At 46.0% G+C, this 71,485-nt stretch overlaps 3 protein-coding genes across 4 annotated transcripts; 2 read left to right on the top strand and 1 right to left on the bottom strand.

The window, feature by feature from the left end:
• Positions 1-16,708: 16,708 nt before the first annotated feature.
• On the bottom strand, positions 16,709-40,394 carry CT55 (cancer/testis antigen 55). 2 transcript variants are annotated; one of them, XM_023249046.2, is made up of 5 exons: positions 40,145-40,394; positions 30,348-30,529; positions 27,366-27,510; positions 17,883-17,995; positions 16,709-17,113 (listed from the first exon to the last, which is right to left on the bottom strand). In XM_023249046.2, the coding sequence occupies exons 1-5, from the start codon at positions 40,329-40,331 to the stop codon at positions 16,922-16,924; spliced, it is 819 nt and encodes a 272-aa protein (XP_023104814.1). In that variant the 5' UTR covers positions 40,332-40,394; the 3' UTR covers positions 16,709-16,921. The 2 variants fall into 2 exon arrangements, with proteins under 2 accessions (XP_023104814.1, XP_023104815.1); XM_023249047.2 differs by lacking the exon at positions 40,145-40,394 and adding an exon at positions 33,042-33,296.
• Positions 39,551-40,151, top strand: LOC111558701 (small integral membrane protein 10-like protein 2A). The gene has a single exon (XM_045050876.1). It carries the CDS (start codon positions 39,674-39,676, stop codon positions 39,908-39,910), a length of 237 nt encoding a protein of 78 aa, XP_044906811.1. The 5' UTR covers positions 39,551-39,673; the 3' UTR covers positions 39,911-40,151.
• Positions 40,395-61,572: 21,178 nt separating the features above from the next.
• Positions 61,573-62,889, top strand: RTL8C (retrotransposon Gag like 8C). The gene has a single exon (XM_045050982.1). The coding sequence runs from the start codon at positions 61,628-61,630 to the stop codon at positions 61,967-61,969; it is 342 nt and encodes a 113-aa protein (XP_044906917.1). The 5' UTR covers positions 61,573-61,627; the 3' UTR covers positions 61,970-62,889.
• Positions 62,890-71,485: the final 8,596 nt, after the last annotated feature.

The following is a 71,485-nucleotide window of genomic DNA, read 5'->3' as shown; positions in this document are numbered from 1 at the left end:
TCCCCCTCCTGCAATGCTCTCTCTCTAAAATAAAAAATAAATAAATAAATACAATAAAAAATACTTCTTAAAAAAACAGTAAGAAATAAAGCCATTGCTGAAATGAAGCCACATTAGAAACATCAGGAATCAGAATGAACTGGTACAAGCAAATAGAATAGAAAAGAAAAAACACCTGAGAAATAACAGCTGCTTTAGAAACGGCCATAAACGTGGAAGAAAAGCACAATGCGTTAACCTCTGGGTGTTTGTTTTCCTCGCAACAATTGGGAACCGGGGAACTCAGGGTTACAAGGGGGAAAGAGCAGGCTGCTGTTTAAATTCTCTTCTGCGACTTGTAGCGTCAGAAGGTTCATCAGTTTGCCACAAACTCGGTGGAGGAAATAACAGAAACGTATGGAGTCACAGTTCCGGAGACGAGAAGTCAGAGGTCATGAGTGGGCAGTGTTGTTCCTTCTGAGGGCCGGGAGGGAGAATGTGTTCCAGGCCCTTGCCTAGCTTGCTGGCAAGATTTGGCATTTCTTACAGTTTTAGGGGTCTCTGAAGAGACAGACCGAATAGGATGGACAGACAGACAGGTAGGTAGGTAGGTTGATAGAGTCAGATTTATGAGAAAGAATTAGGTCGTGGGGAGCCTTAATAAACAGTATTTATGGGATGCTTGGCTGGCTCAGTCGGTAGAGCGTGCAGCTCTTGATCTCAGGGTCGTGAGTTTGAGCCCCACATTGGGCATGGAGCCTAATTAGAAAAAGCATAAATTAAAACAGTAAACCAAAAAGCAACAGAAACAGAATTGGCTTGTGTTCTTATGGAGGCTGAGAAGTCCAGTCAGCCGAGAGCTCATGGCATAGGTGTAGGTTGTAGTCTGAAAGGCAGCGGGCTTGACACCCCAGACAAGCCAATGTTTCAGTCCAATTTGGAAGGCCAGAAAAGATCCAATTCATAGCTCAGGCAGGCAGGAGGAAATGCCTCATATTCATAGGAGGGCCAGCTGTTTTTTTATCTTCACATCTTCTACGGATTGGAAGAGGCCCACTCACATTATGGGACAATTTGTTTTACTCAGTCTATCAATTCAAATGTTAATCTCATTCATAGCACTCTCACAGACACACCAAGAATAATGTTTGGCCACACTTCTGGGTACCCTGTGACCCAGTCAAGTTGATACATAACATTAAGCATCACACTTACTTCTTCATCGCCGTGATCTCTGCCTTCACCTTCACATGTCGGTTTCCCTGTATACATACCTGTGTGCACACATCCCGTTTTGACAAGGACACCAGGTCATATGGAATTAGAGGCCCGCCCGAGTCCAGAATGACCTCATCTTAACTAATTACATCTGCAACAACCCTATTTCCAATAAACTCACGTTCTGAGGGTCTGGGGGTTAAGATTTCAACATGAATTGTTGGAGGCACAATTCAACCCCTAACAGAAAGCATATCAGTGAGTTTTTCAGAATTAGGATGGTGGAAATGTGTATTACCTTGTGCCTCTGGAGGCATCACCGTTCTATGTGAATAATGCCTCCTGGGCTTACATAAAAGGGTTGTTTGCCTACGTTGTAGGCAATAGAAAATCTTCTCAAGTGTGCACTGGCAGAGGAAATGCAGATACCCACAAAGCCGTCTCGCAAATTTGTCTTAAAGGCAAAGTATAGTCCATCATGACCTAAATCAAGGAAAATGATTTAGGACTGGATGAACAATTATGTTAAAAGGAGAGTAGGATGGGAATTCAAGCTGGTGCAGCCACTCTGGAAAACAGTATGGAGCTTCCTCAAAACACTAAAAATAGAACTACCCTACGACCCAGCAATTGCACGACTAGGCATTCATCCACGGGATACAGGTGTGCTGTTTTGAAGGGACACAGGCACCCCCATGTTTATAGCAGCACGGTCAACAGTAGCCAAAGTCTGGAAAGAGCCCAGATGTCCATCGATGGATGAATGGATAAAGAAGATGTGGTATATATGGACAATGGAGTATTACTCGGCAATCAAAAAGAATGAAATCTTGCCATTTGCAACTACGTGGATGGAACTGGAGGGTATTGTGCTAAGTGAAATTAGTCAGTCAGAGAAAGATAAAAATCATATGACTTCACTCATAGGAGGACTTTAAGAGACAAAACAGGGGCGCCTGGGTGGCGCAGTCGGTTAAGCCTCCGACTTCAGCCAGGTCAGGATCTCGCGGTCCGTGAGTTCGAGCCCCGCGTCAGGCTCTGGGCTGATGGCTCGGAGCCTGGAGCCTGTTTCCGATTCTGTGTCTCCCTCTCTCTCTGCCCCTCCCCCGTTCATGCTCTGTCTCTCTCTGTCGCAAAAATAAACGTTGAAAAAAAAATTAAAAAAAAAAAAGAGACAAAACAGATGAACATAAGGGAAGGGAAACAAAAATAATATAAAAAAGGGGACACAACAGAAGAGACTCCTAAATATGGAGAACAAACTGAGGGTTGCTGGAGGGGTTGTGGGAGGGGGGATGGGCTAAACGGGTCAGGGGCACTAAGGAATCTACTCCTGAAATCATTGTTGCACTAGATGCTAACTAATTTGGATGTAAATTTTAAAAAAGAAAAAAGAAAACAAGTTAAAAGAAAAAGAAAAAAAAAAGAAGCAGGAAAAGCACCTTTCCTCTCTGCCATACATCTATTGTTTCAACAGGAAGTCTCACAGACATGGTAATTGCTTAGCAGAACATCAACAGACGTGCAAGTAAGTCAGGTCACCCAGCGGCCTACACCCTTCTACTCAAATAGATGTGTGAAAGAGAGAACCTTTAAACATATCCAGACAGATTCTTGCTTTTGTCCTGGTAACCTTACAAAAGAAAAGTGCCAGTTATTTTACCAGCAAAATGGGTTCATTTGGGATTAGCAGAGAATTGCAATCTGGGACAAACAGGCTACAGCAAAACCATAGGCAAGTCCAGAGAACAAGTTAGAGGAAGACTCCTTTGCAGAGGAAAGGGGGCAGTTGGGAGGGCGGTTGTAAACAAGAAGTCCATTGGAGTAAACTGGGAGTTGGAAGTATAGTGACTTCTCATTGACTGAGCTGTGACTGTCTCACAGTTATTTGCTTGCACCTAAGGAGCCCACACAGTGAGACAAGAGACTAAAAAGGTGGGTTGAGGTCAGATCATTCAGTGTTTGGAAACCTGGACTTGATTCTCTAGGCAGTAAGGATTCATTGAAAGTTTGAGCCATTTAGAAATATTATATAGGAACATTATTGGCAACGATTGGACGGTGTGAAAATTAATCAAGGGAAACCTCACTAAAATGGAGTCGGGAGGTTGGCAGGGGCAGCCTCTGACTCCCAACCACTCATCAGCGTTTACAGACCCAACAGGAAGAGAAGGACCTTGCATATGGATGGGCTTTACTATCCCAGCAGGAGCAAGGAAGGCTTCCTCCCACCCTGGCAACAGCCCAGGCAATTAGAGATAGTCACAGCTCAGCCAATGAGGAGCCACTATACTTGGAACTCCCAGGGTACTCCAATGGACTTCTTGTTTACAACAGCCTTCCAGCTGCGCCTTCCCTCTAATAAAAGAGCCCTCCTGGCCTTAGTTCCCTAGACTTGCCTACGGTTGTGCTGTAGCTTCCTTGTTCCAAATTGCGATTCTCTCCTATTCCCAAATAAGCCCATTTCCTTGCTGGGAAAATAACTGGCAGTTTTGTTCTTAAGGTTAACAAAGGACATATTAGAGGCAAAGGGAAACTATTATGGGCTAGCACTCTATGAATCAATCCAAGTTTCCCAAATACCCCAGTCTGGAGCCTATTGGAGTGGTCCAGGTGAAGGATGATGAGGACCCAAATTAGGTTGATGACCGTGTGAAAAGAAAGAAAAGTACAGCTCAGTTGGAAGATTTAATTTTTGGATTTTTTTTTTTTTTTGACAAGGCTTAGCAATTCATTAGATGTGATGATCAAGAAGGAAGTAGATAATGACTCAAATCAATTCTTGGCCTCACTGGCTGAAACAGTAGAAATTTTGTTAACTGAAGTAGGGCGCAGAAAAAGAGAAACAACTTTTGAGTTTAAGGTAGTGGATTAAGTTTTGGACAGACGTCAGTGAGGCAGTATTTACCAAGCACTTAAACAAAGCTACTATTTATAGAGGTTTGCTATGTGTCAGGCACTTTGCGAAGCACCTGACATGCATTACATTGGCCCAAACTCACTTCATCTTTGTGAGGCAGGTTTTGTTACCGTATCTCTCTTCTAGATCAAGAAAATGAGCCTTAGAAAACCTAAGTAACTTTCTCTAAGCCACATCCTTGTGACTAACTGAAACAAGGTTTAAACCTAAACAATCTTACCATATGGCCCACCCAATTGGCCACCACCCTGTAGTAGCTCCCTCATATGTAGATTTGGAGCTTGGAAGAAAATCAGGGCTAACAAAGTAAATTTGGAAGTTTATTCCATAAGCCTTTATTGAACTCCTGCCAAAGTCCAAGTACAGCGCTCTGAGTTTCAAGTACGCAAAAGCCAGTGGCATGACCCTAGAAGTGAAAATTAAAACAATGGACTTGAATCAATAAGTGTGAGCAACAGGAAGGGAGGAGGCGAAAGCTAAGAATCCTGGGTTGGGCACATGAGTAGACAACACTCAAGAAGAGGAAAAATAAGTAGTCAGAGAAATTGGAAGAAAACTCGATCCAGGGGGCAAACAAACTGAGGAACGAGTGGCCAACTCTGTCAAGTGGTCCAGAAAATAATTAAATGAAAGAATATTGAGAAGAGCTGCTAAGTTTTATACTTTTTGGTGTAATTTAATTATCTTCCTAGCAACTAGCCTCTCTTGACTTTTTAAGAGAATGTGAAGGGCAAATGTGAAGACATACGTAAACCAATATACAGTTGACCCTTGAACAACATGGAGGTTAGCGGTGCCCACCCCTCTGTGAAGTGGAAATCCTGTGTATCAGTCTTGACTCCCCCAAGACTTAACTACAAACAGCCTACTGTTGACTGGAAGCCTTACTGATAACATAAACAGTCAACACGTTATTTTGTATATTATCTGTATTATAGACTGTATTCTTACAATAAAGTGACCTAGAGGAAAGAAAATGTTATTAAGGAAATCACAAGAGGGCGCCCGGGTGGGTCCGTTGGTTAAGCATCCGGCTCTAGATTTCCGCCCAGGTCATGATCTCACAATTCATGAGATCTAGCCCCACGTCAAGCCTTGCATCAGGCTCCACGCTGAGAGTGGAGCCCGCTTGGGATTCTCGCTCTCCCTCTCTCTGCCCCTCTCCCCTGCTCATGTGCTCTCTCTTTCTCTCTCTGTCTCAAAATAAAGAAACATCTTTTTAAGAAAAAAAAAGAAAGAAAACCACAAGGAAGAGAAAATACATTTACAGTACTGTACTGTATTTATTGGAGAAAAAAAAATCTGCAAATAGGTTGACCCGCATAGTTCAAACCCATGTTGTGCAAGGGTCAACTGTACTTCAAAATTCGGAGCATGAAAAGAAAAGCAGATACAAGAGGATGGCTTAAGGGAGAAGCCGACATTGAAGAGAAGGCTGTGTCTTTCTTGCCGCTTCACAGAACTTTTTCCTGATTCTACAGCCGAGGCAAGGGTATTCTATGCAGAGTGAAAGCACTTTGTACTTACAAAGTCAGAATTGATGGGTAGATGATCGATAATTGAAAATGCAGATTCAAATGCAAAATCATATAAATAATGATACCTGAGAGAGAGAGAGAGAGAGAGAGAGAGAGAGCGCGCATGCGGGGCGAGCTAGAGCACAAGCAGGGGAGGGGCAGAGAGAGAGGGAGACACAGAATCCGAAGCAGGCTCCAGGCTCCGAGCGGTCAGCACAGAGCCCCACGCGGGGGCTGGGACTCAGGAGCCGCACGATCATGACCTGAGCCGAAAACAAGAGTCAGAGGCGTAACCAACTGAGCCACCCAGGTGCCCCATTAAGCATTTTATTTTAACCTGAAACATATAAATATTCATTTACTCACCAACTTTTTGCTAGGCAGCCAAGGCCACTGCTTTGCTTGCGGGCCTGCAGTTGTGTGTCCTCATTGTTTGCCTGCATAACCAGCGTTCATGATACAATCTCACCGTTTCCAGCGTGGGTCTCTTTAAAGGGAGGCAGACCTTATAGCCCCTGGGAAACAACTCAAACACAAAGGCCTCCTTGATGTTTTTTTAGGATTCTTTCAATCTTTTGCCATTTTCTTTGTCACGCACAATTCAACAATTTTAGATGACGACTTTCCAAAGGCTTTCTTTTTTTATTATTTATTTAAAAAATTTTTAATTCCAGCATAGTAAACAGACTCTCCAAAGACTTTCAATCTAGTTTTCATAAAAGGATCAACTCTCTTTTCACATAAATATTCCACCAGTTTATACAGGCCTACACAAGGCCTCTAGCCAAGAAATTGGGGAAAGGAGTCAGCAGCAGAGGGCCACAAGAAGGAAAAATTGTCCCGCCGTTGGGACTGCAGGGGGAAAAGAGAGATGTTTCCCAACCTGGGCTGAATGTGAGTGGGAGCCTTACTGGGTCATTTGGGAAAGGACCCTGGAAGGGCGGGCCTACGCCGGCCGACTCCATCTTGTTCTGTGTCCTTCACCTTGACCACGCCTCCTCCCCTTGAGTAACCCCCCCCCCCACCTGCCTAACAGGACTCGGACCCTTCCCCAGCCAATTGGCTGAGGCCACAGCCATTACCTCACCAACTGCCCCTAGGCCCCAATAAAACCTTTGTCCTTTTGAAACTCGCTCTCTCTCCCCGGTATCTCACCGCTGCACGGGTGCAGGTAGGGGATTGAGCTCGAGCTAGCTTGAATAAAGGCTCTTTTGCTTTTACATCGGACTCGGCTCCCTGGCGGTCTTTGGGGATCACGAATTCTGGGCATAACAACCCCACCCAAGACAACTGCCAGGATCAGGAAAAGCTTAGTAAAAACAGGCTGAAGGTGCACTGTCAGATACAGGGAGTGGGGGTGTCTTATGGGAGGAACAGAGGAGAGGTGTTGGCCCAGGTTCCCTGTTGAAGGAGGGGCCATCAGATGTCTCTAGAGGAAGAATCTCAAGGAAATCCATGAACGGCAACTCTCAACATCCCTCCAGACCAGACAGCATCAAGGCCAAGTCATGACACTAACTCTTCAAATAAGACTCTCCCATCCACAACACTCACCCTTCCCCCATCCACTTTGACCCTGGAGATGTGTGACCCCATTCAGCAAGCACAGGTGTAAAGAAAAAGATTGCGAGGCGGGAAAATAGATTAGAAGCCAACCACAGCTCCACTTTGCTGCTAGAGAATTTCCAACTTAAGTAGATCCAAACTGGTACAGAGACATGACTTAATTTTGTGTACAGTGAAGGAAAGCAAAATTTCCCTCTACCATCCAGGTCTTCCAGGGGGATTGAGAATTAAATTTATATGACGGACACCTGGGTGGTTCAAGTCGGTTGGGCATCGGACTCTTGATCTCAGCTCGGGCCTTGATCCCAGGGTTCTGAGTTCAGGCCTCACACTGAGCTCTGTGCTGGGCACGAAGCCTACTTTCACCAACATGAATGAAATTTGTATGATACAAATTAACAAAGAAAAAACCCCAAAGTTTTATTACATGCACACGAAGGCCCAATATTGAAATTGAGACCCTCAAAAATGACTAAGGCAGCTTCCCTTTTAGACAAAGAGACAGTAAGTCTGTGAAGGATTGACAGGACAAAGAAAACTTAACTTGGGGAGCTTCAGTTAGTAAGAAATTCTAAACAGAATTTGGGTTGGGGGGTAGTACATCAATAAAAGGTAACAAGAGTTGTTTCTACAGTCTTCTGGGCTCTGAATTTCCCCCCTCTGGTGATAAGTATGTCTCTTTACCTCCTGGAATGGGAAGGGCACCTTTCACATGAGAAATTTATTTCCTGTTTTCGGGGAGACAGAGGAGATTCGGAGTGTCCTTCCTGCATGGGCTGTCTCTTAAGCAACTTTTGTTTTAAATAATCAAGTGCCAAAGTGGCACATTTTGGGGAAGTCTGACTTTGGCCCCCAAAATTGTTTGGGATTATACAATAATCCCTACAAATAATAATCTGTTAAAAGAAATGGGACATTTTAATTACTGAAATTATCTTATCTGTATGGTTATAGTGACCATAGAACTTTTTACTATCTAAAAGTAATCAAAATAATAAGAGTAACCACCACCACCACCATCATCGTCGTCATCATCATCATCATCATCATCATCATCCAAGGAGTGGAGACCCAGTTTGGACCCACAGAGAAGGTTTAAGCAAATTTGGAGGTGAAACGTAGGAGGGGAGAATCAAGTTTTCTGCTTACACCTTATATGGTTACCCTGTTCTCATGCAAAAATTACAAATAGTTATCTCCCAGGGTGTGTTGATTCTAAACTGAATGGTACTTTTGCTCTTTAACTTATCTTTTGTACTATGATAATCATTATTAACCTTAAAAATAAAACTGCCAGTTATCCTAGCGGCAAAAATGGGTTTATTCGAGAATAGCACAGAATTGCAGTCTGGCACAAGCAAGCTAGGGCAAAACTATGGGCAAGCCCAGAGAACAAAGCAGAGGAAGGGCTGTTTTATAGAGGAAAGGGGGCAGTTGGGAGGGCGGTTGTAAACAAGAAGTCCATTGGAGTAAACTGGGAGTTGGAAGTATAGTGGCTTCTCATTGGTTGAGCTGTGACTGCCTCTCATTGGTTGGGCTGTTGCAGGGGTGTAGGGGTAGTAAAGCAGTAGCTATGTGCAAGGCCCTTCTCTTCCTGTTGAGTCTGTAATTGATCAATAATAGGTCATGAGACCTCTCCCTGCTCACCCCCAGACTCCATTCTAAATGAGATTTTCTTTAATTAATTTTCACATTGTCCTTCAGGATGAGGTCATAATATAGTCATTTAAATGTAAACATGGATTTGATATCATTCATGCAGGGTTTTCCTTTGTGAGTGATTTCCCTACTGGACTACTCTCTGAATGGCTTCCCCTCCCAATTATCAGGGATTGGAAACAGAGGTTTTACTTGGTTTCAGCTTTTTTTTCTATCTCCTATTTATTATAATATCCTTATTCATCCCATAAATAATCATCACAAGGTATGTGCAAGGCCTCATAGAGAGTGCAGACATGTATAAACAGAAAAATAATGCCCAATCTAAATGTAAAATATGTTGAGCTCCTATGGTTTGCCTAGAGCTTGGCGGATGTTGTGTTCACACTGTCGTGACTAAACCTGTCTTTGTGTGAGGCTAAAGCTGCAGAGAACTGTTCCTGTCAAATGAAAGCGATATCAGCATGTGCGTTCTGCCATTTGAATCCCTAACAAAGATGCATTTGTTTTTCGAAAGCTTGTTACCACCCGGCTGACAATTAATGAAATCTGTCCGTAATAAAAGCTGAAAGCAAGAGTGTAAAGCAATATATGGAAACCTCAAAAAATTCATCTGTGCAGGCAAATCCATACATGCACCAAGTATTGTATGTAGAATAAAAACTCAACATGGCTTTGCAGAAATATATGGTCCTTTTTTTTTGTTTTTTTACATTATGTCGATGCCGTTGTAATTAATAAAATAAAGCCAATTGAAAACAACAAAAAAGTCACCTATGACATTTGGGGACAGATGCAACTGATATTTTAATTGAGGACCCTCTTCCTAAACTAAATATGATGCCTTAGAAGACGTAAAGAGTTTATAGTCATAATTTGGTTTTGACAAAGCAGAATACATAAAAAAATGAAGACTTGCAAGTTGCACTAAGCATGTAAATATATCCTTACCTTGTTCAAACACTTGATTTGAAGGAGTCGTGACAAAGTGTGCTCCCCCACATATACAGCATTTGTAGGCTGTCTCGTGTGATTGCTGAAGGGGCACGTGCAAGCTGTACTGTGATCTTTTTTTTTTTTTAATGTTTATTTACCTTTGAGAGAGAGAGAGAGAGAGCACAAGCAGGGGACCGGGAGAGAGAGGGGGAGACACAGAATCCGAAGCAGACTCCAGACTCCGAGCTGTCAGCACAGAGCCCGACTCAGGGCTCGAACCCACGAACCATGAGATCATGACCTGAGCCGAATCCGGACACCCAACCGACTGAGCCACCCAGGCACCCCATGTACTGCGATCTTCTAACTGCACTCCGAATGCTCATAAATGCTTTCTTGCTAGGATTTATAGGCTTTGTGTTGCTTTACACTGTTTCATTCACTGATATTATTTCTGAGGTGGGTATAATAATCCATATATCAATTCACTTTTCATACACTTTGAAGATTATTAAACCGGTTATTTGAGTCCATCCTTAATGTTAAAATACAAATCACACACTTTGAGGTATACATTCATTCCCCCAATACCCAGCCATTGTAGTCCCATTGTGTGGAATACACTTTGCCTCTATGTCTGACCATGACGTTCCTACCTGTATTTCAAGGTCCTTTCATTCATGTTGTCCTTAATAAACATCTTTGGAATTTCTTTCTTAGTCTTTCTATGAAACAGTGGAAGAGAACACAGTGGAAGGTCACAGGAGTTGAGTTGTTTAGAAGATGGATTTAGAAAAGAGGATATGAAGAGTCCTATGAATGGACTGATGAGGAGCTGATGAGGTCCAAGGGTTCTCCGGGTTTTTTTGTGGTGATTGATCTGAAGGTCTCAAAATAGATCATGGTGGTGAGGCAGGAAGCGTTGGCATGTAAGGCAAAGGTGGGAGTACTTGCCAGGAACATACAGAGTTCTTGGGTGTCCTCCTCACCGTCTTGGGGCAGAGTGGACCTCCTCTGGATAGAGTCAATCTTGGGGGCTGTTACTTTGGGTTCAGAGCACATGAAGCTCTGGGGGCTTCTCCTCAGCTCCCAGGAATGGGTTGATGAGGGATTCAAAGAAGTGAGCCCAGTTAGGACAAGAACTGTGCCTTTTCATCTGTTTCACCAGCGTTAGCTGAGCCATGTAACAATATTGCTTTAAAAAATTAACAAATGAGGGACACCTGGCTGGTTCAGTCAGTTGGGCGCCTGGCTCTTGATTTGGGCCCTGGTCACGATCTCACAGCTCACGGGATTGAGCCCTGTGCGAGCCTGCTTGGGATTCTCTCTCTCCCTCTCTTTCTGCCTGTCCCCCGCCCCCTGCTTGCACACGCACACTAGCGCTCTCTCTCTCTCAAAATAAATAAATAAATGAACTTTTAAAAGTAAATAAAAATAAAAAGTTAACAAATGAGGGGTGCCTGGCTGGCTCAGTCATGGAGTTGGTGACTCTTGATCTCAGGGTGGCAAGTTCGAGCCCCACATGGGGCATAGGGCCTACTTATTAAAAAAAAATGTTAATGACAGGCTCCTGGGTGGCTCAGTCGGTTAAGCATCTGACTTTGGCTCAGCTCATGATCTCGCAATTCGTGAGTTCGATCCCTGCTTCGGGCTCTGTGCCGACAGCTCAGAGCCTGGAGCCTGCTTTGGATTCTGTGTCTCCCTGGCTCTCTGCCCCTCCCCTGCTCCTGCTCTGTCCCTCTCTGTCTCTCAATAATAAATAAACATTAAAAGGTTTTTTTTTTTTAAGTTAATGTATTCTCAGACAGTCCATGTCTTCCTTCATTCACTCAACTGGAGTAGTCTTTGCTTTCAATGAGCTTAGAAATATGCTTGGGGAGCACAAAAAGTGAAACAAAAGAAAATAGAATAAAAGAGATATCACGAGGTCGGTTAATCACAAAATTAGATGCTGATGCCTGAAGTGCTTGTGGTTTGCTGAATGCATTCCTCACGTCAGGGTTCACTGGGTTTTGTCTACAAAGTCTGTAATATATATATATGCATATATATATATATACATATATATATAAATCATACATATATATATATATAATACAAAGTCTATAATAGTAATCCTTAGTTCTCTCCAAGCAGCAAATTTTTTTATTTTCTTTTTTCTCTTTTTTTAATTTTAGTTTTTATTTTTTAAAATTTACATCCAAATTAGTTAGCATCTAGTGCAACAATGATTTCAGGAGTAGATTCCTTAGTGCCCCTTACGCATTTAGCCCATCCCCCCCTCCCACAACCCCTCCAGCAACCCTCAGTTTGTTCTCCATATTTATGAGTCTTCTGTTTTGTCCCCCTCCCTGTTTTTATATTATTTTTGCTTCCCTTCCCTTCATCTGTTTGGTGTCTTAAAGTCCTCATATGAATGAAGTCATATGATATTTTTCTTTCTCTGACTAGTTTCGCTTAGCATAATACCCTCTAGTTTCATCCACGAAGTTGCAAATGGCAAGATTTCATTCTTTTTGATTGCCAAGTAATAGTCCATTGTATATATAAACCACATCTTCTTTATCCATTCATCCATCGATGGACATTTGGGCTCTTTCCATATTTTGGCTATTGCTGATAGTGCTGCTATAAACATGGGGGTGCATGTGCCCCTTCGAAACAGCACACCTGTATCCCTTGGATCAATGCCTAGTAGTGCAATTGCTGGGTCATAGGGCAGTTCTATTTTTAGGTTTTTGAGGAACCTCCATCCTGTTTTCCAGAGTGGCTGCACCAGCTCGCATTCCCATCCAAGCACCAAATTTTGACTCTACTCAAGAAAGAGGAAAAAAATCTACTCTATTTATATTCTTCAGGTCAAGATGATAATCCACTCTAAGATGCATTTAATGTTCTATACCTCACAGCGTGGTGTTCACTATGTACTTTAGAATATAGCTGGTCAGCATGTGTAATGACAAACTTGTGGTAATTACACGGAGTGTTCATGTTTCCTACAACTGTTATATGTGAACCAACTTAAGACATTAACTTCACTCTCCTAAATTGTGTGCTGGGCCTTCAGCCTTTTGACTATCTTTGTTGTTGTTTGGTTATTTATTTGTTGTTTTTTTCTGATCAAGTTTTGGGTACTAGACAATCACAAAATTCTCTTGAAGTTGAAATTGCCTGTGCCAATGAGTAAGAAGAGGTATTCTCATTCCACACCTAATACAGAAAATATCTTAGTTTATATAATGTGGTGGATTCTAGAGGATTTAGTTTACCGCAATCCAGAAAATGATTATTTAAATAACTAGAGATACAATTATTGTGAGGGAGGGAGGAATTTACTTAGCTTTGGCATCAGCTAACATGTATGAACTTGGCACATCTTTGGTATTGTGCCAGATGACTCCATGCACATTGTCTCAGTGCAGGATATGGAATGTATTATATCACAGCCTACACGCTCTTCAGCATAGGTACATATGCAGAAAATTGAGGGTCCCTATATCAGGAAAGGCCCCTATACCTTGGTAGAGACATAGACCAGCAAAGTAATCAGAGAATCCGTATTATAGAAGCGGTAAGGAAAGTTTGGGTCAAAAGATATAATATGTCTTTCTCACTGTCTGTGAGGTGAGAGGATTCTCAGAGGTTCTTCTTTCTCCCCTTTTATATTAAAGAGAAGAGAGCAAAAAAGAAGTATCATCTACCTGTAACTCCTAGGTTTTAAGATATACATGAAAGAGAGGCACAAATCAAATGATAGCACAACGAAGTAACTGGCCAGACCCAGAATGTGGAAGATTCTTCAAGAAAAAAAAGAAAAACTTACTCTTAAAACAAATCAATAAAAAGGGGTGTCAGGAGGGGACTACTGAATAAAAGATACGTCAGAGATATAAAAAACAAATTAAATATGTGGGTATTATTTGGATCTTCATTTGAACAAAACAATTGAGAGAAATTTGAACATGAAGTTGGAATTAGATGAAATTAGATGATTTCTATTCATTGGCCTGGGAATTACTATTTAATTATGATTGGTATATCCTTATGGTTTAATGACACATAATACGGTGACCATGGGTAAAATAATATGTCTTGAATTTGTTTTAAAATACTTCAGTCAACAGGTGCCTGAGTGGCTCAGTCAGTTGAGTGGCCAACTCTTGATTTTGGCTCAGGTCATGATCCCAAGGTCATGGGATCAAGCTCCGTGTCACGCTCTGCACTGAGCGTGGAGCCTGCTTAAGATTCTCTCTCTCTCTCTCTCTCTCTCTCTCTCTCCCTCTGCTCCTCTCCTGCACTCATGCACTCTTTCCCTCTAAAATAAAAAAAATTAATAAAATAAAATACATCAGTCAAATGGGGCACCCGGCCGGCTCAGTTGGCGGAGCATGTGACTCTCGATGTTGGGCTTGGGAGCTTGAGCCCCATGTTGGGTGTAGAGATTATTTAAAAATAAAATCTTAATTTAAAAAAATGTCAGGGGAAGGGCTCCCAAACTCTGACCATGCTTTTGAGGATTGAATGAGATAGTGGATATAGGTTGCTAGCCCAATGTTGTGAGGATAGAGGGCAGTCAAAATTCATGACCTTGGGGCGCCTGGGTGGCTCAGTCAGTTGAGCGTCCGACTTCAGCTCAGGTCACCATCTCGCGGTCCGTGAGTTCGAGCCCCGCGTCGGGCTCTGGGCTGATGGCTCGGAGCCTGGAGCCTGTTTCCAATTCTGTGTCTCCCTCTCTCTCTGCCCCTCCCCCATTCATGCTTTGTCTCTCTCAGTCTCAAAAATAAATAAACGTTAAAAAAAATTAAAAAAAAATTCATGACCTTTGCTCTCTGTATATCCTGAGAGCAGAGTCCTAGTACCATTCTCATAGCAAATAGCCAGCATTTTTGAGTCTTCATCATATTTTCTGGCTGATGTCGTGCAAATAGTGCTCTTAGATACTATAGGAAGGTAATATAATGTATGGAACTTGGAACTAATGAACACTTACTTCCTTAACTGATATTCTGCATAAGCCTCTATTTCACATTTAGGTTTGCCTTTGGCCTGAAACAGACGGGATTTTTACAAGCAACAGTGGAATTGTAAAGAACATAGAGATAAGGGGCGCCTGGGTGGCTCACTCAGTTTAGCGTCCAACTCTTGATTTCAGCTCAGGTCATGATCTCACAGTTGTGAGATCGAACCCCACCTTTGGCTCTGCCTTGAGTGTGAGCCTGCTTGGGATTCTCTCTCTCTTTCTCTCTCTCTCTCTCTGCCCCTCCTCTGCTGGTGCTCTCTCTCTCTCTTTCTTTTTCCCTCTCTCAAAATACATAAACATTAAAAAAAGAATATGGAGATGAAATTCTAGAAAAAAGTGAACAACATCAACAAGAACAAAGCACAAGGAAAGCACAAGGCATGATGTAAGAGCAGTTCGTGTCCCCTTTGGGTGACATTTGCCGGTCCTGCTCACCGGGACGTGGAATACAGCTAGTCCAAGGTGTAGCTCCAGAGATGGATGATGAACAGTGGTCTTATGACACCTGAGTTTGAGCTCGAGATGGATTGCAGCAGGCGAACGGTTACACATTTTAAAAACTTAAGCAGCACACCTAGGTGGGAATGGCAATTTGAAATTCAGATCGCAAGGGGCATCTGATGCCATATGTGTGGCCAACTGAATGCAGGTGGGTCTTAATGTTTATAGGGCTTCAGAACCGCTTGAGGAGCTGACTTGAAAATGTGTATGCGACTCTATCATGAAGGTGAAATGTACAATCCAATGTTTATTCCTGATACGCTGTGTGTTCAAGAGGGAGTGGAAAGGTATGAAAATTAAGGTAGTGGTGATGGCTGCGTACCACTGCAGATGTACTAGAAACCACTGACTTGAACACTTTAAGTGGGTTAATGGTATGTTATGTGAATCACCTCTCAACAAAGCTGTTTAAAACAGGCACGGGTCAGATTTGGCACACGGGCTGTAGCTGGCTGGTGCTGCTCAAGAGGACTGTCTTTAGTTTCTTTCCTCCATTTGTAAAGATGCCCGAATGAGCGGAGGGGAATCTGTGCATCAGCACATCTGCTACTCACTCCCAGCACACTGGTCGGGAAGCTCTACTGCAGAACACTGGAGCCCCAGAAACTTGGGGTGGCAGGTCCCTGTGCTTTCATGTGACTTATTTAAACCTTGCTTCCAACACAGCTCAGATGGATACTTCCTGCTCCCCGGTCCTATTGTCATGACGTCATCCATTCAGGGAGACCAAGGTGACACCCTGATGAGGGTGAGAAAGACGATCGAGGACCGTGGTAAGCCACTGTCGGTGTCAAGAACACTATCCCTCACATCGACCCAGCGGGAGACTACAGTGGGGAAGTGGGAGAATCCACAGCCCCTGTGTCTCTCCGGTCCGATTGCGGACTTCTCTGTAGTCCCCACAGGGTGTGGTGCTGCTGTAGCAGGACGACTTTCGTGGGGACCTGGAGCCGATACTGCCCCCAGTTGCTCCTTTCTGTCCTGTGACCCCATGACTCTGGGAGCCTGATGGGCATTAACAGAAGGCAAGTTCCATCAGGGCGGCCTTTGTGTTCAAGGCCGTAACCCCTACGTGCACCTGGCACGTAGAAGGCAATCGCTATTTCTAAAGTGAATCAATGAGTGAATACCTAAAATCTAGAAGATACTGACTCCACTTATTGACCACAACGTGGGGGAACTAACTACAACATGGTTGGGTGATCTCAAGGATCTGTAATGTAGACTCAGAATATTTTTCTTAAACCATGATGCACGCTGTGTCTTAAAAACAAAGTTTCTTGGTTGAGAAACTGTTCTAAAGGTGAAAAAACTCCAGAGGATGTGGGTTAACTTAAAAAATAAACAGACCCACCAAAAGGAGAAAATCACAAACAAGATTATCACAAGGAGTTACGAGGAAAATGTCTTTAATCAATAACGAAAACTGCTGACCACTATCCAGAAGGTACACTCCACTGAGCCAACCCACACAGGACTTGAAAGGTTGCATTTGAATTAATTCCTGAGGTTTACTGAACTATTCATCACAAAACACTTTCAAGCCAGGATCTTTACTGACAAGAGAAGAAAAGCTTCACGGCGACTACAAATGCTGTTTTCTCATTACCACCTTTTCACTGGAGTCATGGAGATTGCTCTCCACATATAGCAGGACTGACTGCTCTCCACCACGACAGCATTAACAACATCAGATATTTGAGGTGTGTATCCATCGGGAAGCTTCAGAGATTCCAAGGTGAAAAAGATGCTGTCATCTATCACCCCGTTTCTTCCATGTAGGCTAGTAATGTAGACCTGTAATTACAGATAACAGAAACGTTCATGTAAAAGCTTTGTATGCCGTAACAAGGTCCGCAGCTCCTCTCTCTGGCCTTAATCTGTAGGTCACTCTAAATCAGTGATTCCCAGCCTGGCCACCATATTTGTCACATCCGGAGCACTCTGTAAGACTACCCATGCTGCCAGACCCCACCTCACAGCAGCTAAGTCAGGTTCCCTGCAGGTGGGGCCCTGGTCTAGGATTAGAAATGCTGCTCTAAATATAACACTCAATGTCCATTAACCTTTCTCCTAATGGTTGAGAGAGTGAAAGGGGTAGAGTGAGAAAGGAATGTGGTGGCCAACAAATGTCACTGCCCTACTTCCTGGGTCACATCCCAAATGCCATCTGTCCTTTTCTGCAAACTGACTTTCCCACGCATTTCCCATCTCCACTACCTAAATCACACCCAGCATTTACTGCAAGCTCTGGTCCCACAACCTCTCCATTCATTCTTCCCCAACAATTCCCTCAACATGATTTGTTTTCTATTATGGTTGCTCTCAGAGCACTTCAATACCTCCCAAGTAAACTACCTAATTTAGATTTTAATTACATGTGTGCTCCATAGAATTCCTGAATTCTTTCCCTTCAGAAGCACGGTCCGTTCCATGAAAAAATAGAACCCTCTATGGCAAAGGATGGTTTTCCCAACACACCCCACGGGATCACGAGCAGCAGCAATAATCACTAGTGGGAGGAGAAGCAGAAACAGACGACAAGAGCTACATGCAAACGAACTACCTCATGCACATGCTTATGTCTCAGAGGCTTCACCGACAGGGCTCTTCTGCCCAACGTGTCTGATTGGGTGGAAAACTCAACTTCTACTCGGTCTCCTTGGTAAGGCTCAAAACCTAAAACAGCCATGGAGAGAAGCCGAGTTGGAATATTCTTGGTCATATCATGCTTCACCATTACTTTGACGTTGTAATACCCTAAGATAGTCTCTATTACATTGAAAGCACACTTTGAACCTTTTAAAACAAGTAACCTGTAAGTATTTCTGTCAGAAAGGATGTTTATAACCCTTCATGCGTTGATTTTCTCCCTGGTTTAACAAAGTCTTTTGGAGAAAAGCATCAAGTGGGCATCACAGGGCAATCTCTTTGAGAGCACCATGGGATTTCTTCAAACATTGGTCACATTCACAAGTCTTTCTGGATAGGCAGGGAAGTACGTAAGTCAGGGCACAAGTATGAATCCGGCTGCCTCGGTTCAAACCTTGACGCTGCCACTTACTCAGCTTGCAACCTTGGTCAAGTTACTTAACCTGTTTGTACCTTGACTTCTTCATCTATAAAATGAGAAGCATAATTGTGGTACTTACCACAGAGAGTAAAGGGACAACCGTCAGTACATATAAAACTCACAGAACAATGCCTGGCACATAATCAGCCCAAATACGCGCCACAGCCTAAAAATGGCAAGATTCTTCCAAACTATCAAGTTGGGAGGACCACCGGGAAATGTGAGACACCCTGGGTTATGTTTACATGAAACATTAACAGGAAAACTCAGCTCAGATGTCTTGTCATACACTGAATGTTCCTGTTATAGTACAAATCTATAAGTACTTATCTGTTTCATAGTTTGGTAACCCCTTTTTTTAGTTTTCAATAAACCTTTTTGGCAGCAATGAGCAAAAGAATGAATGTGTGCTTAGGGAAAAATGAGTAATGAATTCATTTTCCAGGAAAGTTGATGACTACATGAACTATGTAATTCATCTGTGCTATGGACTGAATGTTTGTGTCCCCCTAAAACTCTTATGTCGAATCCCTGACCTCCAGTGAGGCTGTATTTGGAGATGGGCCTCTAAGGAAGTAACTAATATTAAATGAGCTCATAAGGAGGGGCGCCTGGCTGGCTCAGTCAGTAAAGCACGTGACTCTTGATCTTGGGGTTGTGAGTTCAAGCCCTGTGTTGGGTGTAGAGATAAATATAAATAAATAAATAAATAAGCTCATAAGCAAGGGGCCTTAACCCAACAGGATTTGTGTCCTTGTAAGGAGAAACGCTGAGAGCTTGTGCTCTCGCTCTCTCTCTCTCTCTCTCCCTCACACACACCAAGGAAAGGTCATATGAAGACTCGGTGAACTGAGGGGCACCTGGGTGGCTCAGTCGGTTAAGCGTCTGCCTTCAGCTCAGGTCATGATCTCACAGCTCGTGAGTTCAAGCCCCACATCGGGCTCTGTGCTGACAGCTCAGAGCCTGGAGCCTGCTTCAGATTCTGTGTGTTCCTCTCTCTGCCCCTCCCCTACTCATGCTCTGTCTCTCTCTGTCCCACAACAATGAATAAATGTTAAAAATTTAAAAAAAAAAAAAAAGACTTGGTGAACTGGAAGCTGGAAGCCAGAAACTGTAAGCCAAAAAGAGTTCTCACCAGAAACCAAATTGGCTGAAACCTCAGTCTTGGATGTCCAGCTTTCAGAACTGTGGGAAAATAAATTTCTATTGTTTAAGTCACTGAGCCTATGGTGCTTTGTTACAGCAGCCCGAGTAGACCAAAACAACATTTGGTCTGTCAACATTTACTCTCCACCATAGGGGCCACAGTGATATCACTATCCATGAGAAAACCAGACGACTAGATCCCCTGAAGCTTTTACTTTTACCACTTAGTAGATATTTTAAGAAACAGTGCCCAAAGACCACAAGTTAACATGGGAAGTTACAAAAGGTGCATTGACATATAATTCTATGATGCCTGACTTTTCTCTTATCAAACAACCGCTCTAACATAATTTCAACAATGTTGTATTACAATTTTTCTTAGGTACATTGAGTTTAACAGTAGCTGTTAAGATCTTAGGTCCATGAGGAGAAGAACTTCACAAATGACCAAATGATGCCAGATGCTTTAAAGAAGAAAGAGTTAAATGAATTCCAGTAATGGTTTGATTCCTTCCATCCAAATCATGGAATGAAAGTGAGAGGGAAAATGATCAGCCTCTAATGTCCAAAACTAGTCACAGCTAGACCTCAGTATTATAACTGTAATAATATTATAATATTATACTATGATAATTAGAATTCAATATCATAACTATTAAGTGTGGTCTGACACAGCCAGGCCATTTTGCTTTCCTGTTAGACATAAACAATCTCATAGGATACAACCTCAGATAAAGTCACCCTGAGACTATGACAAGATGAAACAGAACAAAGCCATTTCATAATTTTGCCTAAGCATGAAAAAAAGCAAGGCTACTGTGCCACCCACAAAATAACCAATCATAGATCGCCCCACTCTCTGACAGCATCCAATTGAGGGTTAACCCTCACTTCCTTACACCCTCCCCCAAGTCACCCAACTAAATCTCGAAGCCTATAACAGCTTCTTCCTGATACCCTGTAACTGAGACATGCCGTGGTTTCACCATGGTGTGTGTTCTCCCCTCTGAAACAAGTACTAAGCCTAACTTGATCTTTGCCTGAAGAGCTTCGACAAAAGTTGTGAAAGTTCTCTCTGGCAGAGGCAAAATAGCTAATATTAGTACAAATGCTGTTATAAATTCAGTATAAAAGTCCTACACTGGGGTAGCATTATCAACAATAGCCAAGTAATGGAAAGAACCCAAATGCATAAAGATGTGGTATATGTACAAGGGAATATTCCTCAGCCATCAAAAAGAATGAAATCATCCCATTTGCAACAACATGGATGGAGCTAGTGTATATTATGCTAAGTGAAATAAGTCAGTCAGAGAAAGACAGCGTATGATTTCATTCATGTGTGGAATTTAAGAAACCAAACAGATTAACATAGGAGGAGAAAGAGAGGAAAACCATAAAACAGACTCTTAGCTATAGAGAACAAACTGAGAGTTGCTGGAAGGGTAGTGGGCATTAAGGAGGGCACTTGTGATGAGCACTGGGTGTTATATGTAAGTGATGAATCACTAAATTCTACTCCTGAAACTAATATTACACCATATTTTTTTTAATTTTTTTTAACGTTTATTTATTTTTGAGACAGAGAGAGACAGAGCATGAACGGGGGAGGGGCAGAGAGAGAGAGGGAGACACAGAATCGGAAGCAGGCTCCAGGCTCTGAGCCATCAGCCCAGAGCCCGACGCGGGGCTCGAACTCACGGACCGCGAGATCGTGACCTGAGTTGAAGTCGGACGCTTAACCGACTGAGCCACCCAGGCGCCCCTACACCATATTTTAACTAACTAGAATTTAAATAAAAATTTGAAACATAAAAAAAAGCCCTACACTGGGAATATACTCTTTTGTTTTTGCAGTGTTTTTTTAGATTAATTTATTTTGAGAGAAAGAGAGCACAAGTCAGGTAGGGACAGAGAGAGGGACAGAGAGAGGGAGAGAGAAAGAATCCCAAGTAGGCTACACACACCAAGCTCCACGCTGAGCCCAACATGGGGCTCAGTCTCACGACCCTGAGATCATGATCTGAGCCGAAATCAAGAGTCAGAGGCTTAAGGGACTGAGCCACCCAGGGGCCCTTATTTTTGCAGTGCTAACATAATTACAAATTTGGAACAAAGTATCACAGTAAACGTACTGTTCGTGGAAATTTAAAAAATTGATGGGGGGCGCCTGGGTGGCTCAGTCAGTTAAGTGTCCAGCTTCGGCTCAGGTCATGATCTCGCCATCTGTGGGTTCGAGCCCCACGTCGGGCTCTGTGCTGACAGCTCAGAGCCTGGAGCCTGCTTCGGATTCTGTGTCTCCTCTCTCTGCCCCTCCCACACTTGCGCTCTGTCTCTGTCTCTCAATAATAAGTAAACATTAAAAAAATTTTTTTTAAATAAAAATAAAAAACTGATGGAACAGAAATGTAATTGGAATTGGTTGTGGTGCAAGCATAATTCATACCCGCATCCAAACATCCATGATATTCAACCAACTGAAAAAAAGCTGTAGTAATCAAAATTTAGAAAACATGTGTGTGCATGTGTATACCTGTGTGTGTTTACATATTCAAAATAACAGAACTACAAACCTCTGGGACAAAGTTAATACTGAATACAAAAAGATAATGACTCAGCAGGTCCCTGGCTGGCTCAGTCAGCAGAGGACATGTCTCTTGATCTTGGGGTCATGAGTTCAAGCCCCACCTTGGGGGTAGAGTTTACTTAGTAACAAACAAACAAAAAAAGATAATGACTTAGAATGGTGACTTTTCTCTTTTTTCTTACTACTTTCTTCTGTTTCTTATACAGATCAATCAGATTTTAAGCACACTTGAGCCTCTGAAGGGCTGTGAAACCAACCCAACTGTCTTACTATGGTAGTGATTTTGGTTTTTTTTTTGGAAACGAGTCCTTTTAAGTTTGGTTACAGTCTGTTTAAAATCAGTTGGAAGCCTTTAATAAAAAAATTCAACCAACATAGTGCCAAAATTCAGGTTTGGAAGGTTTTGGAGAATTATATTTACCCACATGAAATTTGCAGGGAGAGAGGTCAAAAATTCCCTCCCCTCAAAAATGGAAGAAGTGAGCAAATTGAACCATCAGAGCTCAACTGCTGTACAAATTTGAAATCAGATGATTATACTTAAGAACATTTCAGAGTGTGGCAAAAATCTTCATATGCAGCTCTTATTTTGTATTGGAGATATTTCTATCCATAGCAGGATGGAAGGAAATTAAGAAAACCTACAAATTTGCCACTGGATCGCAATTTGATGAAACATTCAAATGTTTCTGTTGATGGACTCAGAGACGTTCTTTTTTAGAACTAATTTTGTTTTTGAAAGACGTATTAATACTATTTTAAATGTCCAAACTTAAGACCAATTTGTTAGTCACAGATAAATAACTCAAAAGCTGATTTAATTTTAATCAATTGTAACACCCCATTTTAGTCTCAAAAAATGACTCAGATTGGGGGGTCCCTGGGTGGCTCAGTTGGTTAAGCGTCTGACTCTTGATTTTGGCTCAGGTCATGGTCTTGCGGTTCATGAGTTCGAGTCCTGAATCAGGCTGTGTGCTGGCAGAATGGAGCCTGCTTGGGATTCTCTCTCTCTCTCTCTCTCTCTCTCTCTCGCTCTCTGCCCTTCCCCTGTTTGCACACACTCTCCCTCTCTCAAAATAAATAAACATTAAAAAAATTTTTTTAATGACTCAGATTGGACAACAGAGGATATGGTCACCCCCTATAGCTATAGCTGAAGGAGAGGAGAGTTGCCCTACAAAAGCTATGGCCTTTGGTAGATGTATAAAGTCATTGCCAAAGTGCAGCCTGGCAATGAGGTATCTAGGGAAATAAATATTCCATCTCCCTGCCCACTCCAGTCTCCTGAATTCAAGCATAAGAATGTCAGAGGCTGAAGGACAGGGTTTTTTAGTGACTATTGGTCACTATAGTGGCATATTGAAACAGGAAGCTACCTCTGACCTGAGTAAGACATTGTACAGTTGGACACTTCAAGGCATGAGGCAAAGTCCAAAAAGGGATAAGAAGGTTACACAGAATTTTTTTTTTTTAATCTTTCAAGTGGGCACTCAAGCCAGTATGTTCTGAAAAATAAAGAAATAACCTTATTTGTGACCTCAGCTTTCTAACTCAGGTCGCGCTGGTTACATAAGGATATGTAGGATGATATAGGACCATATTAACACATAACCTGAAAAATAAAGGGGAATGAGATCGCAACATTATGCACTTGGTAGGCCCCCCACCCCTGCCCTGAGGGTCTTGAAGGCTCAATTCCATTTTAGCATCCTTCACCAAAATGGTTAAGATTTATTGTTTATTCACATACAAAATACAATCATGGACCCAATACTGACATTAACTATTTCCCATGAGTAACACTCATGGACCTAAACCCTCAAATCCTGTGTGCATAATGGGGACTGATCACCACCATCCTGTGAGGCAAGTCCAAACAAATGGGATCTTGGGCCCCGAAGCACCCATTAGAGCACCTCTCACTGACACATAAGCACATTCAGGCTGTGCCGAGAAGAACACACACTCTCAGCTACTCTCTTCCACGCTCCTGTCCCACACCGGTCTCCATATATTCACTTCCCACTCACTCCTCAACCTGCTTACCCCTCTTTCCGTCACCTATCCCATCTGATTAGAACTGACCGCATCAAGGTTATCCCAAAAGGTTCTCGACAGGAGTAAATCTAGTGTAAATTATGCCCTTCACACAGGACCAGGTTCTATCCCATTTGGATCCTACTGGCACTTACAACCTCATCTCAAACCATTTCACATTCGGGTCATACCACACATAGTCACCACCCTCCCGCCACCCTCTCCTCCTTCCCATCGCAGGCCCCTATTCCCTGACTCCAAATATTTTCCCCAGCTGGCTCCTTCTTCAGGTCTCAACTCAAGTATCACTTCCTCAGCAAGGCCTTCCCTAAATTGCTGTGTATAGCAAACCCCACCACACCGTACCCTCCTGCTGTACTATTACGGCACCTAGTTCAAGTCCTAGACGGTAAAGAACAACCTGGAACTCTCTCTCTTTTTTGGGGGGTGGGGGTTACTTGCTGATTGCCTGCGATCTAGCTCATTAGAATGCAAATATTAGGAAAATAGGACCTGGAACAGAGCCAGACGTTCAAATATTTACTCTGTTGCATGAACATCAAGAAGAGAATACACACTGCTTTCCCATTGTGTGGGACCAAAAACTTTCACTCAATTGTTCCTTTTTTTAGATTCCCATTATGCTTTTAAATTGGAATTGTCTTTTGCCATTTTCATTGGGTTTCATAATCACATCAACAGCAGCTGTTTTGACAATTCTAACCATGACTGATTAGGTGCTCAGGTCTTTTTAATCTACCCCCTTTCTTACCCTAGAGAAGTCTATTATTCTGATTCACTTGATTTATTTTGTAGCAATAAATCCCCTCACCCATGATTTGGGGCCCGGCCTCTATTTATGCCTCAGGGCCCCGGTTCCATCAGTCTTTCCTGCTCTCTCCTGCACCTTCAGTCAATCCCTTTGGCATTACAAACATGTTCAAGTGTTTCCCATATTGAGAAGAATTCCGCTAGCAAGGGCTACTACTGTTGGCAGTGACTTCCAGTTGGCATGGTTATATGAACCAGGAAGTTGACTTTGGAGCTTAGCAATCACAAGGGCCTTTTCTCTTAGAATTGGGTATTTCTAACTAAACTTGTCTTAAAATCCTAGCTGCCACCAGATAATCATCTTTGGGGACTTCCATGGTTACCAACTAAGGTCAAGTCCTGGCTTTTTAATCCAAGAAAAATCAAATGGAAAGATGCAGTGTGGCTGAACTAACTTCCCCTTTTGTGTTCAAGCTAAACAGCATCTGGTTGGGCTTAAACAGGTACAAAATTTTTACTTGTATTCATCTTTCAAAACCCAGCCTGGCAGGGGGTTGCAGGGCTGTGGAGCCCAGCTGGGAAAGCAGCCTTCCCCAAGTCTCCCTGTAGCAGTCATTTTCTCTCCTCTGCTCAGTAGTGTTGTTTTCATCATGTTCTTTTTTTTTTAATGTTTTATTTATTTTTGAGAGCAAGAGAGAGACAGAGTGTGAGTGGGGAGGGGCAGAGAGAGGGAGACACAGAATCCAAAGCAGGCTCCAGGCTCCAGGCTCCGAGCTGTCAGCACAGAGCCAGACGAGGGGCTCGAACCCACGAATTGTGAGATCATGACCTGAGCTGAAGTCTGACACTCAACCGACGAGCCACCCAGGCGCCCCTCATCATGTTCTTTTTTTTTTTTTTTCAACGTTTATTTATTTTTGGGACAGAGAGAGACAGAGCATGAACGGGGGAGGGGCAGAGAGAGAGGGAGACACAGAATCGGAAACAGGCTCCAGGCTCCGAGCCATCAGCCCAGAGCCCGACGCGGGGCTCGAACTCACGGACTGCGAGATCGTGACCTGGCTGAAGGCGGACGCCCAACCGACTGCGCCACCCAGGTGCCCCTATCATGTTCTTTTAATGTATCCACATGTCTATCTCTTCCAGTTAGACTGTGAGCTCTTTGTAGGCGTGGCTTAATAAAGTCTTACTTATCTTGGTCTTGCCGATACCAAGCACTCTATCATGTGCTGAGTTAAACTCAAATAACTTAAACAAATTAACAAATTACAGCTTTAGGCATAAAACAACAAAATGTTGGGGCGCTCAGTCGGTTAAGCGCCTGACTTCGGTTCGGGTCACGATCTCACAGTTCGTGGGTTCGGGCCCTGCTTCAGGCTCTGTGCTGACAGCTCGGAGCCTGGAGCCTGCTTCAGATGCTGTGTCTCCAGCTCTCTCTGCCCCTTCCCCGCTCACGCTCTCTCTCTCTGTCTCTCAAAAATGAATAAACATTACAAAAAATTTTTATAAACAACAAATTGTTATACCTGATAATTACCAAATAGAATTCAACAAAAGTACACACACACACACACACACACACACACACACACACACACACACGGAAAATGCTAAAGGAGGTTATCAAGAGGACATGACCACCAGTTGACCCATGAGCTGGACCCCAGGTGGCTGGAGGCTCTTCATCACCCCCCGCCCCCGTCTTTGGAAGGTTATGTTCTGCCCACCACCCCCACAGCTGGAGGACATAGCATTTAGAGATCAAGGTTTTGCTGAGACCACCCGGACAGTGTATGTAACAATGCAATTAAGGCATCTATGTAAATTTTTAAGATTCTGGCAGGTGGGTGCAGAGATCTATTCACTTGGTGTCCACCCAAGACAAGCCTTGTATGTAAGTTCCCTTGCTTATTACACTGGCCACCTACCAATTGGGAGGGGTTTGCCTGTTTCTTTGATCTCTCCTTGCCCTCCGTGTACAGGGGCCAGTTTGCAAGCCAACGGAAAGGTACAAGGCTATCTCCAAATTTATTTTAAAGCATTTAAAATATTTTTTAAAAAAGAGCATCCCTTAATGTTTTTCTGTTAGATTATAAATTTTATGCCTATATGAATGGATAAATTACAAGAACACTAGCTGTTGCATCTAATAAATGAAATGGTAACAAATGGCAGCATGAATTCTTAAGAACATTAGGTATCTGTCCCTTGTTGCACGTTATCTTCAACTCCAAAGGTCGATCTCAAGCATTAAAGAGCCTCCGATTGGAGCCAAGGATGCTAGAGAAGTAGTTCTAATGTGAAAATCCTCTTGCCAAGTAGCGTGTTTGAAATTTGACGCTGGAAATGATGCCTATAACCATCTGCAAATCCAATCTATAAAATGAAAAAATAGATAAAACCTAATATTAAATTTTAAAAGATGTAAATTATACCTTTACAAACAACATCTAGTGAGAAGTAAGTTGTATGATCAATGTAGTCAGCCCCTTCCTCTGCAGAGGTAATAGAGGCAAATGAAACTCTAGCATAGGAGTTGGACATTCCATTGCCATGGCAACTATCACAGAGAGCAACCACCTGCGAAATAAAGAAACAATTACTGCAAACATAACACAAATTTAAAAAGCAGAAACACACTTCAATCATTGTCATTCAAGAAGTGGTTTAAACAACTATAACAAACAGTGGTGAATAGATTTCACCTGACAAACATATGATAGACATGAGACGATGATAAAATAATGAGTGAGCTTTATATCTTTCATTACTTTATTTTTTAGAGAAGTTTGCAAAAATTGAGCAGAAATTTCCCATACATTCCTCTCCTCCATTCTTAGTTTGCCCTATTACTAGAATCTTGCATTTGTTTGATTGGTACATTGGTTCAATTGATGACCCAATATCGACACAGTATATTTAATTAAAGACCATTGTTTAAATTTTTTTAACATTTATTCACCTTTGAGAGACAGAGTGAGACAGCGCGAGTGGAGGAGGGACAGAGAGAGAGGAAGACACAGAAGCAGAAGCAGGCTCCAGGCTCCAAGATGTCAGCACAGAGCCTGACACGGGGCTTGAACCCACGAACCATGATACCATGACCTGAGCCAAAGTTGGACACTTAACCAACTGAGCCACCCAGGCACCCCTTAAGTTCATTGTTTAAATGAGGGCTCACTCTTTGTGTTGTTCTGTCATATATTTTTTTAATGTTTACTTATTCTTGAGAGAGGCAGAGCACGAGTGCAGGAGGGGCAGAGAGAAAGAGAGACAGACAGACAGAATCTGAAGCAGACTCCAGGCTCTGAGCTGTCAGCACAGAGCCCAACCTGGGGCTTGAACTCACGAACTGCGAGATCATGACCTGAGCCGAAGTCAAAGGCCTAACCGACTGAGCTACCCAGGAGCCCCATGTCATATATTTTTAAAATGTGTCTAAAAACACAATTTGTGTACCAACCAGGTTTAATGCACTGATGGTACTAGATTTGAAGGTAAAAGATATACTGTTCCTGCCCTCCAGCAAGTCACAATCAAAGGGGAGTAAAAGACAAAAATCACTAATTCAGTGCAAGTTGTGACAAATGGTAAAACCAAGTGCAAATGCTGGCTGCTGCGAATTCCCAGCAGGGAGGGAATTTCAGACTGAAAGAATATAGGACAACAGAGTGCCTGTCTAGCTCAGTCATGATCTTGGAGTTGTGAGTTCGAGCCCCACATGCATGTAGAGATTATTTAAATAAATTTTAGGGGCACCTGGGTGGCTTAGTAGGTTAAGTATCTGACTATTGGTTTTGGCTCAGGTCATGATCTCACGGTTTGTGAGTTTGAGCCCCACGTTGGGCTCCATGCTGACAGTGTGGAGCCGCTTCGGATTCTCTCTCTCCCTCTCTCTCTCCCCCTCCCCTGCTCACTCTCTCTGTCTCTCTCTGTCTCTCTCAAAAATAAATCAATCAATAAACTTAAAAAAATTTAATAAATTTTAAAAACTTAAAAAGAAGAATATAGGACAACTTCCTGGAGAGAGTGGGATTTGATATAGGCTGTGAGAAAAGAGAAAGATTTTTACCTGGCAAATGTGTGTAGGGTTGAGGACAGGGGCAGGGAAATGACAAGGGAGGAGAGACAACACATCTCAGTGTAGAAGAACAAGGAAGAAAACTAAAAGATTCCAGGTCAGTGCCCCCAGAGGGAGAGAGCATGAGATAAAGTTGGGAAGATAATGGGGAAGGGGGAAGCTCTAAAAAGACAAACAGAGCTGCCTGGGTGGCTTAGTCTGTTAAGCATCTGACTTTGGCTCAGGTCATGATCTCCCAGTTCGTGAGTTCAAGCCCTTCGTTGGGCTCTGTGCTGACAGCTCAGGGCCTGGAGCCTGCTTTGGACTCTATGTCTCCCTCTCTCTCTGCCCCTCCCCCACTCGTGCTCTGTCTCTCAGAAATAAACAACAGATTAAAAAATTTTTTAAAAACAGTCTTGGAGGAAATACTGGCAAAACGTTCATATGATAAATTTCCTAACAAAGCTCTAATTTCCATAACGTACAAACAGCTCTGATGCTCCTACTAGAAATAGCTCTAAGAAAAAAAAAAATTGTTGTACTCTCCCCAACACTTAAAGAAATGCAAAATAAAATTATGAGACTGCCTTTTTTTAAAGATTAGAAAAGATTTCGAAGGTTGAAATATTTCAAACCTTGTCGATATTGGCAAACAGGCATTTTCACAGCCTGCTATTGACAGTGCCAATTGGTACAATAAAGCTGAAGCATAATTTGACAGTATCTATTAAAATGGTAAATGTCTACATTGAGGTGATGATTGCATGACTCTGTACAATTTACTAAAAATGTCATCGAACTATGTCCTTAAAAATGGAGACTCTTGGGGTGCCCGGGTGGCTCAATCAGTTGAGTGTCAAACTCTTGATTTTAGCTCAAGTCATGATCCCAGAGTCATGGGATCAAGCCCCAAGTTGGGCTCTGCCCTGACCATGGAGCCTGCTTAGTGCTTAGAATTCTCTCTCTCCTCTCTCTCTCTCTCTCTCTCTCTCTCAAAATAAATAAATAAACTTGAAAAAATAAAGTGCATGTCTGTTCACCCAGCAATTACATTTCAGCAAAATCAAAAATCCTTTACTTGGGTGAGAAAAGGAAGTTGCAGTATAATAATCTAGACTCTAATAATTATTATTGTTAAATAGTTTTAGTGCTGAAGAATAGATATACAATTTCTACTTTGATAAATAGAAAGCACTACAAAGTTAGGAACAAGTGTACCACACAACACAGTGAATTGGACTTCAAATTCCACTCTACCTCTGCCATGCCAGGTCACTTTAGAGAAGCTGAATAAACAGAAGCAAGATTGAAATCCCCCCAGGAATAAAGATGGTCCCCAAACTCATACTAATCTTACTTTGATCGCTCTCCATCCATATGTTTTATCTTCTTCCACAATGGCAGTGACTTTTTGTCCCACGTTCAGAAACACACTGTCAGTCACAACATCACTACTGAAGTAGATCAAGTCATCAATCAAGCCGTGGTCCTTACAGACCTTTGTCACAGCTCCCTGCACAGTTTTTAATGTGGTGTCACCTAAGAGAGGGGTAAACAAAATGTTTCATTAATCAGTCTCCAAAGTAAGTACCCATGAGAAGTAAAGCCTTCCAGGGGAAGATGTGGTAGCCAATGATCTAGCTACAGAAATAAGCTGGACTTAGTTTGAGATGCAGAGGGGCACAGTGATTAAGTGTTTGGGAGGCAGAATGCTCATGTTAAAAGGTTGGTTCCACCATTTCTCTGTAAGGCACAGTAGCCCAATGCACTTGGCAGTGGAGCTTTGCCATAGAGGGCACTGGGTCTGGGACTCTTTGGCTGTGAACACAGTTCTTCCCTTTACCATCTGTGTGACCCTGGGCACATTTCTTAACCTCTCTGAATTTGTTTTCATCTGTAAAACCAGGGCATTCTTAATGTCTGCCCGAGAGAATAGATCTTAAATGTCCTCACCACCCACCCACCCACACACACACACACACACACAGGCACAAAGGATAACTATGTAAGGTGATGGATGTGTTCATGAACCTTATTGTGCAAACATTTCACAATATATACATATAACAAGGCATCATGTACACCTTAAACTTAAGAGTGTGATGTGGAAATTATGTCTCAATAAAGTAGGGGGGGGGGAAGGGTTGTTGTAATTATTAACTGACATGTACATGTCAAGTGCTTAACACTGTGAATGTCTCCCACAGGTTAGAGCTTACGTGTTTGTTGTTATCATGGCTTCTGCGTCTAGAGAGTCTTTAAACGGCCATTATTGTTATAGAATTTTATCATTATCAGTGATAGCAGCAGCATCTAGAGATTATTCAAACATCTCACCAGACAAAACACATAAGGAGATCTGGGGGTTTAAATCTAGTCCAAATGTGCATCCCAAACTCTCAGGTTTATTTTTTTCGGAACAAACACACCTAGTAAGCCATAATTTTGGATCTGAACCTAGAGACTAAGCCTGCAGAGCCCGCACTATGAACCACAACACATTAGGTGCCCTCTAAAGTGAGGCTGGGAGAAATATTGATTATAATAGATTATGGTTTCAGGGGGGCACATGGGTGGCTCAGTTTTTTAAGCACCCCACTCTTGGTTTCAGCTCACATCATAATCTCACGGTTTGTGCGTTCCAGTCGGGCTCTGTGCTGGCAGCGAGGAGCCTGCCTGGGATCTCTCTCTCTCTCGTTCTCTCTGCCCCTCCCCTGCTTGTGCTCTCTCTTCTCTCTCAAAATAAATAAACTTGAAAAAATAGATGATGGTTCCAGAAGCCAAGAAAATCCTGGAAACCTTTTTTTTTTTTAATGGGTCAAATTTATCAAGTGAAATCATAAAACACAAAGAAGGGGCACCTGCCTGGCTCAGTCGGTAGAGCATAAGAATCTCGATCTCTGGGTTGTGAGTTTGAGCCCTGGGTTGGAGATTAGTTAAAAATAAAAAATATATATATAAGATAAAACACAAGAAGGGGACGGGACAAGAGGGTAACTGCCACTTAGGCTCATGAGAATATGTCAGAATTTCTTCTGCATTGTCCCTTCGGCAAAAACGCAGTTAACGCACGTGGCAGTGAGAGCTTCCCACTAAAGCTAAGCCGCAGGCTTCTGTGGCCGACTCTGCTGAGACTCCACCACTCTGCAGGGCTCACGCTCCGCCGGCAGAGAAGCTGCATGACATCCGGGCCCCAGGAAGGCCGGGTCCCAGCTGGGAGGATGACGCTGACCAAACACACACTCACCCCGTGGAAGGAAGTGCCTCCGAGCCCGGGCACACACGTCAGGGGGTGGCTGCTGGGCCTCCGGGCCTGGGGGAGACCAGCCGGGGCCCCCTCTCTCCCCTGCTCGCGTCTCCCTGACCCGGCTGTAAAGCGGACGGGACAATACTCTGACTTCCTTCGTGAGGGCTTTCCGAGGATCCAATGGCACGAATGCCCCCTAAGGCCCCGAGCCCAGCGCTTGGCACACACAAGCGCTCAGCTCGGCCGATGAACGCACTGCGGAGCAGGGACGCCGGCCACCCCGGCACGCCCTCTCGGGTTTCACGGGTGCCCAGCGACACAGGGACGCCTGCACCGGGGTCCCCTGAGTCATCCACTCAGGGCCCAACCCTGGGGCGGGAGTTCAGGACACAGAGGGGAGCGAGTTACATGTGGCCCCTGGCCGCGGACCAGCGACACACATAGGACTTGACCACCTGGCTTCAGATACACGCGTGTTTGGGAAACAAGATGAAATGCAATCTCAAGTCAGGGAGATCCACTACTACTGAAAAGATGAAAAGGAATCTGGTGCACATTTCCACATTTACACCATGTAAATTCCAACGGCACTTGGGGAAATGCAAGGGCCGGGCACAGCTCCCCAGGGGCCTCCTCTGTCTACACCACCATCCCCTAGGACAGGAGAGTTCTGGGCATGCAGGGACTCGAGGATGCCTGTCCTCACAGGGAGGCGTTGCCAGGGGCATGCGGCGCCCTTCCGAGCCAGGAAAGGGGAGCACCCTTAGGTGCAGGCCCCTGGGAGGGAGGAGACGAATCGAGTACCTTCCAAGAGCTTCACATGCTGCTCCTTCTCGGCCTCCGAGGAGTCCACCCTCCGACGGAAGAAGGCAAGAGCCTTGGAAATGAAGCGAAGCATGGTCCCGTTGTTAGGGCAGCCTGTGCCCCTCGGACACAACACCATGCTTGCTTCTCTGCCTCCCACAGAGCCGCTCAGACGCCACGGCCACCCCTCAGCACCACGCGAAGTCCAGACAAATGCCTATGAGAGCCTTCGTTCAGCCTGCCCCACGAGGGGCTTTAGCAGGCTCACCATCCAGCCAATGGGAACACAGCGGGCTCAGTGGAAGCCACTGAGAAGCCGGGAGCTGATGGGCGGGACTTCATGGCTCCTCCTATCAGAGGTGAGAGCGGAAATGTGGTGGCCAGCCGGAAATCACTTCCAGTGTGATCCCTTTTTGCACCTCTCGGAGAGTAGAGGGTCTCGGTGGGCTTCTGTAGGGAGGGCCTGATGCCTGTCTTGGAAGGTGGCACAGCATCTTGCCCCGAGGACCTTGCTCCCAGATGTGTAATCCCCACTCCTCGCTGCCTTCTTTTCTCTTCCTTTGTCGCTAGGCGCCCTCCACACACCACCCCCCCCCCCCACCGCCACCCTACCAACACCACCACCTCACCCCTACACTCACTCCACAGAGAGATCAGTGAGTGTTCAGCTCTAAGCAACGGCTTTCTGTTCAATGTTAAACGATACCACAGATACTGTGGGAAAGATGAACTTGCACGTCTATATTTGTATCAAAACAGGCTGTGTTTTGCTCTTCTTGGAAGGGAGCCAACTGTGCCAAGGCACTCACTATGCACTATGGTCCCAGGAGCCACTTTTTTTTAAATCTTTTTTTAACTTTATTTTGAGAGAGAGACAGAGAAGCAGAGAGAGAGGGAGAGAGAGAATCCCAAGCAGGGTCCGTGCTATCAGCTCTGTGCTATCAACCAAGAGTTACAGGGGAGAGGAATTTGGGATGTGTGGTTTCGAAAGAAAGTCATTGGAGGAGAGTGAGAGTCCAAGGTTGTGATGGCCTCTCATTGGCTGAGTTGTGGCAGTTTCTCACTGGCTGAGTTGTTGCTGAGCGAGGAGGAAATCTTCCTTCCTCCTGCTGGGGTAGGAAAGTAAGTTTCTTCCTGTTGGGGTCTACAGATGTTGTTGACAAATGGTAGTGTGTGAGAGCTCTCCCTTTAGGGCTTTCCCACTCCATTTTAAATGAGGTTTCCTTTATTAATTTTCACATTTTCCCCCTTTTGATCATTTTCCTCTAAAACATCACTGATCAAGAGTCAGGTTTTCCACATTTACTGGCTTTGTCCCTCAGTGCCAGGAAGGACCCTTCATGGTTGCCATGTCTCACATTAGAGGAAAAGTACACAGGTTGGAAACCGTTAAGATCACATTTAGTAACAAGGAAGGGTAGGAAGGAGAACTCTCAGCATTCACATCTAGAGTGTGTATCTTAACAGGGTTGTAAGCACTGGAGATCATCTCAAAGCATTGGGCTAGTATCACCCTGTTCCACATGTTGTTTCTACAAAGGTTTATCAGGTTCATATAGAAAGCTTAAAAATAATTATACAAAGCAGAATTGAAAGTAATATGACAAATCCCATTTGAGCAATGGTTCTAAACTCGGAACCCCAACCTGAAGGTAATCAGCTAAAGAGATCAAAGGACCATGGATCGTTAGGTTAAATTCATCGTAGCCAATGTGCTTGTTCTCTCATTTTGTGCAATTGCGTTTCTACTTCCCCAGAGTGTAGTACGTGGTTTTGACTATCACGCAAGCACTTTCTTGTTCAGCAAGGAGATGACCAAGGGCTGCGTGATTACACCAAACTATTTTAGCCAGGGAGTCAAATGATTGTTTCTGAGCTGCCACTGCATTGGCTGTGGAGTCAGCTACCTCTCCTAATGTTATGGAGAGATTTCTGATCATGTGTTCATTGGCACTTACTCTGACCCAAGGAAGAAAGGCTCTCCTTATGGAGGCAAACCCAGAGTCACATACATCTCCTGGAAGTTCCCATGTAAGACAACTGTAGAGGTTTAATGGGATGGACCAATGAAAGCTTCTGATTTGTTGTGGATGTTGACAGGGACAGCCAAACATCCCAATAAACACTGACCTCCAATTCGCCAGTTACCTGAACAGTTAGGTCCATGGGAAATGCCATCCACTGCAGACAAAAATGAAACCAGGTGGAACTCAGACTACTCTGGCTGGGGTCTGGTTATTGACAGATCCATTAGCCAGAATTTTCTGATTGACACTTTCAAGCCAGGAATCAGAAGAGTTGGGATAACATCCTCTAAGAGGCCATCCCATCCTAAAACAGTCCTTTCTACAAATCTTGCAAAGAAAAATTAGCTGATTTGTATTTCCCTTGGGCTCAGGGAGACAGGACACACTTAGATAAGGAAAAGAACATGGAAGGTGGCGAAGATTACACAATTTGCAAAGATGGAGGGATTTAGCTGAGCTAATATAGTTATGACTGAAGAAAGATGGAGACAAGGTATGGGGACACTGGGCCATAATAGCATAACTTGATAAGTAACACCCATAAACTTGTAGGCATAATTGGAAGTGGCATTTGGGACTAAGAACAAATTGGTTACAGGTAAGACCAAGGGGTCTCTGACACCATGAACAGATCCAGAAGGCAGAAAGGTTTCCTCCTTTTGCAATGGATTTGGAAATGTGGATAAGAGCATTATTTTTCCAGGAATGAGAGGGAGAAAATAAGGTAAGAAGCAACAGTGAGAAAATGGTATGCTGTATACATGATAACTAATCATAGCGTACTGACATTGACAATTTAAAGCACTTCCAGGGAGGTATAGAAATCGTACTTCCATTTAGGTCTATTTAACCTTTTCACTTTTATAATTTTTTAAAAGTATATTTGTTTATTTTGAGAGAGTGGGGGGGCAGAGAGAGAAGAGAGAAAATCCCAAGCGGGTCCACAGTGTCAACGTGGAGCCCAATGCGGGGCTCAAAGTCACAAACCGTGAGATCACGACCTGAACCAAAATCAAGAGTCAGACACTTAACCAACTGAGCAACCCCGGCACCCCTAACCTTTTCACTTTTAAATATAAATGTCAAGTATTTTCTCCATATGAGATGAAATTCTAATTTTTGCTTCAACCATCAAAATAATTTTGAAATCTCAAGAAGATAGTCTATTATATTTTCTCTTCTTTTTACCCATTCCAATGACTCTTTTTCCTTCCTAAAGTGCCATCTTCCTCAGGTGATCTTTTCCTTTCCATTTAGGAAACTTCCCTGAGCCATTCTTTAAGGATATATCTGCTGATCAAAATTTCTCTTAATTTTTTTCCATCTGAGAATGTCTTCCTTTCCTCTCTATTTTGAAGGATGTATTAACAGAGATAAAATTTGTGTTTGGGTGGTAAAGTGAACCACCCATTAGTCCTATTCCCTACCACCTCCTTCAGTTTCTTTGATGCTTCAGGCTTGCCTTGTTTCCCTTTACTATATGGTAGGAATTGCCAGATCAGTATATATGGATTTGCTGAGTTCCTTACGCCATTATAGAGATGCCACAGAGATGTTCAAGTGTGGTGGTGAACAGGCATTTTGAGAGAGCCTAAATACTCAAGCCAGCTCTCCTTGTGAAACTAGGATGGGGTCATTGTGAATCTACTTCTTGCAGACAGCTTTTTTTTTTAATGTTTATTTATTTATTTTGAAAGAGAGAGAGAGAGAAAGAGCATGTGCACGCATGAGTGGGGGAGGAGCAGACAGAGAGAGAGGGAGAGAGAGAATCCAAAGCAGGCTCTGCACTCTCAGTGCAGAGCCCGACTTGGGGCTCAATCTTACCAATTGTGAGATCATGACCTGAGCCAAAATCAAGAGTGAACGATCAACAGGGTGAGCCACCTAGGCGCCCCCAGACAGCTTTTTTGAAAAGTTATGTGTATAGGGGCACCTGCATGACTCAGTAGGTTAAGCATCTGACTCTTGGTTTCAGGTCATGACCTCACAGTTCATGGGTTCAGTCCCAAATTTGGGATTCTCTCTCTCTCTCTCTCTCTCTCTCTCTCTCTCTCTCTTTCTCTCTCTCTCTCTCTCTGTCTCTGCCCCTCTCCTGCCCTCTCTCTCTCTCTCTCTCTCTCTCTCAAATTACATAAATAAACTTAAAAATTAGAAAATAAAAATAAAAGTTATGTGTATAAGCAAGCATGACTATTTCCACAATTTATTAAATCGCCTTTAATAACTGATCAAGTTTGAGTTGGATTTGCCTTGGAATAAAGATTAGGGTGGAACCACAGAAGTGCTTCTAAGCACACCATTAAAAAATGCCATGAACAAGGGCAACTGAAAACCTGAGACGATCCTGTACAGTATCCAGGGCAAACAATAGATTAAGAGGAGTGCTTAGAAATCACCATGTGATTTGAAGGACTTCGGGGCACACCATGCCAAAATATGCCACTTTGGCATATTATTTTGAGCTAAAAGCACTTGAAACATAGCAAATGCAGGGAGGGGCTTTCTCTGAAATCTCTGTGAAAATTAATAAAAGGAAACCTCATGGGAGACCAGAAGGGGACCCCTTATGTCCTACCTACCATTCCTTGTATATTGCAGACACTGAGAGGAAGAGACATATCTTTCAAATAGATACTACATTAGCTATTACTACCCCACCAGGAAAAAGAAAGATGTTTCTCCTTCCCTCCCTCCCCAACAACAGCCCAGCCAATGAAAGACCGTCACAACCAAGCCAATGAAAATCTACTATACTTGAAACTCCCAATTTACTCTAATGTACTTTTTGTTTATAACAGCCATCCTAGCCTCCCCCTTTCCTCTATAAAAGAAACTTCCTCTCTTGTTCTCTCGACTTGCCTACCATTAAGCCATTGCTTGATTGTCCTGGGTTGTAATTCTCTCCTATTCCCAAATAAACATGTTTATGCTGGTGAATTACTGATAATTTTATTTTTTATTAAAATTTTTTTAAACGTTTATTTATTTTTGAGAAAGAGGCAGAGAGACAGTGCACGAGCAGGGGAGGGGCAGAGACAGAGACGGAGACACAGAATCTAAAGCAGGCTCCAGGCTCTGAGCTATTAGCACAGAGCCTGTCATTGGACTTGAACTCACAAACCGCGAGATCATGAACTGAGCTGAAGTTGGACACTTAACCAACTAAGCCACCAGGTGCCCCTGACAATTTTATTTTTTAGATTAACATCCCCTTATGGGCCTAAAGACAAATCCTCCAAAAGGAACTCAATTCTCATAAAACCCCTCCTAAGAAATTTCATCAACCAAGGAAATTGATTCTTACCACAAGGGGGAAAACTAGAAATCCACACCACATCCAAAATCTTTCACAAACTATCCAACCTCCAGTCCATTCTACTAAGAACTCACTCATGTTTCCTAAAAAAATCACTTAGTCTCCCCTAAATTGCCTACATCACCAATCCCCTTCCCCGATTAAGATGGTATATAACCTCTCAAATCACACTGCCTTTCTGGGTGTTCACATTTTTTTTTTTTACCTGTGATGTCCCCGGACAGGTAATATTAAAAATTAATAAAGGTGTATACCTTTTCTGCTGTTAATCTGCCTATTGTCGATTTATTTCATACACCTAGGAGGTGTATACATATAGAAACTAAGAGTGTAGAGGGAAAGTTTTCTTTCCCTACAGGTATAAGAATGAGAATGTGGGGGGAGGGGGGCGCCTGGGTGGTTCAGTCAGCTAAGCATCTGATTCTTGATTTATGCTCAAGCCATGATCTCACAGCTCAAGAGTTCTAGCCCCACATCCGGCTCTGTGCTGTGTCAGTGCAGAGTCTGCTTGGAATTCTCTCTCCCTCTCTCTCTCTGCCCCTACCCCACTCATGCTCTCTCTATCTCAAAATAAATACTTTTTTAAAAAAATTTAAAAACAAGGACAATAGGGCAATTCAATAAAGAAATACACATGAGCAGCAAACATACCAGAGAGGGAAAATGCGCCTGTGGCTTGGGGGAAACTCTGCTGAGTTAGCAGAGAAATGTGAATTAAAGAAAGATCCAACAGGTCGCCCTGCGGGGTTTTCGGAGGAGATGGTGGGGCAGGGGATAAGGTAAACCGGGGGAGCCTTCCCAGTGGGCCTTCAATACAGAATCAGTATAGCGGTCCAGACCTTCCGGCCCTCCCCTCCCCTCCCCTCAAGGATACTCGGCAAAAGCAATCCCTGGGCAGCACCACCTTCCAAACCACTCACGCCCTCGGGCTCTGCCCTTGGGAGCCCAGGAGGAGGAGGGGCTTGCAGGCGGGGCGGTCCCGTAGGCGGGCCTATGACAGCGGCGGCCGCTCTGTAGCGCCCGGGAGGGGTGTGGCCAAGAGGGGGGCGGGGTTATACTGGCGGCCGCCGCTGCGGCAGCCGGTGAGGGGCGGAGCTTTCTGTGGGCGGAGCTCTCTGCCAGCGGCTCAGAAGGGGCGGTGGCGGAGGTGGCGGCGGTGGGGCATCCCGGGGCCAGCAAGGGAAGAGGTGACAGAGGGCGGCGCGGGGCGGGGCGCTGCAGGCCTCGCGTCCACCTGCCCGGCCGCTCGCACTCGTGTCGGTCGGCGGGGCCTGCGCGGGCCCAGGCCCATGGCTGCGTCCGCGGCTCTGTCGGCGGCGGCGGCGGCGGCGGCCCTGTCAGGCCTGGCGCTGCGGCTGTCGCGCTCGGCAGCGGCCCGCGGCTCGTACGGCGCCTTCTGCAAGGGGCTCACGCGCACCCTGATCACCTTCTTCGACCTGGCCTGGCGGCTGCGCATGAACTTCCCCTACTTCTACGTGGTGGCCTCGGTGATGCTCAACGTCCGCCTGCAGGTGCGGATCGAGTGAGCGCACGCCGCCGCAGCCCCGGCCAGAGGGACCGGCGCGCGCGGCCCAGACGGACAGGGGCGCCGGCATGGAGGACGGCCGCCGGCACGCGGCGGGGGCAGGAGGCGGGGCGGCCGGGGCCCCCGGACCCTAGACCTCCGCGGGAGGACGCGGGCCACCGAGCCACCCAGCCTGGCCCCGGCCGCGACCCGCCCACACGCGTCGCGGCCGGTGACCCATTGCACAGAAACTCACCAGACGGGTCCTTTCCGTCGGGCTCGAGAAAGAAAACACCGTTTGACTGCGGCCGACCTGTCGCCTCACGTTGGCCGGGGTGGGGGAAGCAGAAAGGAAAAATTCTGCAGCAGGGACTTGACTGGCCCTGACCAACAAGGTAGGAGGCCAGAGGCTGGGGCGTCGGGCCGGCGGGAGCGCTTGCCATGACATCGTGGTGGCCGGCAGGAACTGTGCCCTGGACCCGAGGGAGCCAGCCCCTGAGCTGCCCAGGCAGGGGCGGGGCGGGGCGGGGCGGGGCGGAGAGGGGGGGCCGCAGGTGCCCAGGACTCCCTGGGTCTCATTCCCAGACGGGTGAGGGGCGGCGGCGGCCTGGGCATCTCGGAGGGTCGGCCCGTCCCCGCCCCGCTGTCCCCTGAGGCCCCTATGCTGCCACCGGAACCCCAGGGAATGGGCTGGGAGAGGCGCCGGGGAAGGCTCTAGAAGGAAAAGATGCTGCCATCTTTCACCCCCTTGTGGGGCCAGACAGGAAGGGTGGTTGCGTTCTCGGCCAAACCCCTGGTCGGTCCCCTTCTCAGGCCCCTGGGGTCGCCACAGCTCCCGCCCAGCCCTCGGCAGAACGGCCTCCTGTCCTGTGTTGGGGGCTGGGGGGCCGCTCTCGGCCTGTTCCCGCTCCCCTCCCCCTCTGAGGGCATCCTGGGGCCGGACGTTTGGACGTTTGGAGACCTGGACGAGTGGGAAGGCTGCTCCGCCCTGTCCCTGCCCCCACAGTCTGGCTCTTCCGCCATCGCAGCCACGCTCCACGCTCCCTCCGGCCCCTACCTCTGCCGGCCAGGTGCCACGGAATGCCGCCTCCAGCAGCCCCTGTGCACCCAGAGGAGCTAGGGCAGTGGGGATCTCCTTGAGGAGAGGGCAGCTCTCAGGCTGGGGTGGGGAGAGCAGGTGGACGAAGGGCTTGTAGAGGAGGCAGCACTTGGGGAAAGGGGAGGGGGTGTTCTGGGTGAGGAGGCACTGTCAAGCCTCCGTCTCTTTCTGTCTTTCAGGAACCAGTGTTTGTAGGTGGTGACCCGCCCCTTCTCTGGCCTTGTCAAGAGACTCAAATCCCTGCCCAGGGGCGCCCCTGGCCCTAGAGCTGCCCCGGGGAGCTGCTGGGCAAAGGGCCTGGCCCAGGAGGACAGGAAGGGCCTTCCAGGCAGAGGCACGGAGGGGTGGGGTACCCAGCGGTCCAGTTCTGGCGTGGGGAAGGATGAGACCCTGTCACCTCCACACTAGACCTCCTAGCAACACTTTGAGGGCGTTCTGTTCTCCCCACCCCATGATTGGAAAAGCGGGCTCTGAGACAGGAAGAGATTTGCCCTTGTCACACACATAAGAAGTGGTGGGGCTGAATCTGTCCCCTGTCTTCCAGAAAACCTGGCAGGACAGGTTGGGGTGGGGGAGGGGACCTCAAGGCCCTCGGGGCACCTAGGGGGAGAGAGAGGCCCAGGGTAGGGAGTGTGGGGAACTGGCTTTCCTTGGGGGGGGGGGGCGGTGGCAGGTCACAGGGAAGACAGTCGGGGCTGAGATGGAGGGCTGAGATGGACACGGGAGACGGTCCCAGAACCCCTTGTGGAGCCGAGGCCTTCATCTACACAGCCTGGCCTCCCCTGCCGCCCCACCCCAGGCGTGACCAAGGACTCCTCAGCAGTCGAGCGGCAGAAGCCTCTCAGTCTGGGTGGCAGAGTCGGGGTGGGGGGTAGCGTGGCTCCTGGGAATGTGGTGGAACCAGGAGGGTGAAGGGATAAAGCTGGTGTGGGGGCCGGGGCCGGGACCCACGCATAACCCCATCTCTCTGTCCCCAGGCTTGGCCCCCCGAGCCCAGGATCACGCGAGAGAACCTCCTCTAGATGGGCTTGGATGGTCCTGGAGGCCCCGGGTGTGCTGCTCCCCCTGTACCAGGATGGCCAGGCTCGGCCCCGGGGGAGCCAGGAAAGACCCCGGTCCCACAGCCGCTCTGCCGCTGGCTGCTCTCGGCCCCCAGTGCTCCGAGTTCCTGGGACTGAAAACCGAAGTGGTCCGGTCAGCCCTAAGGACAGCGTGGCCCAGGGTCACACCACCTGCCCTCCTCTGCCGTCCAGCTGCGAGCCCGGTCCTGGGTGAAGGGCTCTGCCTGCCTGGCCCTGGGGACTGAGGCCAGACGAGGCCACCATGTATCCCCTGCAGTTTCCCCGCAGACAGGGGGTACTGGCTTCCTTCCTTGTACCGAGTGTCCTGGGATCCCCGGTCCTGTGGCCCCTCCTGCACCCAATCCCCTTCCACCAGGAACCACTTGTGGGAGCCTGCCAGCCTGCTGACTCCATCCACAGATCTGTGGGGACAGCCTGCGAGAGCCACACGGGCTGCCCGAGAGGAGAGGACGAGGGGCCTCCTCGGGGCTGATCCACAGATGTGCCCCGTTCAAGCCCAGGTCTCACCCTCGGGGTGACCTGCTCCCCAGCTGCAGCCTTGTGGCTCAGCTGGAGCTGCCCGGGGCCTATGACACCTCTTCCCAACAGGGAGAAGTGTGGGGGGAGCCTCAGGGCCCCTGGCCTGAGACCCCTCCTCTGCAGGGACGCCCCGCCCCACCCCGCCCCGTGGGTCCCGAGGGCGCAGGAAGTCTCAGCACGAGGCCCGAGGCCCGGGGCCTGGGGAGGGCCCGCACATCTTCAGCATGTGTTCCTGCCTCTGCTTTTCTGACCATTTTGGCCTTGAGTAGTTAGCTGCTTCCTCCCCCGCCTCTCCCCTCTCCCCCCAGTCGGCCCTGGCTGCCTGATGGGCTCTCAGTGCACTTTATTTATTTGCAGTCTGTTTTCCAGGCAGCGAAGCTTCTACAAAATCAGAGACACGAGCTGAATAAGATGAGCGTCACTTTCCTGCGTGCGATTGACTGTACTGGTCAGCACCGTCTGCTGAGAAATGTTCTTGCTTCTGGTATTGTCAGATCTTGTCACTCTAAGTTCAAAACAAAACCAAACAAGACTCCTTGAGTTCAATAAAATAAAATAAGACCAGAGGCCTCCTCTCGTGGTGTGGGGCAATAGCCCAGAAGCCCCCCTTGGAGGGCCCGGAGCAGGGGGAGGGGGACCCACTTGGGAGGGCTGCAAGGGGGGTGGGGCCGTGGCAGGGATGCAGGCCTGCTCAGAAGATGCTCAGAGGCCCGACTTGCCTGGGCCAGTGCCCCTGGAGGAGAAGGCAGGAGCGCAGGCCTGACTGGGGGCAGTTTGTCCCATTCACAGCCTTTGTTTGCATAACCGAGTACCCAGTACCCGAGTCTTTTCTTCATTTTACAACCTGGTGTCAGAAAGCACTTCCTGCGGTCAGTCTTGATGGGGAGATGGGGGAGGTGGGGGGAAATGGGTTCTCTGCACCAAATTTGGGTATCCTGGAGGCCCCTCTGCAACAGCAGAGCAAAGTGCCCCTTGGCTCCCTGCCGTCCAGGTGGCCTCCCAGCTTTGGAAACGATGAATCACGGGGACTGAAAGCCGGCACCCCTTCTCCCCGTCTTAGACCCGAGCTGTCCCTTCAGTGCTTCCCCAGGGAAGCCTGTCACGGGGTCCGAGGCTGCAGGGCTAAGGAGGGGCAGTCAGGCAGAGAGAGGGCTGGTGAAGGGGGCCCGGGGAGGACCGCAGTGGCCGAGGTGAAGAAGGGAGGCCCACCGTCCCCAGGGCGGAGGTGTCCTGAGGATGCAAAGTCACGGTCACGCTGAGGAGCACAGCCTGGGTGCGCTCCACCCGCCGGAGCACCGTGACAAGAGCGACCCTTCCAACACCTGCCACCACAGGAGGGATGGACCCCAGTCCCTGCCAGCACCCTGAGCTTCCCTCTGCTTTGTCCGGATGGTCCTGTTCAGTGCCTGATGGTCCTGAACTCAGACGAGGGATCAGGTAGCCTGTCACAACCAAGATGGGAGGGTCAGACCAGGGCTCAGGGGCCCAGGCACACTGGTGAGGGAGGACCACCCTTCCCTGCCACCTAGCAAGGCAGGCGGCATCCTCTCTGGTTAAGGGTGGCGCCCTGAGTCCAGCTCTTCTGACGACCACTGCCTGGCCCCAGTCCGGCCACATGTACTCATGGGTCATCAGTAGGGAGCCTTCAAGGTGGCTCTGAGCATTCAGCGGGTTCTTGGCTATTCAACATTTGTCCTCAGGTCTCAACTGTAGCAGCCTTGTCACTATGAGGAGAGGAAACCAAGTGAAGGCAACTGGCCGGTGACAGGTGGTGAGAGTCTGCCCGGCAACAGGTGCCATGCTGGGGGCTTTGTCCCCCTAATCTCCCCATCATCCCTGTGGCCGTCTTTGGAGGAGGTCATGGTGAGGATGTGGTCCCTGGTTGACCCGCGAGCTTGAGCCGGGCAATCAGAAGCTCCTCACCTCCTTCCCTGTCCTTGGAGTGCACGTTGTACCCACCGTCCCCTCCTGGGAGCTGTTCCCGGCTCGCAGCCTTCCGAGACTGAGGTGTTGCCGGGCCTCTCTGGACTGTATCTGTGAATGGAGGTTTTGGGGTGCCTGCGTGGCTCGGTCAGTTAAGCATCCAACTCTTGGTTTAGAATCAGGGTCTCACTCCAGGTCGGTGAGATCAAGCCCCAAGCCAGGCTCCGCGCTGACAGCATGGAGACTGCATGGGATTCTCTCTCTCCCAGTCTCTCTCTGTGCCCCTCCCCTGGTCTCTCTCTCTCTCTCAAAATAAATAAATAAACTTAAAAAACAATGAAGGTTTTCCCTCATACTGGGAAAGTGCAGGATGTCCACTTTTGCCATCTCAACTCCACATAAAACTGGAGGTTCTGGCCAGTGGAATAATCTCCCCATCCCACCGGAATAAAACCATTCTGATTGGAAAGGACAAAATAAAGCTATCTTTATTCATGGATGATCCTATATGGAGAAAATCCCAAGAAATGCATGCAGAGAAAAAAGCTACCAGATCCATAAACATTTGGCAAGGCCACAGGACCCAAGATCAATATTAAGAGAGCAATTGTATTTCTATACACTAGCAACAAAAACTCAAAACATGAAATTGAGAAAAGAACCTGGGGCGCCTGGGTGACTCAGTCGGTTAAGTGGCCAACTCTTGATTTTGGCTCCGATCATGATCACTCCTCAAAACTGATTTTATTTTATTTATTTAATGTTAATTCATTTTTGAGGGAGAGAGAGAGAGAGAGAGAGAGAGAGACAAAGTGTGATCAGGGGAAGGGCAGAGAGCGAGGCAGACACAGAACTCAAAGCAGGCTCCAGGCTCTGACTAGTCAGCACAGAACCCAGCATGGGGCTCGAACCCAGGAACTATGAGATCATGACCTGAGCTGAAGTCGGATGCTTAACTGACTGAGCCATCCAGTCTCCCCCCTCAAAACTTATTTTAAACCACAGTAATAAAGACAGTGTGGTATTGATGAAACAATAAGTGCATAAATAAGCAGAACAGATTGAGAGACTGTAAACAAATCCCTACATTTATGATCCATTGATTAGTTAATTCTGGCAAAATACAAATAATATGTAAAAAATTACAAATACATGTGGACAAAATACATATAATATCAACAGTGCATGTCACATTTACCATTGTAACCATTTTAAAAGATACAATTCAGTGGCATGAAGTACATTCACAATGTTGTACAACTGTCACCAGTATCAAGTTCCAGAACATTTTTATCACCCCAAAATGGAAACACCATACCCGTTAAACTGTCAGTCCCCGTTCCCTCCCTACCCTAGCCCTTGACAACCAAAAATATGCTGTATGTCTCTGTGTATATGCCTCTTCTGGATATTTTATAAAAATGGAATCATACAAGTGGTGACCTTTTATGTCTGGTTTCTTAACGTAGCATAATGTTCTGGAGGTTCCTCCACGTTGTTACACGTGTCAGTCCTCTGTTCCTTTTCAGGGGTGAATAATATTCCATCATGTGGCTACACCGCTTTGTTTATCCGTTCACGTGTTGATGGACATTTGTGTTGTTTCTACCTTTTGGTTCTTATGAAAAGTGCTGCTATGAACGTTCAGGTACAAGTTCTGTTTGAACACCTGATTCTGAATTGGAGGGTGCATATCTAGGAGTGAAATTCCTGGATCACATGGTCATTCTGTTTGACTTATTGAGGAACCACCAGACGGGTTCACATGGAGGCTGCACCGTTGTATATTCTCACTAGTCACATATGATGGTTCTAATTTTTCCACATCCTCTCCGATACTTATTATTTTCTTTTTGTAAATTATGGTCCTCCTAGTGGGTGTGAAGTAGTCATTTTAAGTTGCAATTCCCTAATGACTAAGGCTGTTGAGCATCTTTTCATGTGCTTTTGGCCATTTGTGTATCTTTGTAGAAAGATTAGTACTTAAGGATGAATTCGACAAAAGCTATGCGAGGCCTGTACCCTGAAAACTGCAGAAGAAATTAAAGAATACACATAAATGCAGAACTACACCGTGCTCACAGATTTGAGGACTCCGTATTGCTATCCACACAATGTGAGTGATGTATAGATTCGCGAATTTCCACTAAAGTCATAGCAGAACTTTTTTAAAAGTGTGTTTATTTTGAGAGAGATCAGGGGAGGGGCAGAGAGAGAGGAGGAGAGAGAGAGAATTCCAAGCACTGTCAACACAGAGCCCCACTCAGGACTCAAACTCACGAACCGTGAGATCATGACCTGAGCTGAAACCTAGAGCCAGATGCCCAACCGACTGAGCTGCCCAGACGACCTGGCATAGCAGGACTTTTTAAAGAAATTACTAAGGTGATTCCAACACTTATACAGAAATGCAGAAGACTTAGGACAGCCAAATGATCTTGAAAAAGAACAGAGTTGCAGGACTTTCACCGCCTAGTTTCTTTAAAAAAATTTCTTGTTAAGTTCATTTCTCTTGAGAGAGAGAGAGAGAGAGAGCACAAGCAGGGAGGAACAGAAAGAGAGGGAGAGAGAGAATCCCAAGCAGGCTTTGCACGGTCACTGTAGAGCCCGATGCGGGGGCTTGAATTCAGGAGCCGTGAGATCATGACCTGAGCCGAAATCAAGAGTCGCTTAACTGACTGAGCCACCCAGGCACCCCCTCACTACCTAGTTTCAAGGCTTAGTGTAGAACAGCAATCATCCAGAAAGATAGAGCTCAATGAACAGAACACCGAATTCACAATATACTCATAACTCTGTGGACAAGTGAGTTTTGACGGGGGTGTCAAGGCAGTCCTATAGAGAAAAGATATTTTTCACAAATAGTACTGGAAACACTGGAAGAGCTCATCTGTAAAAACGAAACTTGACCCTTACATCATATACAAAAATTAGCTCAAAGTCAGGACATACATGTAAGAGACCAAACCGTAATACATGCCACCTGCAGGGTACCTCCGTTCTCAGCTGCATTGCTGGGGGTGCTTTCCCCCGTGTCAAATTCAATGAAAAGTCAGACCACATCACCCTGGGAATCCCAGTGCAATGGCTAAGGCAGACGCTCTGCAGCCTCACACTGACACCCACGTACCCCACGCCCTTCCTGTGTCCCGAGACCTCTCTTCCCTTCCCCTGACCAAAATCTGCCATGCACCCTGACTGTCCCTCTGGCGGAAGGCCATAGCAACACCCCAAGGGCTTTCTGATGTAGTTCAAGGCAGTCACCACTAGATGGCGCTGCTCTGTTAGCACAAGCCAGAATAGGGCTGCGGCCAAGAGCATTTCGTGCAGCCTTGACAGAATTAGCTTCCTGTAAATGAATACACCATATGGACGAGATACATAGGTATTCGAGTTACACGAGGTGCATGATCTTGAGCAAATAAGAAGCCACAAACGGATTATGTGCTTCCGACTGCATGCACGCTACAACCGTGGTTCTCAAACACGGTGTGGGGAGCAGGGCACCCCCACGTCTTCAGGGTCTTTTCAGAACGTCATTGACATTGGGAGATGGTCAGTCCCATGTGGACACCAGGCGCAGTGTGGCTCCAGCAGGGTTGGGAGGGGGCAGCCAGCTGGGTCTGAACCCTGAACCCTGGCTCTTCAGGTTGTGAGCGGGTTTGGAAGAGGTAACGTCTTCAGGGTATGAGTATGGCCCGGCCCCTCACTCTCTGACCTTCACTTCCTTCATCTACACAAGGATTCGTAATTCAGAGGTTCAGTGCGGAATCCGTGAAATAATACGCATCAACGACTAAACACTGAGCCCCGGAGCCTGCCTCGTGGAAGGGGTCAGTGAATGAGGACTAGTCTTTATCAGCTATTAGCCTTATTCGTAGCTAGTCATCCAAGCTGTTCAGTCTCAGGGACGCCAAAAGGCAGCATTGTGTCAAGGCCACAAACTTCGTCCTTAGATAAAGCTGCCGTACCCCTTAGCAGGGGCCGTGGGAACAGCACTCGCTCCCCCCCCCCGCCCCCACCAGCCCTGGCGTCCTGACTGATAAAATTCTCATGTGCAACATCCTCCTCACAGGTTGTCATGGGGACCAGATGCCGCGGCGCTGGCAGGTGCCTGGCACATAGGGAGGGCCCCACGGGTCACGGCTGCTGTTGTGGCATCCTGCACGCCAGGAGCACCACCCACAGCGCACCGGCCCACGGGAACAACTCCTTCCTTCTGCCTTGTCTACACCTTGTCCATTACATCTCCTCCGCCAGCACTCAGACGCGTGGGGGCGGGGAGCAGACATGGACAAGGAGAGACAGGAAAACATAAAACAGAGGGGATTCCATCCATCCACATGTTTCCAGCTTCGGAAAGGACAGCCATCCGTGCCTTTGATGGCTGTATTGCAGCTTCAGCCCGCAGTGAGATCCCCGAAGCTCCCAGCTTCCCTCTGCTGGCTCCCAGCTTTGCTGGAAACGTCCTGAGTCCTAGCAGCCACAGCAGCAAGACTCTTGGGGCCATTTCTCATCTCTCTCGCCGGTGCCTCTGGGAGAACTGAAGGGCGAGAGCCTGGCCACATCCCTGCCTTTGCTCTGTTCTGCCTTCAGCCTCAACTCATCCCTCTGTATGGTTTTCTGTCATCTGTGTCTTCCAAGGAGCATAGGGACATCCCCAGCCTCTAGGCTACAGAAGGCTTAAAATTGCAAAGTCAGCCACATTTCTTTCTCTGGAACCCTCACATAACGTTATACTACTATGCCTGACCTGGGGCTCCTGAGGTCTTTATGTCCCCACTACCCGGTGAAAATATACCTGTCCTGGGATCCCCATCCCATAAGAACACCTTCTGCTTTCTAAATTCATGTTGGTGGTTTATCCTGACAATTTATAGTTCTCAATCATGAAAGGTGATTGGCATGCTTGTTTGTAAATCAATCTCTGGTGAGTTTACCTCAACTCTTGAGTCTTGTAAAAATGAGATCATGACCCTGTGATGGTGAGGACCAGCCCTTAGACACGGTAACCAAGCAGGTTGTAATCACAGATCTAACTGCCTATGGTACGCTCAAAGGTTCAAACTCAAAGTGTTCCAAGTTGAACTTGTCTTTCCTACAAACCAAAAATACCCTTCTTTTCTTCCTTGGCTTCCTATATTGGGTGGTGTCACCAAATATCCACCCAGAAATCAGAAGTCATCTGAGTAGACTGCATCCTTCTCTCTAATGTATCCAGTTAATAAGACTCCACTTCCTATGGCTTCGGGAATCCACCCCCAGTTTCCAATCCCCATCAGCCTTGTCTTGGTTTACATACAAATTATTTCCCCATTGATTCTCTACAAATGTCCCATCATTGTCTACCTTTTCCCAGGTTTTCAGCCCCACCCCCTGCCAATGCCAAATTCGTCTTCATCCCTGATAATGTGATTCATGGAAAACATAAGTATGGCCATGCCCCTCTCTGCTCAAACATCTTTCAACAAATCTCAAAGGACCTGGATTTGCGGTTTCTCTCCAAGGCTGATCACATTTCACAAACGTCATGGAAATGTCAAACATGGGGGAGTTGAAAAATAACACAGAGAAACTGCATGTTCCCATGATCTATGTAGAATAAGTATCAACTGATAGTCAATCAGGCTCCATCTCTGCCTCTTCCCCTTTCCTACTACCACGGGATTATTTTTAAATAAATCTCATACATTATAGATGAGTATGTATAGGAAATAGTTTTCAAAAAGAGGACCAGAAAGCCTTATGAATAACTCCAAGCATGCAATTTTCGGATCTGTTGTATTCATCCAGATTGTATCGGCTTACGAAATACTTCAGACATTCCCAAAGCCGGGATGGGGCTGGTGGGGTGGCTGATGCAGGGATCATTTTTTTGAGTTTCTAGGCATGGGAAAACTATCCAGCCCCATAGGAGAAGAAGGCACCACATGTGAGTCTGGCTGTGATGCAAGCAGGTGTAGCAGGTGGTATGATACAGTGCATATTGGGTTGCTCTATGAAGCCTGTGGCAAGCCACAAGATGGGATTGTTCCTGCCACATTCTTCTAGGGGAAGCCTGTGCTCTCTTCACCTTTTCGTTACCTCCCTTGGATCCATACTAGACTCTGCTGCTAGGAGACTGAATGCCCCACCGTGAGATACCAGGTGCCCTAAGCTACCCTCCCCAACTGGTGATACCTGAGGCATAACAGTTTATTAAGAAAAGAAAGAAGGTAGGTAAATTAATACCTCTCTATGAGAAGTGATCCTCTGGGCCACTATGTGAAGGCCACAGATACATATTTGGGGGTTGTAGGGGTGTTGAGGGAAATCTCCTGATCCTGTTAAGGGTAAGGCAGAGGTAGGGTGACTATAGTCACCTATGGTCCTAGAGAAGATCACATAAGAAGACAGGAGGATATGACACCAAAAGGAAAAGCAGCAAAAGCAAAAATAAACAAGTGTGATGACATTAAACTCGAAAGCCTCTGCACAGCAAAGGAAACCATCAACAAAATGAAAAGGCAACCTACTGAATGGGAGAAAATATTTGCAAACCATGTATCTGATAAGGGATTAATATCCAAATATATAAGAAGAATTCATACAACTCAACAGCAAAAGGACATAATCTGTTTTAAAAAATGGCAGATTTGGGGGCGCCTGGGTGGCGCAGTCGGTTAAGCGTCCGACTTCAGCCAGGTCACGATCTCGGGGTCCCGGAGTTCGAGCCCCGCGTCAGGCTCTGGGCTGATGGCTCAGAGCCTGGAGCCTGTTTCCGATTCTGTGTCTCCCTCTCTCTGCCCCTCCCCCGTTCATGCTCTGTCTCTCTCTGTCCCAAAAATAAATAAACGTTGAAAACAAAAATTTAAAAAAATAAAAATTAAAATTAAAAATGGCAGATTTGAATAGATGTTTTTCCAAAGAAAGCATACAGATGGCCAACGGGTACATGAAAAGATACCATACATCAATGGAAATCAAAACCACAATTAGATATCACTTCATACCTGTTAGAATGGCTATTATCAAAAAGCCTAGAAATAACAAGTGTTGGCCAGGATGTGGAGCAAAGGGCACCTTCGTGCACTGTGAGTCAGAATGTAAATTGCAGGGGCGTCTGGGTGGCTCAGTCAGTTGAGCGACCAACTTCGGCTCAGGTCATGATCTCACGGTTTGTGAGTTCGAGCCCCGCGTTGGGCTCTTTGCTGACAGCTCAGAGCCTGGAGCCTACTTCGGATTCTGTGTCTCCCTCTCTCTCTGCCCCTGACCCACTCGCATTCTGTCTCTCTCTCAAAGGTGAGTAAACATTAAAAAAAAAAAAAAAAGAATGTAAATTGCAGCCACTATGGAAAACAGTATAGAGGTTCCTCAAAAAATTAAAGATAGAATGACCATATGATCTAGTAATTCCACTTCTGGGAAAACAAAAACACTAATTTGAAAAAATATATGCACCCCCCACGTTCATTGCAGCATTATTTAAAATAGACAAGATACGGAAACAACCTAAGTGTTCACTGCTGGATGAATGGATGAAGAAATTGTGATATATATTCAATGGAATAGATACACATATATACACATGTATATACATGCATATGTACATATATGTATACACTTGTACATACATGCATACGTGTATACACGTGTATATACATACATGCATATATACATGTATGTGTGTATATACACATACACACAATGGAATATTATTCAACCATTGAAAAAGAAGGAAATCTTGCCATTTGCAACATGGATAGACCTCCACTGTGCTAACTGAAATAAGTCAAAGAGCAGAAGACAAATACCGTATGATTTCTCTTATATGTGGAATTGAAATATACATGCACATAATATACATATATAGTAAAATATATATTTAGTAATATATATACATATATATGTATATATATATATATATTTGTGTGGCTCAGTCAGTTAAGCATCTGACTCTTGGTTTCGGCTCAGGTCATGATCTCATTGTTCGTGGGTTTGAGCCCTGCATCAGTCTCTGTGCTATCAGTGTGGAACCTGTTTGGGATTCTCTCTCTCTCTCTCTGCCCCTTCCTTGCTCACTCGCTGTCTCTCTCAAAATAAACAAACATTTAAAAAGAAAAACTTAGCTCATAGATACAGAGGACAGATTTGTGGATGCCAGAAGCAGATTTGGGGTGGGAGAAATGAGTGAATTGTTTGGGGGTCTTTTTTAGTTTACATAAATTGGGAAAAAAGAAGGAATATGTATTTGAAAGTACAAGAATTTGGTAGTGAACACTTTAAGGCAAGTGGCAGATGATTGCACATGAGTGCCAGCCATTGGGGCCTACTGACTTATGCACTCTTTCCTCCAGATGGGTATCTAAGATCCCTGGTAGGTGAGAATTCATTACACAGGGTGTTTTTGTAAATCAATCTAAGGTCTTATGTGCAAAATGAACATTGCGTTAATGAAAGAAAGGGGAAAAAAACAGACGAAAATGAGACCTTTTTTTTTTTTTTAAAGCCCTAAGCATATATACTTTTCTTTACTCTCATATGTAGTGAGTCAGGGGTGAGGAGGGCACCATTTGAATTCCAGTAGTTTCCAAAGGGGATCTCTCTGTCTGTTTTTTTCCTCTTAACCCGTTGTGTTTCTTCATAAAGCAGCTGTATTACCAGGGGAACTTCTTGAAGTATGGAAGTCGTAATTCTCAAGCTCAAATAGAGTTGCAGGAGTAATTTGAATTGTTGGTTGATGCATTCTACAGTGTAGATGAGCACAGCTGTTGTTCAGCACTAACTACTATGAAGATGAGAAGTAATCATAAAAAACAAGCACCACACAAACAGACTCGCAGAGTCTACAGAGAACAAACTGGTGATGGGCAAATGAGGTGAGGGGGATTAAGGGGCACAAACTTCCACTTATCGAAGAAATAGGTCACAGAGGTGAAAAGTACAGCATAGGGAATACAGTCAATAATATTTTAATAACGTTATACGGTGACATTTGTGATGAGCCTTGAGTAACACATGGAATTGTCGAATCAAGATGTTGTACACTTGAAACTAACATTACATGGTATGTCAATTATATTTCAATTAAAAGATAAGCACAATGGGGCGCCTGGGTGGCTCCGTCGGCTAAGCGTCCGACTTCAGCTCAGGTCATGATCTCGCGGTTTGTGGGTTTGAGCCCTCATCAGGCTCTGTGCTGACAGCTCAGAGACTCGAGCCTGCTTCAGATTCTGTGTCTCCCCCGTCTCTGTCCCTCCCATGCTCATGCTCTGTCTCTCTCTGTCTCTTAATAATAAATAAACGTTAAAAAAAGTTAAAAGATAAGCACAATTGGGGCACCTGACTGACTTCGTCAGTGGAGTATGTGACTCTTGTGGCTTTAAGCTCGAGCCCCACGTTGGGTGTCAAGATTGCTTAAAAATAAAATCTTTAAAAAACACAGCCCAATGAACCAGGGGCACAATATTAAACACAGGACTGCACTGATGAACATCAAAGTATTAGTTTCAATAATTCTCATTAGAAAGAAAAAAATCTTAGAAATGACACGACTGAGATTTCTTTTCTTTTTTTTTTTTTAAGTGTATTTATTTATTCTGAGAGAGACAGAGAGAGTGAGCAGTGGAGGGGCAGAGATACAGGGAGAGAGAATCCCAAGCAGGCTCCACGTTATCAGCTCAGAGAGTCAGCTACTCAATGGACTGAGCCAGCCGCCCAGGCGCCCCTGAGATTTACTTTCTTAATGAAATTAAATTTGAATTCATATTATCATTAGCAGTATATATTGGAATAGTGAAAATTTATATGGTTATTGTTATTATTACATTTGTGAGAGATAACTGCACTGAATTGCAGGGTGTGACTTTTTTTGTCCGGTTTGAATCCATGCAAATCAGCCTTTTTCTTGGTCTCTCTTCAGATGACATCTACTGATTTGGTGCAGCGTGGTTCAATGGTTTGTTCGGAGAGTTCTAGGAACAGCGAGGCCAGCCTTTTAGACTCCTGCTTCTCCTAACACACACAAGCCTTGGAAAAGTGCATCAAGTGATATTTTTCGAACTCTAACTTGTCATGTCGACACAGCTGTGATTTTCACTTGAATTTGGCAGTCGTGGAGTTTGTTTTTCAGGCTTTATATAAAATCATCCAATTCGCAGCTCCAACAGCATAGTTGGGACTAATATTACAGTGAACAAATGTACCCAGGGCAGGATGAATCAGGCAGAGTTGCTGGAATCGCTACAATTTTCAAGTATACTCTCAGCTTCCTGAAAATTTAAAAACTGCTCCTTGGAGCACCTGGGTGGCTCAGTCGGTTGAGTGTGCGACTTCGGTTCAGGTCATGATCTCACAGTTCATGAGTTCGAGCCCCGCGTCGGGCTCTGTGCTGACAGCTCAGAGCCTGGAGCCTGCTTCGGATGCTGTGTCTCCCTCTCTCTGTCGCTCGCTCTCTCTCTCTCTCTCTCAAAAATAAACATTAAAAATGTTTTTTAAAAACTGCCCCTTAAGAAACATGTTATTTACAATTAATCTTCTAGACTCTTAATTTATTTTTCTTATATTTTTATAGATCCATTCTTAGGGCCATTAAACACACACACACACACACACACACACACACAAACACAAACGTCTTCTCAGTCATTACTTGGATTCAACTCACTGTCGAACCTATCATTTTTTGGCTTTGTTCTCCACGTTCTTGTAAAAAGAAAACACCTGAGGGGCGCCTGGGTGGCTCAGTACGTTGAGCGTCCGACTTCAGGTCAGGTCATGATCTCACAGTTCATGGGTTCGAGCCCCGTGCCGGGCTCTGTGCTGACAGCTCAGAGCCTGGAGCCTGCTTCAGATTCTGTGTCTCCCTCTCTCTCTGCCCCTCCCCAGCTCGTGCTCTCTCTCTCTCTCTCAAAAATAAACATTTACATTTTTTTTAAAAAAGGAAACACCTGAAACTAATATAACATTGTATATTAATTACACTTTAAAAAAACCGTCCAATTTCTTCCCTCCATGAAAGAACATTTTTTATGTTAATAAACTAACACGGAGGGGCGCCTGGGTGGCTCAGTTGGTTGAGCATCCGACTCTTGATTGTGGCTCAGGTCATGACCCCAGGGTCATGGGGTGGAGCCCCCCGTCAGCCTCCATGCTGGGCATGGAGCCTGCTTGAGATTCTCTCTCTAGCAGGCACCTCTTCTCTGAGAACTGCCCACTCCCCACACACCCTTGTGTGACAGTCCCCTGGCCATAGCTATTTGGTTTGATACTGGTTGCCTCACCCTAGTTGAGCCAATCACAGTCTTCGTCCTACTAAGTTTAGAGTACTGAACTAGACCCCCAAGACTGAGTGATTTCCTGCTAAGTCTCATTAATGCCATTTCTTTTGAGAGTGTTACTTAGGTGACCAACTGGTGATTTCTCCCGAGCTACCTTTGTTCCTGTTCTTGTGACACTTGCTCGTTGGTTTGCTTTCTTGGATTTTGTAAAAATGCTTGCGCTCCTCCAGTGACATTTTGTGTTGCTGTTGGCGAAGCTCCCGCTTGTAGATTGTTATCATTTGCAATGTATACAAATGTGATCAAGGAAGTATGTGGTATACATCAAGGGTGTATAGCAGGGCAGAGCTCTGAGCTCTGTAATTGGAGGCACTGAGGTCAGGGGGTTGGTAGCAGGTGTAAGGGGTCTCCAAGCCAGAACTGAAGTTCTCCCCTTGCTGTCAGGAGCAAACAAGGAGCAAACCTTGGTAAGGTAAGAAAGGTAGTAGATAATCTGACACCTTCCGATGAAAAGTGGCCACTTCATAATGATCACAAATACATGTTCAGATATTGTGGGGGTGATGGGGCATCTTCTGTTCCTGCTAGAATAAGGCAGGGGTGGGATGACCAGCCTGGGTCTGCCCAAGGTCAATTCTGAAGTCACGAGAATCAAAAGTAGAAACAGCAAGCATGCGGTTAATTCCTGGTCAAGACTGTAATAGAATCTTGGTCCACTAAGTCTGAAATATTTCTCATTGCACCACACTACCTGGTCTTATAAAGTCTTAGTAAGGGCAGAGTCCAGAGAGGCAGGCCAGTGAAGATTATTTGTACACTGTCCCTTAAAAATGTCAATACATTTCCCACTACTTGTGTAAAAGTTCCAAAGAACTAAAACTGCATGTCCTCTGTAGGATTTAAACATTCATCAAATAGCCTTATCATTGTCGTCATTAAAATCTCCGCTGATGGGAAGGGAGAGTAAGATTGTGGCAGTCTGTTCTCTTTTTTTTTTTTTTTTCTATTTTTTTTAACGTTTGTTTATTTTGGGGACAAAGAGAGACAGAGCATGAATGGGGGAAGGGTCAGAGAGAGAAGGAGACACAGAATCTGAAACAGGCTCCAAGATCTGGGCTGGCAGTACACAGCCCAACACGGGGCTCAAACTCACAGACCGCGAGATCATGACTTGAGCCGAAGTCGGACGCTTAACCCACTGAGCCACCCCGGCGCCCCTGTGGCAGTTTGTTCTGATGAAAGATGTGTCCCTCTGGGCAGGGGGGCACAGGTCTCTCCCTGGGATCTCATAAGGATCTTGGGCTTCAGGTGACAGCTCTGTTCTTGCCGTTCAGTTGAGAGGGGCCGAAGCTGTAACGTCTCCTGTCCTGCCCGCAGAGCTCCTTAGCATGCAGCGTGCTCCGGGTCTCCCGTGGCAGCTGGAACTATATTTATAAACAATCCCCATCATCACCCTCTCTGTCTTAAGGAATGGGTTGTCCACTGGGCTGCAAGCCACCCTTACCCAGCTACGCTCACCCTCACCTCAAACAGTACACTGGTCCCCATCGTGTGTGTCCCTCTCCCCAGGGAGTCTCAGAAATGCCTTTCTGGGTGGCGAGCAGTTTGCAAGGGACTGAGGGGTTAGGTGAGCAGATGGCCAGTGACATGTGGGTATTATTACTAACGAGACTCTATATTAGCACTGGCACAGCCACAGGTGGCAACAGATGGCCTTTCCAAGCTTGTGATGAGGATCCAGGAATGAATCTTTGTCAAAATTCAGATGTGGCATGGGTGCCTGGCTCCGTTGGCTGCTCAGTGATAAAGGAAATTGTCAACTTTTAATGTTTGTGGGCCCTGCTCCTGGGCTCCCCGGGAAGCTATACTAGGTCAAAATGACTTGGCAAAACCTCAAAGCATGGGCTTTGTCTCTGCCCTGAACACACATTATATGTCTGGTTCATTTTTTTTTAATTTTTTTTAACATTTATTTACTTTTGAGACAGAGAGAGACAGAGCATGAAGGGGGGAGGGGCAGAGAGAGAAGGAGACACAGAATCGGAAGCAGGCTCCAGGCTCTGAGCCATCAGCCCAGAGCCCGATGCGGGGCTCGAACTCACGGACCACGAGATCGTGACCTGAGCTGAAGTCGGACACTTAACCGACTGTGCCACCCAGGCGCCCCCTTTTTTTTTTTTTTTAATTTTTTTTAACATTTATTTATGATTCATTTTTAAAAAAAGAAAAAAGCGCATTCCAAACACAGAAACAAGAAAAGCAACAACAACAACAAAATCCCTCCCTGGTTCCCGTAAGATTATAATCATACAGCCTTGCATATATGAAAAACATTGAAGTCTGTAAGTTTCTGGAATGTTCTTCCTCATGATGACTTGTGACTTTATATAAAAAACATGTATAACCCTGCACCAAATGTTCTTTCCCCAGAACACTCTCTTCTTCGTGAAGATTGTGTAGCTTGGGCAGCTGTCCCAACGTGGGCTGGAATAACTCTTTTCCTTTCTCTTTGAAAATTTCGAAAAGGGTGTGTTTATTTTGCATTGATACCAGCCAAGCGTACGGTAGCTTCCTTCAGCTGTCAGAGATTCTCTGAGCTGTCACCATCCACATAGCAGGGAATACTTAAGGTTGGTGCCCCCTGCTCTAACTCCCCAGAGAGATTTTCAGTGGCAATCAGAGGCCCCAGCCTGGATGGAGGGGGTCTGGACCCGGGAAACAGACATTCCGGGGGTGGGGGGTGAGTGTATCAAACACCCTCAATAGGAAGATAGGCTCTCCAGGGCAAGAAGCTCAAGAAAACTATGAGAGACGTGGAGATTTCTGACATCTGCTTTCCATTTGAGATCAGCAGGTATAAACAAACAGAACCCCCCTCCCCCCGCAACACACATAAGCACACAAACCAACAAATAAAACAGGCAGGCTGGGGTGTTTGGTCCTGACAGCAAGCTGAGGCAACCCCCAGGGTTCACCTGAGGGGCTGTTTCACCCTTAGGGAACACTACCCCAGCTGCTTGAGGTCCAGTGTCAGAAAACTATCATTTTCTGATTTTTAAATGTTTTCTTTTCTTTTTTACTTGTGAGTAATTTTGGGTTAGCTAGGTCCACAATGGATACGTTGCCCGGGAAAGGTCATGGGGACCCAGGCGCTGGTGCAACTCAAGCAGGTGGAGGCAGATTTGTTGTCACCTTATTGGTATGCGGGAGCCGCTGGCTCTGTAGCTCATGCAGTTCCAGCTGGGTCAAGTCTTTGACCTTCTCACTGAGGCCGCATGGGCACCTCTCCGGGTACCACCGCAGTCCACGTTTCCTCACACAGGGAAAACTAACATCCGTAAAGGGTTGTACCATTCTGTATCAGACCTGGTCATGCATTTCTGCTTGCTTATTTTTTTTTTTTTTTGTATCCTTCTTTAGCATTTAACAATGTTTTTAAGTGGCTTTTACAATTATTCGAGTACAGCACAAGGCACTGTTTCTTTTTGATTGCTTTCTTAGAATTGACTCATTAACACCACTATCTACTTTAACTGGTTACTTTCTCCACATATGAAAGCTGGTGACGAATTTATATTAATTTTGTACTCAACAATACAAATGAAATCAGATATAACCTGTAATGGTTTCCCTTCCTTCAATCGGTTAAGCTCTCAGTTATTCCTTTCCTTACTCTTCCGCACGGAAGTGTGCAACGTCATTTTTGGAAAGCATTCAACACCGCTCACTTTTGTCTCTTTGTTTCTATACCGATAATCCTCTTTTGGTCTCCTATATATCAAATTAAGTGATTTCTTATCATTTAAACCTCTTTACATTAACTGGTCATGGAACATCATTCTTTGAATACGGGGTTCTAGATAACATTTGCAAATATTTGGGGCTTTCCCATTATGCTGCAAAGCAGCCATATTTACAACCTGCTGTACAACGCTTCTCTAGCTGAGAAATGCATGATTAAGCGGGAAACAGTGTTCGAAAATCCTCCCTCAAGTGATGTCCAGATACGAGAGTCCGCAAATACGGACTAGATACGCCTAGATACGCTAGGCTTGAAAAGGTGAGAAGGAAGGACTCCTCAACCCCCAGAAAAGGACCCCACCCAAGTTCACCTGTAACAAGCCCTGCCTGCACCAGGGAGAGTCACAGATTCTGGGCTCCTCCCCCGGCCTCTCCCCTCACTAGCTGCCGCCTTGAGAACCTTGGGCCCCGCCCCTTCATTCTGACCCTGCCTCCCTGCAAAGCCATTAGGCCTGACCCTCCCCCCCCCCCCCCCCCCCGCCCCATGCTCCCCTCGGCTAGTGCCCTAGGGCACCCACCCCTCCGTCACCCATGAGCCCAGAATAGGGTGTTTAACAGCATTGTACATTTTATCCGATTGTTTCCTGTATATATGAAAGCTGGTGATACATTTATATTAATCTCGAATGGCAAACTTCCCCGTATCCTTTCCAATTTTTTATTTTTTATTTATTTATTTTAAATTTTTTTTAAATGTTTCTTTATTTTTGAGAGAGAGAGACAGAGCATGAGCAGGGGAGGAGCAGAGAGAGAGGGAGACACAGAATCTGAAACAGGCTCCAGGCCCCGAGCTGTCAGCACAGAGCGCAACGCGGGGCTCGAACTCACAAACCGTGAGACCATGACCTGAGCCAAAGCCGCACGCTCAACCGACTGAGCCACCCAGGCGCCCCCCTTTCCAATTTTTTAAAAGTAAGCACTAAACCTAACGTGAGGCTTGAAGTCACAACCCCGAGATCAAGAGTTGCATACTCTGGGCTGCCTGGGTGGTTCAGTCAGTTAAGCATCAGACTCTTGATTTCAGTCAGCTCAGGTCATGATCTTCCAGTTCATGAGATGGAGCCCCCTGGACTCAGTGCTGACAGCGTGGTTCCTGACTGGGATTCTCTCTCTCTCTCTCTCTCTCTCTCTGCCCCTCCCCTGCTAGCTCTCTCTCTCTCACACACAATTAATAAACTTAAAAAAAAAAAAAGAGTTGCACACTATACTGCCTGAGCCAGCCAGGTGCCCCTCCTTTCCAATATGTTGAGATCTTACTCTTTTCCCTTTTTCTTGATGTACGAACATGTATAAAGTCATGGTTGGAAAGCATCCAACCACTCTTTTGTCTTTCAGTTTCCATACTGATTATTCTCTTTCTGCCTCTTAATATAGCATATTAAGAGATTTCTTAACGTCCAACTCTTCTTACATGCCCCAGTCCTGGTGCATCATTCTTAAATATGCTCTCTGGATTATGATAGTTAAATCAACATCTGCAGCCTGGGTGCCAATAAACTCTGGCCGACAAGATGTATAAGCAGCAAAAAGTGGCCGCAGCAGCTCATGCAAGGGGCATCCAGAGGCAATGGGTCGGCGAAGGAACTCGAAAGGGCGGGTGGCCTGCAGGCACGGTGTGCACCAGAAGCACTCCTCAACTAGGAAGCACTTGGCCCGCTCTTCCCCACGTGCAGCTGACTCCGCCCACACCTAAGACCTGGTGACTTGGGCTCCTCCCCTGGCCCCGCCCCTCTCTTACCGCCCGCAGCCCGCGAGGACAATCTCGGCCCCACCCCTCCATTCTGACCCCGCCTCCCCGAGCGGCCTTTAGGCCCGACCCACCCGGTGCGCTCGCGCCCTAGGGCACCCACCACTCCGTCACGCCTGCGCCCTAGCGACCACCCGGCCTCGTGGGCGGAGCCGGCGCCAGTCCCGCCTTCGCCCCCCCCCCCCCCGCCCCGGGCCTGCCTCCGCGCACACGCACTTCCCGCCACGCCTCCCCGCCCAGCACAGCCCCGCCCCGCCCCGCACAGCCCAGCCCAGCCCAGCCCGACCAGCGCGAGCGGGAGCGCGGCGCGATGGACGGCCGAGTGCAGCTGATCAAGGCCCTCCTGGCCCTGCCCCTGCGGCCCCAGACGCGGCGGTGGAGGAACCCGATTCCCTTCCCCGAGACCTTTGACGGCGACACCGACCGCCTCCCGGAGTTCATCGTGCAGACGGGCGCCTACATGTTAGTGGACGAGACCCTGTTCTCCAGCGATGCCCTGAAGGTGACGTTCCTCATCACCCGCCTCACGGGGCCGGCCCTGCAGTGGGTGATCCCCTACATCAGGAAGGAGAGCCCCCTCCTCCATGATTACCGGGGCTTCCTGGCCGAGATGAAGCGGGTGTTTGGCTGGGTGGAGGACGAGGACTTCTAGGCCGGGAGCCCCTCGGGCCTGGGGGCGGGTGCTCGGGGGAGGGTGCGCTGCGCCCGTCGCCGCCGCGCAGATGGCCGCGGGCGGCGCCTCGCCGCGCCTCGCCCTCCCTCCCCCTCGCCGCGATCGCGCGGCCGCGCTCTCCCCCGCGCTGCTGTCCCCTCCCGCGTAGTGCTTGCCTTTGTTCCAGGAATAGCGCTCCAGGTCCCCGCTGCCGCCGCCGGGCCCCGCTCGGGAGCGCGCCGCCGCCCCCTGCGGCCGGCCGGGCCCCTCCCGCGCAGCACACTTGGCCTCGGGCCCGCGCTCCAGCTGCGGGCTGGGCTCCCGTTCCACGCCGGACAGACCACCCACAGCCCGGCCGCTGCGGGCCGCCTCCGCCAGACTGACCGCCAGGCCTGCGGCGCCGCGCGCGGAGACCCGCGCTGAGGCCGGGCCGCCGTCGCCACCCAGCGCACACCGCCGACACACTGCGGCCCGCAGCCATCTGGACTCAGCCGACAAGCGTCTGAGCCGGCCACGGCCCCTGGCCCCTGGCCCCTGGCTCCTGGCCCCTGGCCCCTGGCCCCTGGCCAGCGATTCCAGCAGCTCGCCACCCACCGCGCCCCGGCTGGAGGGCCGGGCCGGCCTCTCACCTGCAGCGGGACCCACTCCCTCCCACCTCCCGGAGACCTCTTCTGCTCCTGCCAGATGGCCGCCGGGTCCCAGGGGTGCCTGGCAGCCAAATCCAGTCACTCGTTTCCTCCTGTGGACCTGTTAGTTTTGCCCACAATCCAGTTCTCTTCTCAATTCGCGGCTGTCTCTCTGACGTGTGCCTTTTGTTCAACACAGTAATTAAGCCCTGCACTCTGCCCGGCTCTTCTACACTACCTGGACAAACGTCTTTTCCTTCTTTTCAATAAATGTCAGACGCTGTGCAAAAGAAATTGAGTCTCCGTGAGTGTGGCACCTCTCCCTCCCTGGTCCAGTGCGTGGGGTCCGTGGCCCGTTGAGCAGGCATGTGTGTCCCCTGTCATTCTGTGGCCGACGTCGAATCCTGCATGGTGCAAGCGAGCCGACGGTCCTGCGCTGGTCCCGGGGACGGGCACCCCGCTGGTGGCCGTTGGGGCCCAGAGGCTGCCTCGTCCAATCCAGTCGGCTGCGTGCCCCTTAGGAAATGGACCTCGATCTGAGTTTGGCCAAGGCGAGAGCAGGAAAAGTCGACCAGGAGGCTTCTGGAAAAGAATTCCTCATTTCCAGAATGCTGCTTGAAAGCACAACACCTTTTTGTGGCAAATCATGAATCCCACACGTTTGTTGCCGAACACCTGTCAGACTGTATTTAATTCATTATTCAGGGAATCCGCAGAATGACAGGTTCTTTAGAAAAAGCACTTACATTTACAAAGCCTTGACTGGGTGAGTGGTAGAGAAGGGAATGCACCAGTGGCATCGTTCGCTGCATACAAACCTGGTGGGGGAGCCTCAGGACGATAAAATTCTAAGTTTCTCTGAAGGGCAGAATAGGAACAAAGACATTACTTCTTACTGTTTCTCTGTATGCTAACCTCTGAAGTCTGTGCGGACAATAGCCTCTGCTACCTCGTCTGTGGCTGGGAAGGTTAAATATCCTGATAGAGTCAGATAAAAGGTGGGCTTATAGAGGAGCACTCAGTCAGCTCTGCCTCATTTCTGATTCGGGAATCTGTAAAACTCCAATAGATTCTCAACCCAAAGAAGTTGCATTCCAGCAAGAAAAATTACATATATGTTTGTGTATTATTTTTGCCTATGTGGCCATAGCAAAGCACCACAACCTGGGGTCTTAAAGACCAGTAATTGCTTGTCTGACAGTTCTGAAGGCTAGAAGTTGAAAATCATGTGAACAAAGTCGGTTCCTTTTTTTAAACTTTATTTAAACTTGAAATAAATTTGGGGCGCCTGGGTGGCACAGTCGGTTAAGCGCCCGACTTCACCAGGTCACGATCTCGCGGTCCGTGAGTTCGAGCCCCGCGTCGGGCTCTGGGCTGATGGCTCGGAGCCTGGAGCCTGTTTCCGATTCTGTGTCTCCCTCTCTCTCTGCCCCTCCCCCGTTCATGCTCTGTCTCTCTCTGTCCCAAAAATAAAAATAAACGTTGAAAAAAAATTAAAAAAAAAAAAAAGGAAATTTAAAGAGACAGATGCACACAGAGGGAGGATAATACAAAGAGGCTTAGGGAGAGGGCAGCCATCTATCACGCAAGGAGAGAAGCCTGGAACAGAGCCTTCCCTCACAGGCCTCAGAAGGAACCGACTTCTCGGCACCTAGGTGGCTCAGTAGGTTAAGAGTCTGACTCTTGATTTCAGTTCAGGTCATGATCTCACGGGTTTGTGAGTTCAGGCCTTGCCTCTGGCTCAGCACTGACAACATGGAGCCTGCCTGGGACTCTCTCTCTCTCTATGCCTCTCCCCTTTAAATTTATTTCAAGTTTATTATTATTATTATTATTTTATTTTTTTTTTAATTTTTTTTTTCAACGTTTATTTATTTTTGGGACAGAGAGAGACAGAGCATGAACGGGGGAGGGGCAGAGAGAGAGGGAGACACAGAATCGGAAACAGGCTCCAGGCTCTGAGCCATCAGCCCAGAGCCTGACGCGGGGCTCGAACTCCCGGACCGCAAGATCGTGACCTGGCTGAAGTCGGACGCTTAACCGACTGCGCCACCCAGGCGCCCCAAATTTCCCCTTTTTATAAAGAAACCAATCATGATAGATTAGTGCCTGCCCTAATGACCTGATGTAACTTGGTTACCTCTGCAAAGACTCTATCTGTACATAAGGCCATGTTCCAAGGTACTGGGGGTGAGAATTACTACACAGCCTTTGTGGGGAGACAATTCAACCAATAACTGATTCCATGTTCATATCAGAGTTTTCAAGAGAAAAAATCCCTGCCCTGTTCTGTCCACATGGCTTCTTTTATTCTAGATCATGTATGTCATTTCACTCTGAAATGAGTAGAAGGTGCAAGTTAATTCACCACCCTTTAAATGGGAAGAGGCCCTTGGCTCTTTTCAGTGCAGCAGGTCTGAAGAGAGCAAAGTAGTGACAGGGAGGGAGAGGAAGAACGAAAATTCATCTCCGTGCAGTTCAGACCTTTGACCTCTGTATGGGCCTCAAGAGCATGTACACATTTTTTTTCTTCTGGCTGGTCTAGCACAGCTTTTCAGAAAACATTTTAGATCAGTCGGCATACTCTTGCTGTCCTCTCCTCCCCAGTCAGAAGTGTCCCCTGGTGAAATAAGTCAGAGAAAGATTGACTTATAATTTCACTTATATGTGGAAACTCAAAACTAAAATAAATGAGCAAACAAAACAAAAGAGAAACAGACTTATAAATACAGAGAGCAAACTGATTTCTTTGCCAAAGTGGGGGGGTGACATAGGTGAAGGGGATTAAGAGGTACATTTTTTCAGGGTACCTGAGTGGTTCAGTCGGTTAAGCACTCTTAATTTCACCTCAGGTCATGATCTCACAGATCTAGCCCCATGTCAGGCTCTGAGCTCAGCTCAGAGCCTTCTTGGGATTCTCTCTCTCTGCCCCTCCCCCACTCATTCTCTCTCTCTCTCTCTCTCTCTCTCTCTCTCAAAAATAAACATTAAAAAAAGAAGTACAGGGTACGCCTGGGTGGCTCAGTCCATTAAGCGTCTGACTTCAGCTCAGGTCATGATCTTGCAGTCTGTGAGTTCGAGCCCTGTGCCTTGCTCTGTGCTGACATCTCAGAGCCTGGAGCCTGCTTCGGGTTCTGTGTCTCTTTCTTTCTCTGCCCCTCCCCCACTCATGCTCTGTCTCTCTCTCTCTCTCAAAAATGAATAAATGTTAAAAAAAGAGGTACAGTTGTTGAGTTATAAAGTAAATAACTCAGAGATGTAACCTACAACATAAGGGATATAGTCAGTAATATTGTAACAACTTGGTATGTGACAGATAGTGACTGGATTTATTGGGGCGACCATTACATAATATATATAAATATGAAATCACTATGTTGTACACTTGAAACAAATACAATATTGTATGTCAGTTATCCTTCAATTTAAAAAAAGATTTGTCCACTGGCTAGTAGATCTCTATATTGGCCTGGGGACGTATATAGTTTTTGGAGTTATGAATTGTCCTAATAATTTCGTATACATTCTGAAATCTCTACATGACATTATAATGTACAGACACGAGAGAGTGCTGGCAACACAGATATGTGTTTTTACAGCAACATATTTGAAATTTGAAAAATTATTGTATTGCTAGTGAATTACATTGGTTCATTCAGCCCTCCAGTCTTTATCAGATTGTGTGTGTTAGTTGGTTAACATATGATGTGCTTATCATGCCTGATATTAGTATAATGCTTTCACAATTCATTTGCCATCCCTTTTAATCTTCTCTGCAAGACCTTGATTAATTGACTTGTTCACTCATTTGTAAGTCAGTCACTTATCATTTATTAAGTAATTCCTGGGTCCTAGGCACCTTACTATGAACTATGGATACATCAGTGCACAAGTATGTCCAAGTCTTCCAGGAATTTAGAGTCCATTTGGCTGTACTGGGAAAATAACATGTTTCTGGAATCTCACTTTTGGATTTGATTAAGAAGGGCTTGAGTCCATTCTCGGTCACACCAGTTGTATGATGTTATGCAAATTTCATAACCTTCCTAATCCATTATTTTCTCATTTAAAAAGTGGGTGAAATGATACATATACATTGGGTTCCTTATGGGAATTCGATGAGATAACAAATGTAAGGTCTGAGTACTCAATAAATGGGACTTGCCATAACTCTACTCTAATAACAATAATCATTTGTATTATTTTTTAGGGTATGATAATGGTTTGGTGCTGGTATATGGCACAGTGGGACTATAGAATAAAGAACATTTAAATCTGCCCTTGTTAAGACGGGGACCATCTCAATAGAGGAAGTAGTAAATGCATGGAGACTTGATTCCAACTTAAGAGGGCCACTTCTGTCTGAGGTTCAGAAGAATGAGACAGTGTGATTAGTATATAAAAGTCAGGGACAAGACATGGTGGCACAGAAAGAACGCTACATCCTGATAACTCTTGTACGCCATGCAAAGTCATATATCAATTATCCTGTAGTCACCAGGGAACAATGGAAAGAAATTGACTGGAGCACTGACATGATTAGATTCACATTTTAATGTTCACTCTGGGGCTGACGTTGAGTAGAGTTGGGGGAGGATGGGTTGTGGGTCAAGTCCAGTAATGAGCATTTTGCAGGTGAAAACTATTGAGGGCTTCAAGAGCCTCAAAAGCGGATGGGAAGATAAACGTGACATTTAGATTTATTAGAACTATTGGTAATTATTTGGGAAGTGGAGGTTGGGGCGAGGAGGAATCTGGGATGGGCCCAAGTTTCTGGCTTAGGGATTGGGCCATTCTTGGATCTGACATGGACCAGGCTCTCTCTAGCTGCTTTATTCCTTTGGGATATTTTGTGATTCTTCTTTGCTTTCCCATAATTTTCACCAGACGAATAAGACTATTTCTTACCCACTGGACCTCTTCACTTCAGTTAGAAGTTCTCCCTGAACTACCACGTCTACCTTAGTAGCTCCCCTAATAGGCATCCCATACGTCCTCAAACTTTCATATGGCACCATATTGAAATAGGATGAATCTCATTTAATTGTGGATATTCAATCAATTTTTGTGACAGATCTAAAAATCAACTTTAAGGGCGCCTGGGTGGCTCAGTTGGTTAAGCATCCGACTTCAGCTCAGGTCATGATCTCACAGTTCGTGAGTTCGAGCCCTTAATCGGGCTCTGTGCTGACTGACAGCTCAGAGCCTGGAGCCTGCTTCGGACTCGGTGTCTCCCTCTGTCTTTGCGCCTCCCTCGCTTGTGCTCTCTCTCTCTCTCTCTTTCTCTCTCTCTCTCTCAAAAATAAACATTAAAAAAAATTAAAAATCAACTTTAGATCGAGCTATAATTTACATGCAATAAAATCACCCATTGAAAGTATAGGTTTCACTGCATTTTGAAATACATACAATACGCGTGTTTCAGTGTATGAGTGGCTTTTCATGGCCTCCCATTCACCACGTTGGTTAGGGAGGGATTTCTGCCCTAGGGTTACGGGGATGGCTAAACCTAGAGCACCTGACAACGGACACTTTTCAGCTATTGGGCCTCTGGCAAATTAATTTCCCTTGCTAAGCCTCAGTTTTGTCAAATATAAACTGTGCTTACCTTGGGGGAGATGTCGAGGATTAAGAAAGAACATCTGTGTAAACATCCTGGGACATAGGAAATGCCCAAAACTCTCCAGCCATTTTGTTATTGTATAGGCCTTTCTCTCTAAATCAAGAACATCCTTTAAGTGAAAGAAAGCTGGCCTTGTGAAAACTGAAAACAAAATACTATAGATTTAAGAGGTTAATTTGTAGAAACATAGTAAGAAGTGGTATTTTTTTTTTTCTGGACATCAACCAGGCTTGTACCTAAATTAACAAAGTCTAGTACTGCATTCCTTTCTCCACACCGTTTAAATGATTCTTTTCAGAATGGTCAAGTTTATTGTAATATATTCATACAATGCAATAAGCAAACTACAATCACACACAAATATATGGTCCAATCCTACAGAGTTTCGAGTAAAACAAGCCCAACTCCAAATACTATAGATGGTATCCTTCCATTTATAGAAAGAACAAAAATAGGCAAAAGTGATGTGTGCTGTCAGACATCAATTTGGACGCACCTTAAAGTGCTAGTGAGTGGGAGGGGGCATGAGAAGGATTTCTGAGGTCCCTCTAGTGTTCTCTTTTTTGATCTGGGTACTGGTGAAACATGTGTGTTCTGTTTGTGAAAATTCTTCAAGTGGTATGGTCATGGTATGGGCACTTTGCTGTATACTTCTGAAGTATATATACCTCAATAGAAGGTAACGGAACACTAATGGATATAGTATGAAGTCAGACTCAGTAATAAATGAGACTTTGACACTTGTCCCTCACCAAGCTGTGTGACAATTATGGTCGTAACAATTTGAGAGTTGCCCTTTCAAGCCAGTTGTGTTTTTTTTTTTCAAATGTTTACTTATTTATTTTTGAGAGGGGGGCGTGGAGGGGCAGAGAGAGAATCTCAAGCAGGCTCTGTGCTGTCAGGCCAGAGCCTGATGCAGGGCTTGATCCCACGAACCGTGAGATCATGACCTGAGCGGAAATCAAGAGTCAGATGCTTAACCCACTGAGCCACCCAGGTGCCCCTCAAGCCACTTATTGAGTTCTCTCTACCAAGATTGTCCTGCAGCCCAAGATCTCTGGACACTAAACCAAAGGTCACTTTGTCCTGTGTCTACATATTACATTTTTTTGTCCACATGAGTCACAAAATTTGTCTCATGTTATCTTAATTATGGACTTCAAGTCAATATTAGTTGGGGCTCCAACCACCACCACCAAAAAAAAAAAAAATAAAGGGGGGGGCATTAATTTCCTTTTCTCTCTCATGCCTCCTATATTCCTTTTTTAAAAAATCAGTCTATTAGGGGAGCCTGGGTGGCTGAGTGTGTTTCCCCCTCCCAAATCCATATGTCAGAGTCCTACCCCCACTATGGTGGTATTTGGAGGTAGGGCATCAGGAGAGGTCATGAGGTGTAGATGAGGTCACGAGGTTGGAACCACCATGGTGGGATTAGTGCCCTTATAAGAGGAAGGAACCAGAACTCCCTTTCTCTCTCTTATGACCATGTGAGGATACAGGCAAAAAGGCAGCTGTTTGCAGTCCTGAAAGTGAGCCCTCACAAGACACCTAAGGTATCAGTACCTTGACCTTGCATTTCCCGGCCTCCAGAACTATGAGAAATGAATGTTCTGTTGTTTAAGGCACCCAGTCGGTGGTGTTTTATTACAGCAGCCGGCACTGGAACTGAGATACTAATGCAAAAGAACCCCCCTTCTTCCCTTACAAATACCATTTCTTCCTTCTCTTCCTTTATGGAGTCTTGTGAGAATGTTCATGATTAATTCTTGAGAAAATGCTCGTGTTTAATTTTTTTAATGTTTATTCTTGAGAGAGTGCAAGTGGGGGAGGGGCAGGGATGAGGGACAGAGGATTGAAGCAGGCTCTGCATTGAAAGCAGAGAGCCCAATGCGGTGCTCGAACTCCCGCACTGCGGGATCATGACCCGAGCCAACGCTGGACGCTTAACCAACTGAGCCACCCCAATGCCCCTCTCATGTTTAATTCTTGAGAACTGTTAACCATCTCCCAGACAGATGTATCACAATAAAGGACTGAGGACGATACAGCTACTGTAGACTAAGGCACGATCCTAAACAGAGCCACACTGGCAGGAGGAAGAAGACTGTAGGGCATTGTTGTTGAGGGAGGAAGAGGGTTACTGACATCATTCAATTGATGCCCAAAAGTCCCTGCCCTGTCCTACCTCTAGAGCCAGGCGGACACAGGTCGTAGGGAATATGCTGGACCAACTCCATGAAGTGTTTCCAAAACACCTTCCAAGCCACTTTAGCAGAATCTATGTTTAAAACTGAACAGCGAATACGCTGAACACAATCATGTTTTGTACCCATCCACAAAGGCCACCTGCCAACACCTTGAATTAGAGCCTCATAATTAGCCTGCTTTCAACTATTTTAAGAACGCTGTGAATCATAAAAACCTCATTTCATTAAGCAATTCAAATTTTTCCTCTGACTTGAAGGCTTTGACCTGTTATGTGCCAAACTGCAGGTTAACGGTGGTCTCACTATTTGGAGGAACCAAAAAATAATAATAATAACCAAGGCGCATAATGCAGGTTATGTACCTCCAGCTCAATCACAACATATGAACAAGAGCTTACCCGTTCAAATGAAGAAAGAGTTGGGAGACAAATAAGAAGCCCCAAAACACCGGTGTGTCTTATTCTACCCTCCTGTGTTCTGGAAAATCACCAAAACTTAAAAATGAGGCAAAAAGTTGACGGTACAACCTTAAACATCGCACCAGAGAACTGCGTATGAGCCCGCCTATGGGTCATCTGACTCAGGGTATTTAATTTTGATGACAATTGGTGAGGGAGTACAGGCTTTTTATAGTACTATAAATATAAATGATTAAACTGTAGATAAACAAGGAGCAATGACTTTTTTTTCAGATTATTAGGTAAGTTTATACATTTATTGTCCCACAAGTCATCAACCAAGTTTGTACATAAACAATCTCATTTCTGCATGCTTTTCCCACCCCCAATACCCACATAATGGAGGTTCTATAAATGTTTTTTAAAGCACCTATATCATTTTGCTGGTTTCCTGAAAAATGGGTTAAATAAAACTGTGACACTGTTCACCATCTCTGTGGGATTAATGGTCTTTGACAATTTGGGTGCATTCAAATGACTTTTTTGGAAATGAAAAAAAACCTTTTCAGAGTAGCCTCCTGGTTGACTTCTCACATCACCTCAGCCAAACTACAGATCCATTTCTTAAGAGGCTTGGAACAATCCTTACTAGTTCAAAGGAG

Source organism: Felis catus, chromosome X, assembly GCF_018350175.1.
Source record: "Felis catus isolate Fca126 chromosome X, F.catus_Fca126_mat1.0, whole genome shotgun sequence".
In the NCBI taxonomy this organism is placed as follows: domain Eukaryota; kingdom Metazoa; phylum Chordata; class Mammalia; order Carnivora; family Felidae; genus Felis; species Felis catus.
The sequence above is the reverse complement of the archived record's forward strand: the minus strand, read 5'-3'. Positions and strand labels throughout refer to the sequence as shown.

Excerpts from the sequence above, each read along its gene's own strand:
- LOC111558701 (XM_045050876.1), top strand. The coding sequence starts at position 39,674 with ATGGCTGCGTCCGCGGCTCTGTCGGCGGCGGCGGCGGCGGCGGCCCTG.
- CT55 (XM_023249046.2), bottom strand. The coding sequence starts at position 40,331 with ATGGCAAGCGCTCCCGCCGGCCCGACGCCCCAGCCTCTGGCCTCCTAC. Across the intron at positions 30,530-40,144 it reads CGACGGAAAGGACCCGTCTG|GTGACACCACATTAAAAACT; the intron begins GTGAGTTTCTGT and ends CCCCTCTCTTAG. Across the intron at positions 17,114-17,882 it reads GACATAAGCATGTGCATGAG|GTCTACATTACTAGCCTACA; the intron begins GTAGTTCGTTTG and ends CTGTAATTACAG.
- RTL8C (XM_045050982.1), top strand. The coding sequence starts at position 61,628 with ATGGACGGCCGAGTGCAGCTGATCAAGGCCCTCCTGGCCCTGCCCCTG.